This window comes from Coptis chinensis, chromosome 4, assembly GCF_015680905.1.
Source record: "Coptis chinensis isolate HL-2020 chromosome 4, ASM1568090v1, whole genome shotgun sequence".
Lineage (NCBI taxonomy): Eukaryota > Viridiplantae > Streptophyta > Magnoliopsida > Ranunculales > Ranunculaceae > Coptis > Coptis chinensis.
Genome location: NC_141459.1, coordinates 45,109,112 through 45,181,200, shown reverse-complemented (window position 1 = coordinate 45,181,200; position 72,089 = coordinate 45,109,112). Strand labels below are relative to the sequence as shown.

Here is a 72,089-nt window from a genome sequence, read left to right as displayed (position 1 = left end):
TTATTTTTCTTTTCTTTGGATGGAAACTTCTTTTCTTTATTTTCTGAAGCCATTAACTAACTTTGTTTACACAAGTTTTTCTCTTCTTCTTTCTTCCTCATTCTATTTTCAGACTTATCTAAATTGGGTAGGTTGAATTTTTTATTTTGTTTTGTTTTGTAATAGGGTAAAGGATTTGTGGTTTATGGAAGGCTAAAGAAAGGCTCAGAGGGGCTTACTTAGCGGAAAATAATTCATAGGTTTGAATTTCTGGCTATATTGATCCATAGAGGGCCTAAATTCTCACTTAGGATATGGCATAGTGATCAAGCAAGTGGACATGTGATTTCTCTATCAGGATTTTACTTCTCCCATGTGTCATTTCTCAATTGTTTAATTTCATATAAGGCTTTAGGCTATATTCTCACAGGATTTGTAGAATAAGTACTCTAGCCTAGAGTTCGAAACTTATCGCTAACAATCATAGATACTCAAGTAATATATTTATAGATAGATGCAAAGATTATTACCTACATATTAACCTAAGTTTCTAAAAATTATTCTAATGCAAAAGCTACATTGAGACTTCTAGATTATTAAGAGCATAGAGAAGGAAAACAATACCACTATTCCTAAGTGTATAGCATGAACTTATTTATTTATATTTTTTTGAATTTTTGACATTTTAACTAGAAAACAAATGCATATTATACATATCTATATCCTAACAGGATGCCTTAATTACACGCGTGTTTCTATGCCCCCCAAACAAGAAGCATGCTTTGTCCTCAAAGTATTGTAAATAAAGAGGGTAGGAAAAATACCATTGAAATGTGTGAAATTCAGGAACATCTGCAAAACAAAGTTAGAACGCATACTAATATAGGAAATAAAACCGACGAACTCTATAATGAAGTTCTACCCATTATGGGGTTAACAAGAATGAAATTGCTTGGGACATAAGCAGACACTAACTAGAATGAAAACTTACCTTATCTCCCGCATTACTCATCATCTTCCTCATCCTCTTCTTCCATAAAGAAGTGAGGTTCCTTCGCATCCTGCCATGCCATGATAATTTGCCAGGCTTCCCGCCATTTATCATCTATTATTGCTAACCTATTAAGAACCACTTGGTCCGACGGGGTGTAGGGTGCAACCTCGATGAGGTTGTATCCTCCACCCTTGCCAAGTCATTGCACGGAAAGATCGAATAATACTATTGGTGGGTCGTATAGTGTCGACCGTAATCCAATCCGTGAAACGTGTCCAAAAAACAGGAAAGAAACATAGCATAATACGGGAAATTAGAACAGACATAAGAAGGTACTTATACCTCATGCTATGGGATCGAGCTAAACTAGACATCAAGGTTCGGGGAAGGTCATGACACATACGTCCCGTGGCTAAAGCAAGGAAAACGCTGCAAGTGGCGTCATTAACAGAAGAAAAACGCCATTCCCCTAAAATGTTTAGCATGATCCAAAATATAACAGTTCCTATGTTCATGGACAAGCTACCAAAGGCGACGTTATAGTCCCCTTGGTCCTCGATACGGAAAATGTCTGCCCCGTAGGACTCATGCAAAAACTCATAAGTGTAGACATACATATTATCTACCCAATAGCACCATGGGTCTTGTATTTCAGCGGGCATAGCAAGTCCAAGAACAAATGCTAGCAAGAACCTGGTAATTTCCATTGGTTCATTATCAATGTTGATGGAGAACACTTGTTCTCCATTTGGTCTTTCAAAGAAAATGCAGTTATCGTAAAAATAAGATGCTAGTGTTGGAGAATAAAGTGCATTAGGTCTTACCATAAGCGGTTCCCAGCCTACATATGTGATAAACCCACGAAACCAAGCACCGTAAGTAGTGTTTTGGAACAAATCTTCGAAAGACTGTTCGGTATCAATGTAGGAGATGTCATCTCAAAATTATGCTCTGAAATAGCTCACGCGAATGATCCGAACACCCTGCGAGAAAAACTGGAATTTTTCTGTCCACGGAAGTCGTATGCTCACGAAGATTTTGGAATTCCAGTGTTTGGCGAATTCACGCTCACCTTTGATCGCTCGACAAAAAAAAATGAAAAAATTGTAGCGAGAAAGCGCCCTCTTGAAGCAGCGCGGAGGAGGGTGCCGAAACTCGGAAATTGAGACGAAACGTGGGAATCGTGGGAGTGAAAGGTGAGTGATGGAGGTTAGGTGTAGTGTGAGTTGTGAGTGTAGAACGTATAAAGTTTATATAGGTTTTAAGTTGCTAAAACGGATCGGGAAGTTGCCGAAAGGTTTTTACGGCAGTTTCCAGAAATACCAAGATTTCCAAACCCGAAAACGGAAACAACTCATTTTCTTGATTCTAAAACAAACCTAGTATCTTTTAGGTTGAATTTATGATAGAATCTACCTATTTAATCGATATTTCATCCTACCATGATAGTTATTCATAGATATGCCTAAACGGCCATATTTTCACCTTGACTCCACAATAAATTCTAAGACAAGGGTCATATAAAAATCATGCTGGAATAGATAACACCACCCCCAAACAATATGGGAAAGTGGGATCAATATTAAACAACCACGCATAATGAAAATAACCGCATTATATTAAAATTTTCATTCGAAGTACATTTCACTACAAAATTCAAATTACGGAAATAAAACTTACATTAAAATAAATGGCAATAATGAAACTACAAATAAAAATAGAAACATCAAACGATACTATCCCTAATCACTCCGGTACTGGTAGCGGAGGGCACACGGTCCGGAGATGTCTCCTGAGCTCCCGATGGGCCAGCACCATTCGTCTTTCGGCGACAACGCTCGTGCCTCGATGGTGTGTCCTCAGAAGGAGAATCCCCGTGAGGTGGGTATCGTGCAAGCATGTCGGCCCAGAACTGGCGCTGAGCTTCTAGCTCGGCCCTCATCTGTTCCCACCGCTCATCCTCTCTTTGGGTATGGATCTCGAAGTTATGATGGATAGTAGCCTGTTGAGTCCGGAGGTCTTCGCAGATAGTGTTGAGCGAACGCATGCCAAGTCAAGTCCTCCTCATCCTCCAAGGCATTCTCATTTCCACCATCCTCCTCGGCGTTCTCGTTTCCCTCATCCTCCTCGTCCTCTACCCTATCCTCAGGCAACCTCCAAACTCGTTGGACACACTCCTTATAGATGCGAGGATTTCGGTGTAGGGTGATGTAAGACCTATCAGACGCCTGAGCTGCTCTCAACTTCAGCATGATCTTGGTTATCAACATAGGGAGAGGTGCAACAGACTTCCCTACTCCCCTAATCATGCTAAGCAAAAACTCCAAGATCTGAGAACTTCGTATTTCCGCTCTGGAGTATCCATAAAATGTGGAGGCAGTTCGGACCGATGTCGCCGACCTTCTCCTTCCCAGGGCGTTCCGACCAATCCATCGAAATGCGGCCGGTGGTTGGTTCTTAGGGATGCTCTGGCGAACACAATCACGATCTCGCGATTGTAGTTCCCTTCGATAATCGTTATGTTCATCAACGGCTCTACCCCATTATATTGGGACTCCTATAACGCGTGACATCGGATGGATTCTAGGCGAATGCCTAGAATCTCAACAACAACCCAAGATAGTTACCTCCTTCCTCCTCTTACGCCACCATAACAAAAATTCTAGTCCCCTCCACCTCCTTCGTGTTGTAAAACCGTCGAACTAAGTCTTTGTGGTAAAAGGCTTCAGTCGAGTACCACAAGCTATTCTAGTCTCTACTGATCATTTCGTCACCGTAAAACAGCGCGAAGTGGTCGCCAGTAAAAGCTTGCTCCGGCAAAATTCAACGTTGTTGAGCCATTTTAGTGTTTGGAATGTAGTGGGGGTTTAAATGGGATGTGGTGTTGGAATTTGAATCGACGGACTTAAACAAACTGTGGTGGTGGCGCGGCGGTGGCGTGGCAGTTCAAAATTTGAAATTTTCGGTGGTTTTTGGTTATTTAATTTGGTGGAGGTGGTGGTGGAAAGCTTTTAGATTAGATTGGAAGTAGATTTGAACTGTGGGCGTGGGTTAATTTGGTTTTCTTTTTCTTTTTATTTTTTTAGGTTTTTGGAGCTTTGGTGGGCGTTAATGGCGGTTTTGAGAAGATGAACGCGACTGTTGGGCGAAGGTAAGGGCGCGGGTTGGGCCCAAGCCCAATTCGAAATTTTGAATTTTTGATTTTTCGAAACTTCAAATCACAATTGCCGCTTCGTTACCGGTTCGATTTTTGCGAATGAGATATGGAAATGATCAGGAGAGAATTTCCAATCCAATTATCCATAAAACACTCTATTCCGACCGTGGATGACATATAAGATAGTGGAAAACGCCTCAAAGTGCGTGCATGACGTACGTTATGCGAAGAACTGAACTCTAAATTCATGATTATGTCAACCCGGATTGAAATACAATTAAACGGCCTAAGCAACTGTAATGGGACATAAACATTCTAGGACGGACACACGAACACCCCACCCCCAAACAAAATTTTTTTTACAACGAAGCTTAGAAAATTTGTTTTTAGCAGTGGGTCTTTTAAAGTCAGATTCCCGAGACTTCCTAGATTACTATGTTTATTCATTAATATATATATATATATATTATATATATATATATATATATATATATATATATATATATATATATATATATATATATATATTTTACTTTTATAATGAAAAACAATAAACAAGAAAGACATAATTCACCCCATAGAGAAACATGACTCAAAAATCCGAGAAAACATGCAAGAGTGGAAAACGTGAATTATGTTAAACGTGGACTTAGGATCCGGTACTTACAGCCACACACTCCGTAGGGAGGGCCCGGTTACCTTAATGGTGCACTCACCAATATATGGAAATGAAAGGAAATGCACCAAACACAAAAGTTGAGTCGTTTATCGTCAGATACTCGAGACTTTATCTAAACATATGTATGAACATGCAGTTTATCATATATCAACAACCAAAATAGTTGTGGATCATTTCATAAATAAATATCACAGAAAACATATCCAAACACAATCAAGTACCAAGATTTCCTATGACGCAACCTAGTGAAATGAAAGCGAAGTCGGATAACCCTATTACGTAACCTAGCATGCACCTTCTTTTTCATTTTTGAACGAGTGGGTGTTCTAGTGAATAAGTGTGGAAAAGTGAATGGTTGTGGAGAATATGGTGGATATGGATAAGTTGTACAAGGACAACATGTAAACAATGAGGATGTGGGTTTAGCACAAAATTCATTCATGGTGTGTGTAGGGACTGTTTCAAGTCTGAAAATGAAGGTGTCAAATGCTTTTGTCTCCTGAAGTATTTGTTTACTAAGTGGATTTAAAAAATTATGAAGCACAGAATAAACAAAAGGATCGAGTGCAAACTCGAGATTCCTTTGAAAGGGTGGAAGGAGGGAAGTCGAGGTGGATGTTGTGGAACGTAGTTCTTGATAGGGTGAATCATCACCTGCTCTAAGAAACTCATTGAATTCCTCATCTAGATTGGTCATATCCTCGTTACTATGATAGTCCTCTACATCTTTGAGAAAGTCATCTATCTCATCCTCATCCGTAATATGTGTATCGACTAGTGTAGGAATGGAAATGTTGGAGTCTGAACTTCCAAAGGAAAGAAATTTGGGCATATGATTATTATGGAACGTGTTGTTGAAATAATCTCGAGCAAAGCTCTCGATCATGCTAACCTCTCCATCCATAGACGAATCGGGTAACTGTGTCTTTGTTTTAAAACATTGACTTCAACGAAGAAGATGGCCAAAAGACATGGACATTGAACCATCGCAGCAATTAATGAGTGCATTGGCAGTTGCCGGAAAGGGCGCTTTAAGATGATCGGGACAGTCGTTATCGACTTCGTATCGAGGATGACAAAATCAGCCGGATAAAAAAATCCTGAACTTTTACGGAACATTTTCGACGACACCCTTAGGATACTTAATAGACCGATCGACTAATTGCAACGCCATTTTAATGGGTTGCATCTCGCCTAGAACTATTTGTCTATACAAATAAAAACGGGAGTAAGTTAACACTAGCCCCCAAGTCTAATAACGCGGTCGTCGTCGTATAAGAATCTCCTAAGGTGCATTGTGCGATGAAAAGACGACCGGGGTCCTTGTACTTAACAATTCCATTATGTTCGATAGAGTTGGGAATTGTTCTGTTAAAAGCGCGCTTTTGGTATATTGGTCTTACGCTAGTAGTACACAACTCCTTAAGAAACTTAGCATGGTGTGGTAGCTTTTAATAGCTTCGAGGAAAGGAAGGTTTATAGTTAGATTCTTGAAAACGTCCCTAATCTCCTCATAATTAGTATCCCTAGTTAACACGGCTAATTTTTATGGAAACGGGTGGTTTCTTTCTATATTTAGCAATAGTATCACCGGATGTTTAACCGTGGCTTTCGTTTCTTAGGTTGTGTTGTAACCGGTACCTCTATAGTGGTAGGCTCTTCAGTTTCTATTTCGGTATCTAGTAAAATAATAGCGGTGTAGGGAGACTCTTGGCGGGTACCTATAGGCATAGTTACTTTGTTATCAACCACTCTGCCAGAACGGAGAGTGGTGATGGCCTTTAGCTCACCTACATTTTCATATTCATTACTAGTATTATTGGTTACCTCACAGGCTGTGTTTGTTGTTTTAGGATTAGGTATTTTGTGACCTGGAAACACACCTTTGGGTTGGGCTTTATCTTGAGCCAACTGTTGGGTTAAATTATTAACGGATTGTAGAAGTTGTTGGTTAGATTGAGCCATGGTTTGGAAAAGTTTTTTGCTCAATTGTATGAAGGTGTCAAGACGATCCGGTTGTGTGGGCGTAGTAGTCACGGGTGGTGTGACTGGAACTATTTCACGTGAATTATTTATGGGTGGATTTTGATAATTATTATTTACCGGAACGATACCTCTATTAGCATTATAATTATTATAACTACCTTGACCTTGTGCTTGACCTTGTCGAGGTTGCACTTGGTTGTTATAATTATTAAAATTACCCCTCGACCACTGTCCGTGTCGTGGTGGAGCTTGGTTAAACCGTCGTTGGCCTAACATATTGATTATTGTACCACGGAGGTGTGACGTGTTGGTTATTTCTCCAACCGAAGTTGGGATTTTGTCTCCAAGGGGCGTTAGGTTCACTATTAATGGAACAAGCCTGTTCATAGGCTATAAGACAGTGGAAGTCGGGATGCTCAGGGCTCCAACAGAAACTACATGGATTTGAATTTACATTTATGACGGGGATAGGCTTTTGTTGAACTGAAATGGCCTCTACCTTTTTAGTGAGTGATTCAATTAGAGTTTTAAGCTCGGGATCGTGTTTAATTTCAAACATACCGGCGGCCTTAACTGTATTAGAAGAACTACCGGAGCGGTGGATATCGTCACTACCCCCCCAGTTGTTATTTCACTTAATTTGATCCTCTAAAAATTTATAAGCCTCTGAGGCTCCTTTGCTTAAGAAACTACCCCCATTCATTATGTCAAAGACTTCTTTATGGTGGTGTAGAAGTCCATTGAAAAAGGCACGAACTAACGTGTCTTTCGCTAAGTTATAATGTGGACACTCTATAAGGAGATCGGTGAAACAATTCCAAGCCTCTGAAAATGATTCATGAGGATTTTGTCGAAAGAAATGAATCTTGGAAAGCATCTCATCCGTCTTTAGGGGTGGGTAAAAATGTTCCATAAACAGCTGAACAAGTTTAGCCCACGAGTCCACAGAATTAGGCGCTTAGGCAGTTAACCAAGACGCCGCCTTATCAGCTAAGGTGAAAGGGAATACCCTTAGTTTAATTTGTTCCGCACCAACCGTAGGATGGTGGAATGTTGTTAGGACTTGTTCAATCCTACGCATGTGCTGATAAGGTTTTTCATGGTCTAATCCATGAAAAATGGGTAACAAATTAAAAATATTTGGGGGGATTTGAAAATCCCCCATTGGGTCTGCTAGAACGATGCAAGATTTGGGGCTATCGCTCAAGGCTTTGTAGAAGTCAGAGAGAGGAGTCTCTCCTTCGTCGGGCATTATGTCAGGTGATGTGTGTGAAATAGTAGCTAGAGGTGTAGTGGATGATATACTAGATAGACTTGTTTGTTGACGTTGTTGTGTAATTACGTTCGGTGTTTTTGTTCGGCCAGACCTTAATCTCATACAAGGCTAAAACCAAACTTAGCTAAACACATCAACACTCCAAACAATTCTGATATACTAGTATAAACCTCTAACAGGAGATGCGAGGTGTGGAAGAAAGGAATACCTGATTGCGTCCTTGCTTCGCTTATGAATAGCGTCTTGTTTACGCGTGTTCAGTGTATATAACAAGTTAGAACACTGAAAAACTTGAAAAATCAAAGTTCGAATCAAAACTGTAGAAATCCGGAAAAATCTAGCTTAGGGCGCGGGTGCGCTCGCATAGGGCGCGGTCGCGCTCCGTGTAACTTCAAGTTACAGTGATTTAGGGCGGTCGCTCACATGGGGAGAGTTCGGTGTTCGAGTTCCAGTGCTTATGCTTATGCCAGTGCGCCAGTGTAATTTCTCGCGGGACTTTTCAACGATGAAACGGAAACCCACAGTATGAATCAAACAAGGGTGGGTGGGTGAAATGGGACTTTAAGAAAAGTACTTACACTACAAAAACAATGCGAAAGTGAAACTAAGATGGCAGCGGCGCCATTTGATAAAGCATAAAATTGATTAGTTTACCTACGAAATGAACGATGAAACTCAAAACGTAAGTAAACTAAAACTAGATTATGTGTCTATATTTATCAAAGATTTCCACTCTCAATCCTATGAGATATAGTGGAGTAGAGTGATTCGTTCCACTCCTAGTCCTTCCGCATGCTGTGTTCTCTACGTATAAGTATTCTTAACTCTAAAGTCTAATGAGAGGTTTACGAAGTGGCAACTAGACTACGATGCAACTACCCACAAGATGCAACTAGTCGACTATTAGAACAACTATGGGAATGCTATGTTGATTCTATGATAAGGAGTTAGAGGGGGATTGATTCCACCTTAACTCGACTTAATCCTACTAACGACGAATTAATCGTCAATCCGAATTGAATCGCCCAGCAGAACAATTTGGTTACTCCTAATCCCTAATTACACATGGCATTCCTACCAATTCATAACTAGTATGTGAACGATTAAACCCATTCTCATGGTGAACTAATCGTTTCTAGAGTGGAAAGGAAATTACGGCGACTCTACGATAATCGAAAATCAAGCTTTCATCAAGGCTTCTCAACCCCTCAATGGAGGTTTAGCGAGAATCATCACGCTATCATTCCCAATTAAATTAAAACTAAACATACTATAAAGAATTGAAATTTACTAATCTAATTTAAACAATAATTAAAATCTAATTAATAATTAAGACATGATATCAACAAGAATTTAAACTAGATCTATAAATGTAATGACAGGAAAACTAATTGAATAAGAATCTACTAATTTATTTATCTAATCAATGAAGATCAATGATTTAAGAGTTTAATCTAAAACAAGAATTGGATTTGAAACTAAACTTAATTAAAAACAATTAAATCTAGATCTAGAAGCTATTCTAATGGCTACTTTCTATTCTAAGCTACCTTATTTTCTAACCTAACTATCTACCATTGACCAAGAGTGAAGCTTTGGTTTTTATACATTCATATCCAAAAATCGTGTATGGGCTTGGAGCCATGTTTTGGGCCAGAGAATCAGGCTCAAAACCCAATTCTTTCAGTCCAAAAAGGCCTATTCAGCTGCTGTTGGCTTCAACAGACTTTTCGTCCACTTCTACTCCTCTGATTAGGTCAAAGGCTTGGACCATTGGAAATCTCTTTCCGAGCCAGTCGTTTTGACATAAGGTAGGCCCAATTCCGAGGTCTGAGTCCAAAGATACGGCCTTCGGAAGTTCTACTGACTTTGTGTGTTGTTTCTGCCCGCGTCGACTTTTCAGCTTCTGACCGGGCTTTAGAAAGGCTTTGTCTTCTTCAATCTTGGCCTTTAATTACAGAACTCCTTAGCAACCGACCTTTGCTTCTTTATCTCGCTAAAGTGGCACATTTCTGCACATAATAGACTTTGAAGCCTGGAATGCATAAAAACACGTAATCACTGTTCATTGTTAACTCTTAATTATTACTCACATAATTGGTCTAAAAGTATGACTGTTACAGGGTTAAAACTACAGTTTTGGGCTCTTATCAAACTCTAAATCATCTCATCCCTTCTGTCACACCCCGAATTTCGATAGAATTCGAAAAAATAATATTTGTTCTCGACTCTTCGATCTTCGAGGTGTGACGCACTTTCAACTCCCAAAAACCCATAAACAGTTTAAATATGCGGATAATTAAAAACCAATAAAAATTTTAACTTAAACAAAAGTTCTCTTCATTACAAAAATTTACAAATAAGATTAAGTTACAAATCCCTTTTCAATAACTCTTTATTTAAATACAACTGAAAATATAAAACAACATTTGTCTCAACTAAAAATCTATATCATCTCAAGGGAAAACAAAACCTATCTTGGAATGCAACGCTAACGCCAACCACAAGCAGCAACCAACCTTCTTCAACACTAAACCTGTCAAGACTTATCAACTATGTTCATTTAATGAACACACCCGATAAGCAAACATGCAAATCGGGTCAGCATTATAAAAATACTGGTGTGAGTAGCTCTAGAATACAACATATACTTATACATATACATACACAATCCATAAGGCCGTTAGTTCCTCCACCGAGGCGCCTTAACTTCCAACAACTAATACAACATCCTTAAGTACAACAATTAAGGCAGGTAGTTCCTCCACTTAGGCGCCTTAACTCCCCACTAACCACACAACAAACTATACGCATAATAAATAAGGCATGTAGTTCCTCCATCGAGGCGCCTTAGGTTTTAACTAAACAAATACCCAACCAAGCATATTATATCTGTACCGCATTTCATGCTCAATTACAGAGTGGGTGGTCTCCGCCCAAGTAATTAGTTTGACCCACCCCTCTGCAAAGCCATATACAATCATATATTTAAAGATATATAGTTACACTACTACAGAATCACACTTATACCACTGTTTTTAAGTGTGGTATAAATATATTTACCACTGTTATGCAACCGTGACAATAGGTGGTGTGGTATATGATAATAACAAAACTGTGGTATATATGTTTAACGGATACCATGGTTTTTCAAAAAACCGTGGTTTGTATGCCCATTATATACCACAATTGTCAACAGAACCGTGGCATATAAACTATTGAAACCGTGGTTTATATTAGTGTATGTGTTATAATATCGTGGTATATAGTTATACTAAACACTACGGTTTATGCTAAACCATGGTATATATATATATATATATATATATATATATATATATATATATATATATATATATATATATATATATATATATATATATTTTTTAATAATAATGCTAGTAACAGTCTTCCACTTAAAACCGAACCTGCATAACAAAATTTACACACTTTTTCCCTCGTAAACATTTCCTTCTTCCCAACAAATTCCAAAATGTACAATAAACTATCAAACATTGCAAAAAAAGATAATAATAATAATAATAATAAAAAACTTCCATTAATTTTTTGAGTGCACTAAGAAAACAAATTTCAAATTCCTTTTCATAAATTAAAAAGGTAAGACTCATAAATTAAACTGGAGGGGTCCGAACATAGCTAAAACTCATCCTCATTAAACGGCTTTTAAATGAAACACCCCATTTTCCTGGATGAACTGAATAATATCGAGTTGAACATCGTCAAGTTCATCTTGTGTGTACGTTTCCTTCAGTTCTAAATTTGTCATCTGGATGAGTTAAAACACAACATGTGAGAGTTACTATATAAGAATAAAGGAGAGAGAATGTGCTATTATGAAGCATCTCCTGACCTTCAAATTCCTTATCATACATGTTGGTCTAAAAGGGAGTGTTAGTAGATATAGATTGTACATGTTGGTCTTTATGTTTTTGCATTCAATAGAGTTGTCAAAATTCACCATTCCTAAAGAGATTAAAGGATGTCCAAGTTTCATAGTGGATGACATTAATGAAAATGGGGGGATGAGGGTGTTAGTCTACATACTCCAACAAAAATATCTTCATATGAGAAGTAAAAAACTAAAAATAGATTCAATTTGTATTCTATCTTCTATATTTAGTGCCAAGTGTCAACTCTAAAAGCCTATTGTGTTCTCATCTTAAAGTTCATCAAATCTTGTGGAAACCTAGACTGAAATCGACTCCACGAAAATGAAAGGTGACAGGTTGGTTGCCGTCATCATACAAATCTTCCTCGCTCTTGATATCATCTTCAAAAAGACTCACAAACACAAGACAAGTAAAAGCATGCAGAAGTGAATACACACCACCCTAGGCCATTCCATTTAATTACTATATTGGTGATATAGTTTGTGGATCAAAGACCAATAGTGTTGGTGAGGATGATCCAATTAACGCAAATAGAAGAACAGGTTAGACAAAAAAAAATTCTTTGTGGCTTCTCTTCTTAACTAGACCAGATGCCAAAGTAAGAATGGCTGACAGAACATCTATTTAAGAGCTTCCTAGAGTCAAGTACTAATTTAAAGTAGACAACGATACACAATTAACTTAAGACATGAAAAACCCAAATATTGTCACTATTTCATAAATCCTACAATTACCAATAAAACAACAAAAGTAATCTTGAGGATGCACCAACATTACCCGGGGTTTTCTTGCTCTTTTCCCAAGACACTTCAAATAAAACAGATACCCATTATTAAAACAAACAATACAAAGACATCCCACAAAGGATCTTGACATAAAATTTTCAACAAAGTATTACCAGAGTATTAGGAAGAAGAAACAACTTCACAAGATTTTCTGGTTGATAATGGCAATCTTCGGAAGTGTGGTTTTACAAGGCACTTTCGATTTGCAGGTAGCAATAATGACTTCAGATTTTTCGGTGGGGCAAAGATGTCGGGCATTTCTTTCTCCAAACAATTTGTGAAATTTAGATCGGGTTCAACCTGCTTTCTGCAATTTGGTTTCTTAGTCATTCTTCGTTGATCCACTTTCGATTCTGATGTTTCCTTCAGACCTTCAAATGACAAAATATAAATCACTAGAATTAAATAATTATGTTTTGACATACTTGAACATGCATACAGATATCCATATATGTTCACCCAATCACATAAGTATGGAGGTGTGTCTTGGTTAGTATGACACCTCTTTTTCCACACATCCCTTTTGGCACTCGCCAACAGGATCGACATGGACACGAGTTACAAGTTTACTAGTTGTTAGTTATCATCCTCAACAATTCTATACACAGTGGAAAATTGTGAGTAAAAGGGACCCGCCCACAACAAGCCGCGACTTTCCAATTTGACATTCTCTTCCTCGAAAGCTTAAAATGTTTGCACAAATCGATACGGGAAGGATGATCATCACTATGAGATCATCTTCCAAAAGAAGTAGAACTTTCCTCTCTAGAACACATGGAAGGATTAAAAAATGGAAAAATCAGCCCATTAGCAATTTATGCTTAGATACATACCTTTAACCTTGCGAAACTTCCAATGATCGGGACCAGCCCGGCATTTTTTGTTTGAACTAAAGCCCAAGCCTAGAAATAGGAATTCAGCTACATTTTCAGAGTTATCGGCAATCTCGGGTTCATGAAATGCATGGGAATAATTCTCCGAAAATGTAAACTTGTATATACAATTCATGAAAGGCGATTGCTATTTTTATAAGAATATTTGATGATAAAAATACTTAAACATGCAACTTATACTACCTCTTGATGATTCGAAAAACAGGTTCTCCATAGTTAGAGCTTTCATCAACCACACTTGACCGATCATCTTGATCAAGGCCCGAGTCCCCAAAATTGTCAAATGCATCAGCATTACCATATGAATTAGCATGGTTTTGATTGGCTGCATCATCTTGTCCTCTTTCTCTCCTCGGTCAATGCAAAATGTATTCAATGGCCTTACATTATCTTCATCAAACCGATTAATTATACTCCGAGAGTCGGTGATATCTCATCCTTTTGCACGAACATTGATAACCATCTGCTCAATGTAATCTGTATACGAGGGAGGGAATAAGAGGCGGGGAGGTGTTTTAACATTTCGTATTATGCCCAACGCAAATGTCGAAAAATATTGAGTCCGTGAATGCAACACACCTTTTCGCAAAAGATACATCAATCTTATCGATGTATCACTTTGACCATCCCAATTACATACTCTTCCCTGGTACTTCAAACGAATCAAAAACTACGCGGCAACCACCATATACTCCAAGGTTATTCAAGAGGAGACCCTTGGCACCACCTTCGTCAAATTGTGCGGATGTTTGATGATACAAAGGATCTACTACAAATGCAACTAGGGCACAAAAGAAACAAACCATTTTACCATTTATACTTTAATCACTGCAAAAGAAAATAAAAGTATAAGTTTATATTACCATCAAACTTCTTTACATTAAGAGCCTCGAAAGAAGACTCCAAAGTTGATAAAGGTGACATCTGCAAATGGTGTATCCTGTTAGCTAGAAGTCTCATGTATCAACATCTTCACAGCTTAAAAAGAAGTACCAACCTTCCTGTCGACATCCTTCTTAGAATGTCCTTCGCCTTTGTCCGCTCCTTTGATCACCGTCCGGGATATTTTTTCTGGGTGATAATATAAAGATCGGTACCTCGGGAGTATGAACTAGGAATTAACTCATGCACAATATGCCAATACTTTAAGAGGTGTCTTTATGGATGGTGTTAGTCATCATTGCAAAATAACTAATATTAGAGGCTCCTAAGGCCTGGATTGGTTACCGTGAGTGGCACAGTTTAAGAAACCATGTTTTTGGAGTTGTTACAAGTTTTAGATGGGCTTACAAAGTTAACGTGGAATTTTTAAATGTCAATCCGGGATATGAGATGTTCTAGATTTTTGGCTTGGATCAAACACAATTCAATGATGTCAAGATTAGAGTTTGAGCGTAATTTCTTCTCTGTTTAAATCTACGTCCTCTATTTTTAGGTCTCACCTAAATAAAACTTGGAGGTTTGCAACATCATAAACAGATGTATGCTTCACGGAGTTCCTTGGAGAGACTATTAAGCTTTATGAGATTATACTATACTTATTTTCTCTCGAGTCCCATCTATTGAAATTTCAATAATGCACTAAGCAAAATTGTCAAACCACATAAAAACTCCTTCAAAAAGAAGAGTATACCTTTAATCATGTCTTGTGGTCCTTGTTTGTTTCTCAACGCTAGGTTTGTAAACCTGTTGTGTCTCATTTCATTTGTTTGATATACATGAGGTCTTTCAAAGATCGGCAAAGGTTCATATTGTCGGTTGCACTTTGATCCTTAGCTTGTTAAGAATTTTTATTCTTTCAGTCATGGCAATTGGCAAGTTCTCGATTGGAATAGTTGCAAAAGCATTGTGTTCCAAAGGGAACCCGAAGGGCAATCAATTTTACGAGTAAAACTTTTGCACTTTTAATACATAATAAATTTGACCCCCAAATAAATCTTGATCTCATAAAATCATAATATTAAAAAACATGATTTTGACAATTTGATCCCTACTCAAGGAAACTACAGAAGATCAAAGTTCTTTTTATCCGGAAAAACAAGCATTCTTCAATTGGCTAAGTGAGGATTTAAGTCAAGATATCCCTCTAGTTATTTTAAAATCATTTTTCTCTCCTAAGTATAAAAGCAAAGGAGGCTTCTTTGTAGTCAACCATATTAAACAACAACAATCATACCTTGTACATCATCTCGCCCGGCCCGATTAATCCCACCAAGAACCTTATATCGCTTCAATGCACGAATCAACTCTCGAAGCATATATCTTAACACCAGCCTCCAATGTACAACTTGCCTACACACAAAAACAACACAAAACAATCAAAAAGACCCAACATTTAATTAAAAAAAAAAAAAGTGGAGCACCTTTTGGAAATTAGTTTCTCGTCATTATCATCTTGAGTATCAATTCTAATAATCTCACAAATATGATCAATCAACCTTAACTCCCAAGTATTCTTCTGATTAATCTTATTCTCACTTGCTAATTTAATACAGTTTGTGAAAAGTTCAGTAATTTGCTCTTTCTTGAAACATAAAGGGTCGGATTGAGATTGAAGTGGAGGAGGAGAAACGACAAGAATGGATTTTATGACAAATGGCTGCTGCACGTACACGTGCACGTTCGAGTTGGTCATTGTTTGAGAATAATAATGGACTCGTTGGTCCTCATCCTCCTCCTCGTGTTTGGGTGGTTTTTTGGGTTTCTGTCATTGCTTTTGATTTTGAGGTGTGGTCTCGTTTTTTCAAGAGAGAGAAGAGGAAATGATTTTGAGTTTTTTCAGTGTGTGTTTTTTTTCCCTCCTCAAAAATTGAATATGAGAAGCTTTTCGGGTTGGGCTTGCGAGTTGGAGGCCCAATTTAATAGACAATGGATTAAATCCATTAACTGTGTATTTTTTTTTTCGCGTATTTGACTATTTGGCATAAAGTCATAAACCACGGTAGAAAGTGAAAAATTTATATACCACTGTTTATGTTGAAGGTAGTGGGGATGTGGAGTACTCTCATGCTGAAAAAAAAAACTAACCATGGTATATGACCCAACTTATCCCACGGTTTTCATGTAACTGTGGCATATACTAGTAAACCAATGACCAAAGAAATTTCCGCCATGGTATATAAGTATTTCCCACGGTTTTTGAAAGAACCGTGGTATAAATGTTCTTATTGACCGTGGTATATATGTCATTCTGTAGTAGTGTTAACCAACATATTACCATAATTATATTATTTACGGCTTTCTTTGCGTGTCCCTAAAATCACGTCGTATCTATGTCTTACCTAGTTTTCCTGACTACCACAATCGTTTCCCAACGCCGAACATGTACATCCACATGCCTCCCCTTACATAATGAACCACTCCGTGCGTAACTACCACGGCGGGATGCGCATTTACCGGTAACCCTCACACGAAAGTCATTATGTAAGTACTGCCACTATTCGGTATAAAATATCGCGCATCTCGTTCTAATTTTGCGAACGGAATAATCAAGCCACTATTCGGCTACGCCAGAAGGGCCATTCAGATTTACTGAAATGCCAGAAGGGCCAATCCAATTACTTTCGCCCAAAGGGCCATTCAGATTCACTGAAATGCCAGAAGGGCCAAATCACATGAGTTGTGGTAGCTAGGTTCTAGGATTTTCATTACGTAATTTATTCAAGTGTCAGACATATATATCTCAAAATAATTTCACTATATCACGTGCATGTCAAATATATTATTGCACTAAGCCAAATATATTTAGAATTATCTCAATACATCTCATAACAACTTTTATTCTTTCACGTGCCAATATATTATTGCACTACGCCACACTCCCGTGGGAAATATCCACAAATACTCTACTACCTCCTAGTAGCATCTCACAGATAAAATAATAGAGTGTTTATATATTTATTTCTCCAAAACTATTGCATTTAATATATATATCCCAACATATTATATAATGTCACAATATCAACGTCAAATCTTAATTAGATAATGACAACCAAATTTATACAAGCTTCCACAGCATTTTAGCATTTGATTTGTCCATACAATTTACAACATAAAATGTAGCACAATTAAACAATCCACAGTCCACAATCAAATCCCAAAAATCTAAAGTCCATGAATCTAAGTCCGTATGTAGTTTAATACTCATAAAAACATATATATCAAATTCTTATTATCAGAATTCCCCTCTAGTTACGTGCCAATATTTATATGCTTTACACACTACTTACGTCAAATCTTAATTAGATAATGACAAACAAGGTTATACAAAGTTCGACAATCTTTTATTACTACATTTGTCCATATTCTTAAACATGTGAAAAAAACTTGAAAAAGTCAACGGTCAACGGTCAAAGTCAAAGTCAACACATCATGGTCAAAGTCAACACATCATGGTCGAAGTCAAACTATCATTGTCAAAGTCAAACTATTGTTTCTATGTTCAACAGGTTCATGGTCATAGCCATGGTTCATGGCTAAGGTCAAGGTGCATGGCTCATGGGCTCATGACTAAGGAAACGGTTCGGACCCAACTAGCCGAGCCCAAACCCCAAACCTTAGAACCCAAAAGTCTACATGTTAAAAGACCCATTTGAATCTCTATTTTTAAGTCCTCTGGACTGGCCCCAAGCAATATTAGAAACTGGCCCAAAAACTTTAAACTGAACTGGTCCACAAATTAAAACAAAACGGGGCCCAATCAAAACAAATGAAACTGGCCCATAGAGCTTAATCTAGAAATGGCCCAACAACTTAAAACAAAACCGGGCCCAATCAAAAATAGAAATTTCGGCCCAACAACTAATAAGCTAAGGCCCAAAAACCGAAACCGGCCCAAGGCCCAGTCGGTCATCTTCTCCCTCCAGCAGCCACCAAATCGGCCACCACCAGCCACCACTAATCTCCACTCGTCCAAACCAAATCGAAAATACCCAGGGGAAAAACCCCCACTACTTTAACAAAAGCGAAATCCCTAACTCCTTCAATCAATACTCTTCCTCAAATCTAGATCTGAACCGTCCGCCATTAATGGCTTCTTCAAGCTTTCAAAAGCCCCCCACCACTCTACAACACTCAATCAAACATCCACAACCAACAATTCATCAAACCAACAAATACCAAACAAGCAAAACTACAAAAGTTCCAACCACAGTATGACAGGGGACGCCATTAACGATTTCTCCAAGCTTCACTACCCCGACATCACTCAATCACCCAAAACCAAACATCAACCCAACGTCATTCAATCCTAACCTCATCAGTAAGTAAGGGTTCACTTCCCCAACAGAGTTCAAAATAAACATAGAGGACGATTTCTTGCTATTGGGCTTTATCTGCCATTAACGCCCATAAAGCTTCGACAGTTCAAAATAAAGTTTTCGATATTTAACGAAGTTTAATAATACGATAGGCACGACGTCGAATAAAACAAGATAATAAGCAGTATCAATAGGCAGAAATCTTAGATAGTATACACCGATACACGAAAAACTATAAATTCGGTGAAATAGGAAAAATAGCTACTCACCTTAATTAACCGCTCGACGAATTCCTCCTAGTTCGAATTGTCGCGCTCCAACGCTCGAGCAAATAAGCTGCCTCCATTTTTATTATATTTTATTCTCTCAAAACCCTATTCTCTATAACAATGTGATTATATACTTGGGTTTGAAACCCAAGCCCAACACAGACTCGAGCCCAGAAACCAGGCCCACATATCCCAAATCCAATCCAGCGAATTTTTAAATAAATAAATAAATTAATTAATTAATAAATAAATATGTATTTTAAATACGGGCGTTACACCTTCTCTATAAAGAAAAAAGCTCCTGAATCACAAGGCACAGAGGAGGATCAGGGGATACTTAGAAAATCCCCTACAAATACCACACCATAAGATATATTAAGGAGGATCACAAAACAAGATTTCATGACTTGGCCAAAATACACTCTCAAGGAGATGAAGGGCAAGCCTTATTGTCAATTCCACAAGATTGAGAACCATGAGACAAATAGATGCTTGCAGTTATTAAGAAATTGATAGACTGATGAAAGATGGGAAGTTGCGAGAGTTCAGGGCTGATGTCAGGCTCGCAGAAACTGCAACCATACATGAGAAACCCCTTGGAGTAATAAATATGATCTACAAAGTGGAAATACCACAGAAGAAAATCATGAGAGATAAAATAAGAAAGATTTTAATGGTAAAAGAAGTGCTCGAGGTCAATGTCGAGCCTATTCCAGTAAGTCAGAGTCTAGTATCGGCTAGCATTCTAGGAGCAATTATGTTCGTACCAGATAACCTGTCTATGGTGATGTTGCCTCATAATTAAACATTATTAATCACTTTGTGTATCTCTAGATATGATGTGCAAAAGATACTCGTGGATTGTGGTAGTTATATGAATATTTTATTCTGGAAAGCATTCACATGCATTATTGGTCTCGATGAGACTCATCTAAAGCCCCCATAATTTAGTTTGTTTGGGTTTAAGGGAAGCTCTACCAAGCCCGTGGGAGAGATAAAATTGGCAGTTCGAGTAGGACCTCAGACAGTGATGACGAAGTTCGTAGTCATAAAGCATCACTCCGATCACAATGTAATACTTGGCAGAAAGTGGATACACGATATGCGTGCTATCCCAAGTACATTCTACCAGGTAATCAGATTCCCACAATGTATGGCTTACACGAAATCAGGGACGGGTCAGTCGGAGTTAGAAAAGTGTAATTTCATCACTGTAAAGGGGATGATGAAGGGAAAAAGTCAAGACACTGGGGGCGTCATGGAAAGCTCTGATAAGAGTCCAAAACTGTAGTTTTAACCCCTTAATAATATTATATTCAGACCAATTATGTGTATAATAAATAAGAGTTAGTACTGTTTATGTGTTTTTTGTGTATTTCAGGTATTGGAGTCAAATATATGAAGAAATATGTCAATTTTGCAAGAGAAAAGAGCAAAATTGGTTGCTAAGAAGTTCTATGATTAAAGCCTAAGTTTCAAGGAGAAAAAGCATTTTTAAAGTTTAGTCAAAGCTAAAAAGTCAAAGTCAACGCGGATAGAAAAAAAGTAGAAAAGTCAACAGAATTTTCGCAGGCCGTATCTTTGGACTCAGACCTCGAAATTAGGCCTACTATACGTCAAAACGACCGGCTCGAAAAGAGCTTTCTAATGGTCTAATCCATGACCCAATCAAAGTAGTAAAAGTGGACGAGAAAGGTGTTGAAGTAATTTCACACAGAAAAACCTTTTTGGACATATGTAATTAGGTTTTGGGCTTGATTTCATGGCCAAAAATATGGCTCCAAGCCCATGCACGAAATTATAACCTAACCCTCTCCTATATAAAGAGGGTTAAAGCTAAAACAAAATTTGGCTACTCCCACTTTAGTTTAATATAGTTTAGGGTTCTTTTTCTCTCTCCTTTGTAGTTTAGTTTAGTTTTAGTTAATTAGTTTAGTTTGTAGCCTCCATTAGATTAATAAAAGTCAAGTTATTGTTCTTCATTATGTTTTCTTTTTATCTTTCTATTAATGATAGTCTAATGACTTCTAGCTAAACATTCATTAGAGGGGTCTGATGAAGCTTGATGAAGACTTGATATGTTAGTTAGAATTATTGCTTGTTTAAGAGTTTTACTCTAGTAGGTTAGTTGATTCGCCATGAGAATGGGTTGAACTTCCTCACATGCTAATTATTAGTTGGCAGAGATTGCCATGAATAATTAGGGATCCATTACTTAATCTTTATTGGTTAGGATTGCAATAATCTACACTAGCATATTAGGAATTGATCTAAGTGAAATCAAATTCTCCTAATCTCTTCTCCATATTTTATTCAAGTCACATTAAATTGCTTAGTTAAATTATTATAAGTTAAATTCATATATTAGTTTCATAGTATAAATTCACATCTATAAATATTGCTCTCACCATTGTCTCCTTGTGTTTGATTAATTAAATTCTATTATGTCTTGGTAGTTTAGGAGTGGAACGAATCCTGACTCTTTATATATTACTTTATTATATGTGAGATGAGTAGGAAATAAATAAATTGATACCGTAAGAATAAAGTTAGAGTAATCTAGTTGAGTTTTTACGGGTTATCAAATGGCGCTGCTGCCTTCTTAAACTCATTCGGATAAAAAATTTAATTGGTTGAATCCAAAGGGCAATCCCCCATTCTCAACCCACCCACCCTTTTAATTTTTCTTTCTTATTTCTTGCATTTTCGGTATTGTTCACTGTTTTAGGCACAGGGGCGCACGCCCTCCATTTTGCCTTGTTCAGAGCGTGCCCTCCCTCCCTTGTGTCTGCGGATTCACAGTGAAGAACACTGCAGGAAAGGTATTTATAAATTTCGAAATATTCTGAAAATTTACAGGCATAATCTTTAAGGTGTTTTTGATTTATTGTAATATTTTCAGATTTTTCTAAGTTATTTTACCTAGCGAACTAATTCAATCTTTACAGTGTTGCATTTTTCCCTTCAAACCGTAAGTTCCGGAAAAACGGACAAGTAAGGTTACTTAAGTAGTTCTAAAAATTCTAAGATTTTTACAGGAGTATCCATCATAAGTCAGGAGTTTGCAGTAAAAATTTGAAGTGTTTTTTTATTTCTTTTGACCACCTAACTAGTGGATTATTTCTAGTGTGTTTCTGCAGTTTTGCAACACTTCATTTCTGGAACAACAACCAATAAGGAGGGTTTGTAGAACTCCAAATGCTCTAAATGTTTTACATAAATACGCATGATCTGTTAGGATTTTCCAATAAAATTTTGGCAATTTTTAGCTCTGTTTTGATTGGTTAAGCATTCGTTTGTTTGTGTTATGTCCAAAACCTGTTTCACAACCTTTGCGGGGCAGTAGAAGAACTTTCATAACTCTGATTGATCTACAATTTTACAGGTGACTTACTGGATGTCTTAGCAAGCTACTGTAAAAAAATTAAATTTTTTGAAGTGCGCACCAACTCTCTAAGTACCGTATCATTTTAGCGCGCCCCATGCCAAAGTGCATGGACATAGTCTTAGGCAAGAGCGCGCCCCACGCCCATTTTAGGCTAATTCCAAGTGCGCCCTGTGCTAAATTGTCTGGACATCATCTTAGGCAAGAGCGCACCCCATGCCCTACTTAGCCAAATTCTGAGCTCTCCCAAGCTCAAAGCGCTGGACTTCGAGTCACCAAGAGCTACCACACCTCGCCCTAGGTTTAGGCTAATTCAAAGCGCGCCCCGCGCCTTTTTCTGAATAAGCCCGATTTCACAGGTTAGTTCAAACTTTCATTTGTTCAAGTATATTCAGTGTTTTCATCTTCTTAAATACACTGGGATTGCTAATACAAGATGTTATTCATACGCGTAGCAAGGAGGCATTCGGGTATTCTTTCTTTCACTCTTCATCTCTTCTGTCAGAGGAGTTTTAATTCTAGTATAGTCAAGCTTATTTTTTTTAAAACATAATACCACAAGCCTATCTATAAATTTATAGTTAGAGTTTTTTTTGCATATTAATTGTCCTAGAATATATTTTTAAAACCATTATGGCATATCAATATGTAGACGAACAATCAAATAATTCTTATGCACACCCTTCACTATGTTCATGCTGTAGTAGTTCTTACCATTGGGCTTCTCATTGCCCATCATATCAAGATCAATCATGTGATTATTATGAAAACCCTTCACCATGGTCATGTTGTGGTAGTCCTTACCATTGGGCTTCTTATTGCCCATCATATCAAGAGTTTGAGCCTACTATAGGATATAATAATAATGATGAGCCTCAATTTTCAAATTTTTATAGTGACCCATACAATCAAGAGTTTTCTAGTCATCCAAACTATACAGGGAGTCAACCAGTGTCGTCTACTTCTAATTCCGTAATGAGTGTGTACAACGAACCAAACATTTTTCAATGCACAATTTGTTCAGATCTAGACCACATCGCCCATTCATATCCCATATTTATTCAGCCTCAACCTAAACCCATCATAGTACGATATCAACCAGAGTCACTCAAACACCAATAACTATGACTATCACACACCATACCAGCCAGACCCTTCCACCATACTAGAAATTACCCAACCATCTAGTTTGCCACCTTTCCCAGACCGAAACTATGCTTCATAACCTAACTATGCTTCAGAACATAACCCAGATGATTTCCATGATCCCCTCACCTAACAAAGAACTTTCAACCTAGCCAGAGATCGACACACAACTAGAACAACCTATTCCCATAACCACACCATTCGACCTAGTTAAGACCTACCCTGAATTTCATGAATCATTACCTTCCCATGACCCTCCCATTAACCATTATGTTGACTCCACACCCCACCTGGATGAGGAAATTCTTGAAGATGACTCTTTAGGACTTGTTTTGGATGACCACTCAAATTTGAGATATGCCTCCGAGGAACCTCCCACTAATCCATCTGAAGATGAATATAATGATGACACATTAGAAGATATTTATAAAGATGTGACGAAGGAAGAATTTGATAACTATTGGCATTCTCTTAATATGGACCCTCCTGTTGAGCATGTCCAAGCCTTTGTGTTTGTTAACCACACTCGGCTAGATAATTCCTCGACATATTTGAATGATGCCATTGAGGATACTTATAGTGTTTTAGAGGAAGAGGGTGAGAAAATAGAGATTAACAATTCTAATCTAATATATGAACAAGTTAATGTGCAAGAAAAAAAGGAAGTTACATCTTTAGAGCAATGTGAATCTCAATTTAGTTTGGCAGCTGAGGAAATAACAATGGACGAACTAGATTAATTTCTTAATGATAATGCCATGAACCACAACTTTATGGATTCAGCTAAGCTAGATGAAGATTTCTATACTTTCTTAAGAGCGTGTGAGGATCCACCAACTGATGAACCACCAACTGACCACCATCTAACTGAGTTACCACCTCCTAAAATCCAATCATCTACCACAACTAAGCCATCCATTCACCTACCATTTCAGCAGAACCTCAAATTTGCACTTGAGCCAATTGCCTCAAAGACCCTCTATAATTTTTTCAACCCTCACGGTGACGAGTGTTTGCCTAGCACACAATCCCATGAGTACACCATTCCTGTAGTTGAGAGCCAAACTTTGACCGAGTGTAGTGAGAAACCTAGTTTGTCTTATTTTTCCTCATCTGAGCCTCATGAAAGACATCAGGATCTATACTTCATTCATTTCTCCCCTAAAATATCACTAATTCATCTTTTGGGTCATTCTAACTCTTTAAAACAGCTACAACATGATGGTTTGCATATGTTCTTTGATGGGTTGCATAAGTTTTCTTTCATTCTTCTACATGATTGCTTCCAATTATACAACTTTATTCTGTTTAGAGGTGCATTTAGTATCATATTTTTATGGCTAGACCCCCAACTCTTTCGATTATTAGTTTATAGTTGACCACGCATCATCCATTTTGTGCCACCCCAGTTTCTTGCTTGTTTGGGGGTGTGCACAGTCTAGGGGAATCTGACTTAAAACGACCATATATTTAGTCTAAGGGAATCTGACTTTAAAAGACCCATATAATTTTTTGTAAAATACCATCTTAATGGAGTATAGGCCACAAAAATTTTCAAACTTCAAAAGAGTTTTCAAATTTTGTTTGGGGGTGGCGTATTTTGGTATTTCATTTCAAATCTTTTTGCCACCCTTTGCTTGTTATGTTTACTCCAGTAGAAGTTGTGTTAGTTAGTACGTAACAGTTTTATTGTGCTTCATGTTATCATATTATCTTTATAATATTTATGTTACAGGTACTGCCAATTTTAACCATGTTTCTATGGTAAATTCTTTCCTTATCTTTTTACACTTTGAGGACAAAGCGTTCGATTATTTGGGGGTAGGATAGAAACATTTGCAAAAATTAGGCACTTTTAGGATTCAAATTATACACTTTTATTTATAAAATGTTAAAAATCATAAAAAGTAGTTAGTTACATAATTTAATTGTGTTATTGAATTGTTTCATGAACCACCTTCTCCCAAATTGTTTGAGGGTGACATAGAAACACGTTGTAAATGTTTAAGCACATATTAGGTTGTATATTACGTATTATTTGTCTTATAAAAATTAGAAAATAAAAAAATAATAATAAATATTTATACTATGCCCGCACTTAGGAATATTAGTATTGTTTCTTTCTCCATGATGATATTAATTTAGAAATTTCATGTTAGCTTTTAAATTAGAATAGTTTTTAGAAAGTTAGGTTAATATGTAGGTAATAATCATTGCATCTTTTCATAAATATATAGCATGAGCATCTATGGTTGTATTAGCAGTAAGTTTCTGAAATCTAGGCTAAAGTATTTATTCTACAAATCCTGTGAGAATATAGCCTAAAGCCTTATATGAGTGAAATATTTGAGAAATGACACAAGGGATAAGTAAATTCCGAATAGATAAATCACACGTCCACTTGCTTGATTACTATACCATATCCTAAGCGAGAATTTAGGCCCTTTCTGGATCGATATAGCTAGAAATTTAAACCTATATGAAATAATTTTCCGCTAGTCGCCCCTCTGAGCTTTTCTTTAGCCTCTTATAAACCACAAATCCTTTACCTTTTATATAAAACAATATAAAAATAAAAATCAGCCTACCCATTTTTGAATGAGTCTGAGAATAGAGATGAAATGAAAAGACCTTTGAAACCAAGAATTTGTTAGCTGCTTCAAATAAAAAAAGAAAGTTTCCATTCAAAGAAAAGAAAAAAATAAAATAAAATAAAAAGTTAGAACTCCAAAAACAAAATCAAAGGAGTCAAAAGCCAAAAGAAAAAGAAAAAGAAAATAGCTAAGGATGGAAACAAAGTGTAGAAGCAAAGTAAATAACAAGGTTTTCTCTAGTTACATAATATGAAGACTTTATTATCTCAGACTGGTTCTTTTTGAATATCTATTTCCTTCCTTCTTAAACCATCACCTAATCCCCGCAACACCTAATAAAGGCCTCTAGCTCAATTAGGAATAGGTTATTGTGATAGTAAGTGGCAGATGTGTTTGATCGACTTCAGCTTCCTTGTGTGTCCTTGAGATTGCAAGGTAAAGTGTGCCCACTACACACTGGAGTGAGAAAACTTTAGTGGAAAAATCAGAGTGGTTTTTGTCTTGATATATATGTGAGAACCTACTTAAGGACGATATTCCAAATTTTCAGAAACGGACCTGTTATTGCATTTCATAGCATAGTTCATTATATGTATGTTTATTCGTAGATAATTGATTATTATGCACGTAGTAGCTTAGATTTCGACTTGATTATTATGTATTCCTAGCTAGTGAGATGTATAGATATCTGAGGATAAAGTAGAAAACAATAATTTTATTTCTTAGTCGTTGTAGTATAAATGAAGTTTGTGAGTACCTTTTCTAGAAAACTCTCAGGAGGCAATAACTCGTCCACTAGGGAATTCCTAGTGGTTTAAGGCCTTATTGCATATAGTCAATACAATCGCACTCAACGAAACGAGATTAGTTATAACTCTATTTTTGGTCACTTATTTTAATTTCTCATATTTGCTTGAGGACAAGCAAAATGCTGTTTGGGGGTGGTTTGATAAGAGCCCAAAACTGTAGTTTTAACCTCTTAATAATATTATATTTAGACCAATTATATGTATAATAAATAAGAGTTACTACTGTTTATGTGTTTTTGTGTATTTCAGGTGTTGGAGTTAAATATGTGAAGAAATATGTCACTTTTGCAAGAAAAAGGAGCAAAGATTGGTTGCTAAGAAGTTCTATGATTAAAGCCCAAGTTTCAAGGAGAAAAAGCCTTTTTAAAGCCTAGTCAAAGCTGAAAAGTCAAAGTCAACGCGGGTAGAAAAAGAGCAGAAAAGTCAACAGAATTTCCAGGAATCCATATCTTTGGACTCGAACCTCAGAATTAGGCCTACTATATGTCAAAACGACCAGCACAGAAAGAGCTTTCTAATGGTCCTAGCCATGACCCAATCATAATAGAAAAAGTGGACAAAAAGGGTGTTGAAGTAATTTCGCATAGAGAAACCTTTTTGGACATATGTAATTAGGTTTTGGGCTTAATTTCATGGCCCAAAACATGGCTCCAGGACCATGCACGAAATTGTAACCTAACCCTCTCTTATATAAAGAGGGTTAAGGCTAAAACAAAACTTGGCTACTCCCACTTTAGTTTAATATAGTTTAGGGTTCTTTCTCTCTCTCCTTTGTAGTTTAGTTTAGTTTTAGTTAATTAGTTTAGTTTGTAGCCTCTATTAGATTAATAAAAGTCAAGTTATTGTTCTTCATTATGTTTTTTTTCTTATCCTTCTATTAATTATAGTCTAATGACTTCTAGCTAAACCTTCATTAGAGGGGTTTGATGAAGCTTGATGAAAACTTGATATGTTAGTTAGAATTATTGCTTGTTTAAGAATTTCACTCTAGTAGGTTAGTTGATTCGCTATGAGAATGGGTTGAGCTTCCTCACATGCTAATTATTAGTTGGCAGAGATTGCCATGAATAATTAGGGATCAATTACTTAATTTTTATTGGTTAGGATTGTAATAATCTACACTAGCATATTAGGAATTGATCTAAGTGAAATCAAATTCTCTTAATCTCTTCTCCATATTTTATTCAAGTCACATTAAATTGCTTAGTTAAATTATTATAAGTTAAATTCATATATTAGTTTCATAGTGTAAATTCACATCTATAAATATTGCTCTCACCATTGTCTCCTTGTGTTTGATTGATTGAATTCTATTATGTCTTGGTAGTTTATGAGTGGAACGAATCCTGACTCTTTATATATTACTTCATTATATGTGAGAGTAGGAAATAAATAAATTGATACAGTAAGAATAAAGTTAGAGTAATCTAGTTGAGTTTTTATGTGTTATCAAGCTCTAAGTAGCAGTTACATCAAGTTTTACCTACCGACACCGATATACAGATACATGAGCAGGTAAAGTTTACACAAGAGTTAAAGCAAAATGAAGAACCCTGGGAAAGAAAAACAATCGAGGTGATGGAAAATGTTGATATTAGTACAGGAGAAAGGGAGTGTCATACGTTCATTGGTACAGAAATGACTGGGGCCATAAGAGATAAATTTAAGGTTTTCTTGAAAAAGAATCAGGATGTTTTTGCGTGGCCTATGTCGGACCTTACCGATATCGACCCAGCTATTTGTTCCCACAAGCTAAATATGGAAGAAAATGCAACTTCGGTCCATCAAAAGCATTGAAAGGTTAGACCAATATAAGAAGAAGCGGTGCAAGCCAAAATACAAAAGATGCTAAATAATGGCATAATTATATAAGTGGATCATTCTCAATGGGTAGCAAACATAGTCGTAATACCCAAGAAAGATGGTAGAGTTCGAATTTGCATCAACTTTACCGATGTAAATAAGAAGTGTCCCAAAGATTTTTATTCGATGCCAAGGATAGATGAGTTGGTTGATCGAACAGCTTGTTTCGAATTAATTAGTTTATGTGATGGATATTGGGGATATTTTTAGATTCTAATGGCTATTATAAATCAACTCAAAATGGCGTTCGTCGTTAATTGAGGTATATACTGTTTCATCAGAATGTCATTTGGGTTGAAAAATGCAAGAGCCACTTATCAAAGGCTAGTGGAGAAAATGTTTAAGAAGCTCATTAAGCGAATTGTCGAGGTCTATATCGACGATATGGTTATAAAGTCCATTAAAGCTGAAGATCATGTGAAGGACCTCAATACTGTATTTCAAATATTGCTAGAATTTAACATGAAGCTTAACCCAGAGAAGTGTACTTTCGGGGTCAGTTCTGGCAAATTCTTGGGATACATTGTTACCAAGCGAGGCATCAATGCTAATCCAGATCAAATACGAGCACTTTAGCAAATGCCATCACCAACAACTAGAAAGTAAATACAAAGGTTGATTGGGAGAATAGTTGCTCTCAACAGATTCATCTCTAGAACTTTTGATCGATGTAAGCCTCTTTTCAAGTTACTTAAAAAGAATACTAAATTCTGTTGGAATGAAGAATGTGAAGAAGCATTTTCGGAGTTAAAGAAATATCTGCAAGAAATACAAACGCTTACAAAACCAGATGAGGGAGAAAGTTTGTTTCTCTATTTAGCAGTATCTGAATTTGTTATAAGTTCGGTGTTGGTGAAAGTTGAAAATGGTGTTGAAAGACTGGTGTATTTTCAAAGCAAAACAATGCTCGAGGCAGAAACACGATATTCGACAATAGAAAAATACGCTCTGGTGCTTTTATTCTCATCTCAGAGGCTGAAGCCATGTTTTCAATCACACTTTGTGATCGTTATGACGAATCTCCCATTAAAGCAGACTTCGAAAACTGCTAAGTCAGGAAGGATGTCGAAATGGTCGGTGCTAATAAACGAATTTGGAGTCGAATTTCGAAATCAGGTAGCGGAAAATAGTCAGGTACTGGTTGACTTTTTGGCTGATTTTCCTTGTGAGGATGCCAATTGGATCATCGAAAAGCAGGAGTTTTTAACGCTGCAAGAGTCTAAGGATATTATCGATACAAATGATCCATGGGCTGGAACAAATGGTTGGAAACTATTTGTCGATGGATCATCTGGGAGTAAGGGATGTGGCATCGTGGTTGTATTGGTTACATCCGAAAATCAAAGGCTCGAAACAGCAGTGACATGAGGATTCCATGCATCGAACAACGAGGCTGAGTATGAAGCTTTAATTGCAAGACTTGAGATGGAAAAATCTCTCAAAGTGAAAAAATTATCAATTTTTAGCAACTTAATGCTGGTAGTCAGTCAGATTAATGGAGGATATTTAGCAAAATATGATAACATGGTGGGTTACTTGAGTTTTATAAAAACTAAGTTGAGAGACTTTAATAAAATAAGGCTGCAACACCTCAATAGAAATGAAAATAGGCATGCAAACATCCTAACTTATGTGGCAGCGATGTTAGAAAACACGGAGGGTCGCATTTTGCACATCGGCATCCAAGGAAGGCTAAGCATCGATGTCGACGAACCAGAGGTTATGGAAATCAACACACTAGGGGCGTCATGGATGGAAGCATATATATCATACTTATTTGAGGGTAAAATACATGAGGACAAAATTGAGGCTAGGATGATCAAATCTGGAGCGCAAAGATATGTATTGATTGATAATGAGCTATATCGAAAGAATTCTGGAGGTTCGCATTTAAAATGTATATCACCTGAAGATGCGCATTTAATCATTGCAGAACTCCAGGAAGGAGAATGTGGAAACCACTCAGCTGGAAGATCATTGGCAAATAAAATAATGAGGCAAGGGTATTTTTGGCCTCAGATGCGAAGATATTGTCTTCGTTATGCTAAAAAGTGTATGCAATGCCAAATACATGGAAAGGCTATACATGTTCCAGCTGAGGAGTTGCACTGTGTATCGAATCCATGGCCTTTTGCACTATGGGGCATGGATATTGTCGATCCTCTAGCACCTGGAAGAGGTAAAAGACGATTCATGCTCGCGGTCACAGACTATTTCACCAAGTGGGTAGAGGCCATAGCGCGCCTTTCAGCACATAAAAGAGCAAGATGTGATAAATTTTCTTTCAAAGAGTAATATGTCGATACGGGTTGCCATATGCCATTATATTAGATAACGGGCCACAGTTCAAGGGAGAAAAAGTAAAAGCTTTCTTGGAATCATACAAGGTAAAGCATTTCACATATGCACCATATTATGCTAAGGGTAACGGGTAAGTAGAAGCAACAAATAAAACCATTATGGATAATATCAAGAAAAAGTTGGAAGACAAGAAAGGTCTCTGGGTGGATGAATTAAACAGCGTTCTGTGGGCTTATAGAATGACACCTCGAATTGCCACGGGTGAATCGCCTTTTACGTTAGCTTATGGCATGGAATCAGTAACTCCATCAAAAATGGTGGTATCGACATCCAGAACAAAGGTCTTAACGAATGGGCAAAATAATGAAGAAATGGCAGCAAAAGTCCTAAATCTCGAGGAAACAAGAGATCAAGCAAGATTAAGGCTAGACACATACCATCGGCAGCTCAAAAAAGTTTTCAACAAGAAAGTGAGAGAAAGACATTTTCAAGAAGGTGATTTGGTCTTAAAATTGGTTACTCAAGCAACTAAATTGAAAGGGGCTGGCAAGCTAGGATGGGCTTTACATCATTCACAAAGTGGGAATCAATGGAGCTTATTACTTAAAAATGACTGAAGGTGTAATATTACCAAAGCCTCAAAATGTAAACAATTTGAAAGCATTTTATCAATAAAGAATATTCTAAGTATCATGATGTATTTTTTGAAGTTATGCATTCAATAAAAAATTGATATTTCCAAAAGCAATATCTATACAAATATCGCAAATCCTCGTATTTCTAGAATTATATGTTGATAACAGGTCAAACAATAAACCCTGGTGATCTGTAGATCCATATCTCGATACCAGGTCAAACATAAACCCTGGTGATCTGTAGATCCTTATCTCGATACCAGGTCAAAGAAAAACTCTAGTGATCTGTAGATCCTCATCTCGATACCAGGTTAAAAAAATCCAATTCTTGGTAGCAATGTCAAGTTCGGGTAAAAAAATCCAGTTCTTGACAACAATGTCGAGTTTGGGTCAAAAAATCTAGTTCTTGACAGCAATGTTGAGTTCGGGTAAAAAAATCTTGGTATTGGCAGAATGTTGATATCAGGTCAAGATCATGATGAAAATCCTGATATTGGCAAAAATGTCAATATCAGGTCAAGATCGTGATGAAAATACGGGTATATGTGGTATTGTATGCTCGATACCAGGTCAAAGAATAAGGAGGCAAACACCTAAGGTATGTGACAATAAGGGATATATTTTTTTTTATTTGTCGGCTCCAAATATATCAAGGGAATAGTATCAATTTTAAATTTTGTTCTTTTTAAATAATTACAAATACCATTTGATAGAGTAGTGCGATAATAGTTCATTAAAAAAACAGATAACATAAGCAAAATAGGGCTGTTACACATAGAGTTTAAAACTAAATAACATAAAGAAAACATTAATCTTCATCTTCATCGTCATCTTCATCTTCATCTTCATCCTCATCATCACCATCTTCACCATCATCCTCGTCATCACCATCAGTCGATCGAAGACCCATCATTACCTTTTTTTATAGCAATATGGGTCTCAAAGCCATTCATCTTCATATTATTCTTCTTCCTCGTTCTCTTCTATTTCTTCTTTTTCTTCCTCTTTTTCTTCTTTTTCTTCTTCTTCTTCATGCTTTTCTTCATCATCGGAATACTCGGTGGTAGGACAGTCTGACCAATGAGGCCAGTCTGGGAGAACCATGAAAATAGCAAGAACAGTAAGGAAGTATGAAATGAGAGACATTTTTTTTTTAAGGTTTGTTGTTTTCAATAAGAGATTTACAATAGATGGTTTAGAATCATGCAGGTGAGGGTCATTTTATAATAGTAAAAAATTATAAAAATGGGGAAACTTAATGGTGATTAGCAAGAAAATGAGGAAAGTTAATAGTGATTAGCAAGAAAACGAAGAAAATTAATGAAAAAATAATTCTTGGTTATCTGTGCACGGGACGGTTTAAGGTTTAAATGATAATTCACTAAAGTTTAATGGCCTAATTTAATTAAGTGCATGTTGGGGTTTGAGCCATCTGGTTGAATTTATTTATTATTGGTAATAATGAGTTTTTATATTGAATAAATGTTACAAGTTTCATTACCAAATTTGTCTTTAAGAGAGGTTACGAGTTCGAATCCTGGTATCGGTACCAGGTCAAAGAAAAACTCCTAGTAATCTGTAGATCCTCATCTTAATACCATGTAAAAAATTATCCTCATCTCGATCCTCATATGTAGATCCTCATCTCGATCCTCATATGTAGATCCTCATCTCGATGTCGAAGATATGACTTAATTGGAGTGGTATCGAAAATATAATTTTCTTTTTAAAACCTTAATAAGTATCGATTGATACTGCTTTTAATTGGAGTAGTATCGACAATATAATATTCTTTTCAAAATCTTATTAAGTATCAATCGATACTGCTTTTAATTGGAGTGGTATCGAAAATATAATTTTCTTTTCAAAATCTTACTAAGTATCAATTAATACTACTCTTAATTGGAGTGGTATCGAAAATATAATAATTTTCTTTTCAAAACCTTAATAAGTATCAATTGATACTGCTTTTAATTGGAGTGGTATCGAAAATATAATTTTCTTTTCAAAATCTTATTAAGTATCAATCGATAATGCTTTTAATTGGAGTGGTATCGATAATATAATTTTCTTTTCAAAATCTTATTAAGTATCAATCGATACTGCTTTTAATTGGAGTGGTATCGGAAATATAATTTTCTTTTCAAAATCTTACTAAGTATTAATTAATACTACTCTTAATTGGAGTGGTATCGAAAATATAATTTTCTTTTCAAACCCTTAATAAGTATCAATCGATACTGCTTTTAATTGGAGTGGTATCGAAAATATAATTTTCTTTTCAAAATCTTAGTAAGTATCAATCGACACTGCTTTTAATTGGAGTGGTATTGAAAATATAATTTTTTTTTCAAAATCTTATTAAGTATCAATCGATACTGCTTTTAATTGGAGTGGTATCGAAAATATAATTTTCTTTTCAAAATCTTACTAAATATCAATTGATACTACTCTTAAATTAGAGTGGTATCAAAAATCTAATTTTCTTTTCAAAATTTTATTAAGTATCAATCGATACTGCTTTTAATTGGAGTGGTATCGAAAATATAATTCTCTTGTTAAAATCTTAATAAGTATCAATTGATACTACTCTTAATTGGAGTGGTATCAAAAATCTAATTTTCTTTTCAATATCTTACTAAGTATCAATTGATACTACTCTTAATTAGAGTGGTATCAAAAATCTAATTTTCTTTTCAAAATTTTAATAAGTATCAATCGATACTGTTTGTAATTGGAGTGGTATCAAAAATATAATTTTTTTTTCAAAATCTTACTAAATATCAATTGATACTACTCTTAAATTGGAGTGCTATCGAAAATCTAATTTTCTTTTCAAAATCTTATTAAGTATCAATCGATACTGCTTTTAATTGGAGTGGTATCGAAAATATAATTCTCTTGTCAAAATCTTAATAAGTATCAATTGATACTACTCTTAATTGGAGTGGTATCGAAAATCTAATTTTCTTTTCTATATCTTACTAAGTATCAATTGATACTACTCTTAATTGGAGTGTTATCAAAAATCTAATTTTCTTTTCAAAAGCTTAATAAGTATCAATCGATACTGTTTGTAATTGGAGTGGTATCAAAAATTTAATTTTCTTTTCAAAATCTTGCTAAGTATCCATTGATACTGCTTTTAATTGGAGTAGTATCGAAAGTCTAATTTTCTTTTCAGATTTTTACTAAGTATAAAAAACTATTAACAAATATATTACAAAATATAAGCAAATGACAAGAAGCAAGAAGATCTATTTTTCATAATTCAAAGGAAGTTTAAGAGAATGAGGCAAAGTAGACAGATCATTGTATCAATTTTACAAACTGAAGCAAATCATGAAGAAAACATTAACTCAGGATGGAGTCTTTGGTTTGATCTGGAACATTGCATCTGGCTTCAAGATCTAAGTCAACACTAGCAAGCATATCGATTCCCTCTAGAGTGGAGGGATCAAGACGAAATGAGTCAAGAATGAGAGATAGGGTAGCCACTGTCTCGATGGGTTTAATTGTGTCTACAACATCATCATTGGTGTTGTTCTCAATCTCGGTAGCCTTGGTATCAGCCTCGACAACTTCTTTGTCAATATTGATGGCAGCTTCAGAAGGAATATCATTTTCATTATCAGAATTAAGGTTATACTGATCAATAACATCTACAGGAAGGTATTGTTTGGAACTCTTCATGGTAGAAACACAATAATTCATATTTTCATTAGCTTCAACCAGGTCGAGATCAGCCTTGTTTATTTGGGCCACGAGATCAGCTTTTTCTTTTTCAAAATTAGTTTTTTCTGTCTCGAGTTTCACTTCCATCTCTGCATAAGAGCGCTTCAGTTCATCAATCAATGGGGTAGTCTTTTCAAAAAAAAGTCTTCAGATTGGCATTAGCTGTTTGTCTAGCTGTTTCGGAAGCACCTAGTTTTGTTATAGTTAGAGCATGTTTTCTTTTTTCTTCTTTAATGATAAGAGCCCAAAACTGTAGTTTTAACCCCTTAATAATCATACTGTTAGACCAATTATGTGAATAATAAGTAAGAGTTAACACTGATTCACGCTGCGTTTTTATGCATTTCGGGCTTCAAAGTCCATTATGTGCGTAAATGTACCACTTTAGCGAGATAAAGGAGCAAAAGTCAACTTCCTTCCGAAAGCCGTATCTTTGGACTCAGACCTCGGAATTGGGCATACCTTATGTCAAAACGACCGGCTCGGAAAGAGCTTTGCAATGGTCCAAGCCTTGACCCAATCAGAGGAGCAGAAGTGGACGAAAAGTCTGTGGAAGTCAACTGCAGCTGAAGAGGCCTTTTGGATTTGAAAGAATGGGGTTTTGGACTGATTCTCACGCCCCAAACCCTGGCTCCAAGCCCATGCACGAATTTGGATCTGAATGTATAAGAAGAAAAGCTTAAGTCTTTGTTAATGGTAGATAGATAATGGTAGATTAATTAGTAGAGAATTAGGGTTCATAGCTTAGAATAGAAAGTAGCCATTAAAATAGCTTCTAGATCTAGATTTAATTGTTTTTCTTTAATTAGTTTCAAATCCCTTATTAGATTAAACCTTTGAATCTTGTTCTTCATTTGATTAGATCAATAAAGTAGTATTCTTTATCCATTTCGATTTTTGTCAATTCCAATTCTAGATCTAATTTCAATTCATGTCCTTAGTTCAATTTAGTCATTAAATTAGATTTCATTATTGTTTAATTAAATAAATTTCAATGCTTTATATTATGTTTAGTTTTAATATAAATGGAAATGATTATGAATGATTCAAGGCTAAACCTCCATTAGAGGGGTTGTGAAGCCTTGATGAAAGCTTCGATTATCGACATCGAGTATATCGCCGTATTTTCTATTCCACTCTAGAAATGATTAGTTCACCATGAGAATGGGTTTAATTGTTCACATGCTAGTTATAATTGGTAGAAATGCCATGTATAATTAGGGATTAGGAATAACCAATTGTTCGCTAAGCGGTTGATTCGGATTCTGACGATTAAATCGTCGTTAGTGGATTAAGTTGAGTTATGGTGGAATCAATCCCCTCTAACTCCTTATCATAGAATCAACGTAGCATTCCCGTGTAGTATTCTGATAACCGACTAGTTGCATCTTGTGGGTAGTTGCATCGTAGGTATAATTCCCTTCAGTAAAACTCTCATAGACTTAAAAGCGACTAGTTAGATTAGAAAACATCCATGCTAGAGCACTAGGAGTGGAACGAACTCTATCTACTCCCCTATATCTCAATTGGTTGAGAGTAGAATAAATCTTTGATAAACAAGATAGCATCAATCAGTAAGTTTAGTTTACTTACGTTTTGGATTCATCGAATATCTCGTAGGTAAAGCTAGCCATTTGAATTTATCAAATGGCGCCGCTGCCATCTTAGTTGCACTTTATCATTGTTTTCATAATAGAATTAGTAATTTTTAAGTCCCATTTCACCCACCCACCCTTGTTTGATTCATACTGTGGTTGCCGTTTCAGTTTTGGAAAAATTCCGCGAGAAAACGCACTGAGCGCGCCCGCGCCCAAAGAGAGCGCGACCCGCGCTATCTTACTGGACTTCTCGTTTATACACTGAGCGCGCCCGCGCCCAAAGAGAGCGCGACCCGCGCTATCTTACTGGACTTCTCGTTTATACACTGAGCGCGCCCGCGCCCAAAGAGAGCGCGACCCGCGCTATCTTACTGGACTTCTCGTTTTTACACTGAGCGCGCCCGCGCCCAAGATAGAGCGCGCCCGCGCCCTTCTCTGAATTTCCAGGATTTCCACAGTTTGATTCAAACTTCGAGTTGACAAGCTTTCAGTGTTCTATTCTCTTATAAACACTGAACACGCGTACCCAAGACGCTATTCATAAGCGAAGCAAGGGCCTTGTCAGGTATTCCTTTCTTCCACACCTCGCGTCTCCCCGTTAGAGGGTTTATACTAGTATATCGAATTGTTTGGAGTGTTGCATGTGTAGTTAAGCTCGACTTAGTCTTGCATGAGATTAAGGTCTGGTCGTACAAAAACACCGAACGTAAATACACAACAACATCAACAATCAAGTCTATCTAGTATACCACACACTACACCTCTAACTACTATCACACACACACCATACCCGATATAATGGGGAAGAAAGAGACTCCTCTCTCGGACTTCTACAAAGCCTTGACGATAGCCCCAAATCTTGCATCGTTCTAGCAAACCCAGTGGGATTTCAGAAATCCCTCCAAATATTTTTAATTTGTTACCCGCTTTTCATGGTTTAGACCATGAAAAACCTTACCAAAGATACGTGGGATTGAACAAGTCCTAACAACATTCCACCATCCTACGGTTGGTTGAACAAATTAAATTAAGGGTATTCCCTTTCACCTTAGCCGATAAAGCGCGTCTTGGTTAACTGCCCAAAGCCTTTATTACTGGACTTCGACTGGGCTAAACTTGTTCAACTGCTTATGGAACATTTTACCCACCCCTAAAGACGGATGAGATGCTTTCTAAGATTCATTTCTTTTCGACAAAATCCTCGAAACATTTTCGGAGGCTTGGAATCGTTTCACCGATCTCGCTTATAGAGTGTCCACATCATAACTTAGCGAAAAGACACGTTTAGTTAGGTTGCCTTTTCAAAGGACTTCAACATCACCATAAAAAGTCCTTGACATAATGAATGGGGGTAGTTTCTTAAACAAAGGAGCCTCCTGAGGCTTATAAATTTTTAGAGGACCAAACTAAGCGTAATAATAATTGGGGGTAGTGACGATTACTTCCGGCTCCGGCTAGTTCTTCTTCCACGCTTAAAATTTACCCGATGTTTGAGGTTAAATCGATCCCGAGCTTAAAACTCTAATTGAATCCCTCACAAAAAGGTAGATGCCATTTCTCAGACAACAAAAGCCAATCCCGTTATGAATGTAAATTCAAATCCATGTAGTTTCATTGGAGCCCCGAGCATCCCTAATCCCACAATCTATAGCCTATGAACAGCTTGTTCCATTAATAGTGAACCTAACGCCGCGGGAGACAAAATCCCAATTTCGGTTGGAGAAATAACCAAAACGCCACACCTCGAGGGTACAATCATCAATATAGTTAGGCCGGCGCAGAAGCTTTAACCAAGCTCCACTACGACAAGGACGGTCGGGGTAATTTTAATAATTATAACAACCAAGTGCAACCTCGACAAGGTCAAGCACAAGGTCAAGGTAATTATAATAATTATAATGCTAATAGAGGTATCGTTCCGTAAATAATAACTATCAAAATCCACCAATAAATAATTCACGGAAATAGTTCGAAGAACACCACCCGCGACCACTACACCCACACAACCGGATCGTCTTGACACCTTTATACAAGTGAGCCAAAACTTTTTCAAACAATGGCTCAATCCAACCAACAAATTTCTACAATCCAATCCGAACTAATTTAACCCAACGGTTGGCTCAAGATAAAGCCCAAACCAAAGGTGTGTTTCGTGTAACGCAAATACCTAATCCTAAAACAACAAACACAGACCTTTGAGGTAAATCCGATAATACTAGTAATGAATTTGAAAATGTAGGTGAGATAAATGCCATCACCACTCTCCGCTAGCGAGTGGTTGATAACAAAGTAACTATGCCTATAGTTACCCCACCCGAAGAGTCCCTACACCGCTATATTACTAGATCTTTGAAATAGAAACCTAAGAGCCTACCACCGTAGAGGTACCCGCCACAACACAACTTAAGAAACAAAAGCCACGGTTAAACATCCAGGGTGATACCATTGCTAAATATCGTGAAACCACCGTTTCCACAAAAATTAGCCATGTTAACTAAGGATACAAATTATGAGGAGATTAGGGATGTTTTAAGAATCTAACTATAAACCTTCCTTCCTCGAAGCTATTAAAAAGCTACCACATCATGCTAAGTTTCTTAAGGAATTGTGTACTACTACTAGGCGTGAAGACCAATATACCAAAAGACGCTTTTAACGAACAATTCCCTAACCTTATCTCCGAACATAATGGGATTGTTAAGTACAAGGACCACGGTCGTCCTACTATACAATGCACCTTAGGAGATTCCTATCGACTACGATCAGCTTTATTAGACACTGGGGCTAGTGTTAACTTACTCCCATTTTATTTGTATATACAAAATAGGTCTAGACAAAATGCAACCCACTAAAATGACGTTGCAATTAGGCGATCGGTCTATTAAGTATCCCCAGGGTGTAGTCGAAAATGTGTTGGTAAAAGTTCCGGGATTTCTACTATCCGGCTGATTTTGTAGTCCTCGATACGAGGAAATCGCTAACGACTCATCCGATCATTTTCGTCCCCTTCTTGGCAAACTCCAACGCGGCTCATTAATTAAAGTGATGGTTCAATGTCCATGTCTTTTGGCCATCTTGTTTGTTGAAGTCAATGTTTTTAAAACAAGGACCGCGATTACCGGTCGATCATGGATGGAGAGGTTAGCATGATCGAGAGCTTTGCTTTCGAGATTATTTCAACAACACGTTCCACGATAGTCATATGCCCAAAATTATTTCCTTTGGGCGGTCCGGACTCGATATTTTCTTTCCTACACTAGTCGATACCGCGTATTATTGATGAGGATGGGATAGATGACTTTCTCAAAGATGTAAAGGACTACCATAGTAATGTGGATATGACCAATCTAGATGAGGAATTTGATGAGTTTCTTCGGTGGGTGACAATTCACCCTATCAAGAACTAACTAGCCTGACATCCACCTCGATTCCCCTCCTTCCACCCTTTCAAAGGAACCCCGAGTTTGCACTCGATCCTATTGTTTCTTCTGTACTCTATAATTTTTTAAATCCTCCTAACAAAAGCGGATACTTGAGGAAGGACAAACTTTGTGACACCTTCATTTTTCAAAATTGAGGCCGATCCCTGCAATGAATGAATGAGTTCGATTAATTCTAAAACCAAATCCTCATTAGGTATGCGCGGTTTGTCTTTCTACAACTTATCCATATCCACCATATCCTTCACAACCATTCACTTTTCCACACTTATTTACTAGAACACCCACTCGTTCAAAATGAAAAAGAAGGTGCATGATAGGTTACCTGATAGGGTTACCCAACTTTCGTTTGGATTCCACTAGTCCAAATTTGAAATTTAGGAAATCTTGGTGTTTCATTGTATTTGGATATGTTTCTTTGTGATATTTATTTATGGAATGATCCACAACTATTTAGGTTGTTGATATATGATCAACCTGCATGTTCATACATATGTCTTAGATAAAGTCTTGAGTACGACTATAAACGACTCAATTTACGTGTTGGTGCATTTCCTTTCATTCCATATATATTGGTGAGTGCACCATTAAAGGTAACCGGCCCTCCCTATGGGTGTGTGGGTATGTAATCTGGATCCTAAGTCCACGGTTCACATAATTCACGTTTTCACTCTTGCATGTTTTCTGGTTTTGAGTCATGTTTTCTATGGTGTGAATTATGTCTTTATTGCTTATTGTTTTTCTTCTAAAACTAAAATAAAAAAAATATAAAATAAACATAAGTAATCTATGAAGTCTCGAATCGACTTTAAAAGACCATTCTTAAAACAAATTTTCTAAGCTTGTTGTAAAAATTTGTTTGGGGGAACTTCAAGGTGTTAAATTTCCGTACTAAATGTTTTATGTCCCACTAGAGTCAAGCAGGCGTTTTATTGTATTACGATTTCGGATTGACATGATCTATTAATTTAGAGTTCATTCGTTAAGCGATAACTTTACGTCATGCACGCACCGGGCGTTTTCCACTATCTCATATGTCATCCTAAGTCGGAATAGAAAATGTTTTATGGATCATTGGATAGGAAATTCTCTCCTGATCATTTCCATATCTCATTCGCAAATATCGGACCGGTAACGAAGCGGGAATTTTGATTTGAAATTCGCGAAAAATCGAAAAAATCGAAAATTTTGATTTTGGGCTTGGGCCCAACTCGCGCCCACCCGCGCCCATGGAGAGCGCGCTCGCGCTCTTACATTCTCACGACCAGTTCATCGTTTCATCTTCCATTAACGCCATTACCAAGCTCCAAACCTAAAAGAAAATCAAAATAAAAAGAAAACACAAACAACCCACGCCAAAAAATCAAATCCAAACCTCAAATCGACTTCAAAACACCAACCATCACTACCACCACCGATTTCTATTATCAAAACCACCGAAATTTAAAAAATTTTGGTGCTGCCGCCACCACGCCACCACCACCATTGTTCTTAAGGTCAGTCAAGCTAAACCACCACCACCACATCCTATATAAACCCCAATCGACATTTCAAAAACTAGATGGCTCAACGCCGTATTATACGGAGCAGATCTTCACGCCGACCATTTTAAGCGCCGTTTTACGGTGACGAAATGGCTAGTAGAGACTGGAATAGTCTCTGGTACTCGACCGAAGACTTCTACCATGAAGACTTGGTCAGACGGTTCTACAACACCCGGGAGTTGGAGGGGAGTAAGATTTTTGTGTTGGTGAGGAAGAAGAGGAGGGAGTTGACTACTGGGGCTGTTGGTGAGATTCTAGGCATTCCGCCTAGAATCAATCTGATGCCGTAATACAGGATCCCCGGTTTGATGGGGTTGAGCCGTTGATGGGCGTTAAATAAATCATCAATGGAGCTACAATCAAACTCCCATCGCGGCGCCGAGGCTTCTCGAGGACCAACCAACCTGGCTGACCGGATTAGTTGGAATGTCCTTAGCAGGACAAGGTCATTGACATCGGTCCCGACTAACGCCTCCCACGTCCTATGGATACTCCGGAGGGCCGGAGCACGATTTCGTATCCCGGAGTTTTTCTCGAACATAATCGAGGGAGGATCGGAAGGTCGTTGGCACCTCTTCTGTGCTTATCACTAAGATCATGTTGAAGATGAAGGCAACTCCGGCCACGAGAGGATTTACATTACCCCGCGGGAACCCGCGATCTATAGGAGTAAACGTGTCCAACAAGTCCGAAATTCATCCGGGATAGGAACGGTGAGGAGGAGGAGCGGCGAGGGTAGATGAGGATGAGTCGGGAGGAGGATGAGGAGGATGGCACCCGCTTTGATCTGGATGCCTTCCAGAGGTGTTGGTCCGATCTTTGGCGCATGACTATGCTACATAGGGGTACGTTCGTTCACTCAACACCTCGCGGCATCTCCTCGGGACTCGGCAGGGCCACCATTCACCACAACCGAGCTCCGCTCCAGCAGGAGGATGAGAGATGGGAGCGAGCCGTGGTCGATGGAAGCCCCCGTCGCATTTAGAGTAGATGATGCTAATTCGCTTCCCACCACATTCATCGCATCACTCGCCTCACACAAATGCAAGCAGGCATGGCGTCGTCGGCCGACATTCGAGGCTATTGGACACGGACCTTCGGAGTTCGAAGAGCCACCACCGAGATCAGACCCTCCGCCACCGCTTGGCGAGGTGTTTTAGAGAGGATGAGGAGTGATAGTCTGTTATTTATGTTTTAGTAGTTGTTGTTTTATTTACTTTTGTTGTCTTTATTGTAATGTAATTTTTATTTCATAATGTGAATCTTGTGATATTCCAAATGAAATTTTAATATAAGGGTTCATTTTCATTTTGTGTGCTTGTGTTCATATTGACCCCACCTTCCCCAACTTGGTTGGGGGTGGTTTGATTATTTCAAAGGCGTATTTTTATAAAAAAAAAAAAAACCACCGTGTTAGAATTTCTTTGCGAGTAATGTGAAAATATGGTAGTTTAGGCATATCCGTGATTGAGAATCATTGTAGGATGAAATCTAGATTAAATAGGTATATTCAGTCATAAAATCCAAATAAGAGATACTGGGTTTGAATTAGAATCCGGAGATGAGTTGTTTTGACCGTTTTGAGTTTGGAAATTTTAGGTTTTTCCTGAACCGCGAAATTAGTTTTGGCAACTTTCCCGATCCATTCTAGCAACTTTAAGCCTATATAAACTTGATACAATCTATCCTCACAACTCACACTACACCTAAACTCCATCACTCACCCTTCACACCCGCGATTCCCACGTTTCGACTTCATTTTCGCAATTCTGCAACTCGGAGCGCGCCCGCGCCCTAGTTGAGCGCCCTCGCGCCCTAAAATTCTGTCAGAAAAATTTGGTCAGAGCGCGCCCGCGCCCTAGTTGAGCGCGACCCGCGCTAAGTTACTGGAAATCAAAAATACAAAGAGCGCGCCCGCGCCCTAAGTTGAGCGCGCCCGCGCCCTGACTTCTCTGGACCAGAAATTTTCCAGTTTTCGCGCGTAGTATCCGGATCATTCGCAGCTATTCCAAAGCGTAATTTTGAGATGACATCTCCAATATTGATACCGAACAGTCTTTTCGAAGATTTGTTCCAAAGCATTACTTCTTTTTTGATTCTCTTGGTTTCATGAGGTGATCAATCATATGTTGGTAGAACCTCTTATGGTAAGACCGGGTGAACTTTATTCTCCAGCACTTGCATCTTATTTTTATAATAACTGCATTTTCTTTGAGAGACCGGACGGAGAACAAGTGTTCTCCATCAACATCGATAACGAACCAACGGAGATACGAGGTTCTTGCTAGCATTTGTTCTTGGACTTGCTATGCCCTACACAATTGATATACAAGACCCATGGTGCTATTGGGTCGATAATATGCATGTCTACACTTATGAGTCTTTGCACGCAGGCTTACCTTCTTATTTTCATCAGGCATTTTCTTTGCTCAGATAAGGACCAAGGGACTATAACGTTACCCTCAGTGCTTTGTCCATGAACATAAGGCTGATTATGTTTTGGATAATGCTAAACATTTTAGGGAATGGCGTTTTCTTAACAATGACGCCACTTGCAGGGTGGAACGTCCTTTGCTTTAGCCAACATGGGCCGCTCTATTTTGATGGTACCTTCCCAGACTTTGATGTCTAGTTTAATATACGAGCGCTTATCTTATGAGGCATATAATTAGTGAGCTTCTTATGCTCGTTCTAATTTCCGTGACCTTATGCTATATTTCTTTCTGTTTTTTGTACATTTGAGAAATTCGTTTCACCGGATTGGATTAAACCGCGTAGAACCTATGCTAACATGTGACTCACTAAACAACGAATTAACAACGCTTCATAGTATTATCCCATCTTTCCTTTACAGTATACCATGACTAAAAAAAAAAGCATGGGTGGGCGGATACTAACCTCCGTGTCTCAAAGGACCTACACCCTCTCATCCGGACCAAGTGGCACTTAATAAGGTTAGCAACCATAGATGATAAATGGCGTGAAGCACGGCAAATTATCATAGCATGGCAGGGGCCGCGAGGAACCTATGCATGCTTTATAGAAGTTTATTGGGATGGGTTTACGAAGATGACGAATAACGGCAATAGTTTTATTTTCTGGAGGTAAGTTTTAGTTTCTGTTTTGTGGCTATGTCCACTTATGTCCCAAGCAATTTAATTAAGTTAACCCCATAATGGGTGGAACTCTTATATAGAGTTGCGTCGTTTTAACCCCTTTTATTTCCAATATATTAAGTACGTTACAACATTGTTTTGCGGATGTTTTTCGAATTTCACCTCAGCATTCCTTAACGGTATTATTCCTACCCTCTTTTTTTTACCTGATGCTTTGAGGACAAAGCATGCTTAAATCTTTGTTAATATTAGGAATCATGTGTAATTAAGACATCTTCTAGTTAGGATATACTTCATATATATAATATCATTTGTTTTTCGAGTTAAAATTTCAAAATTTAAAGCTCTGTAAATAAATAAGTTTATGCTTTATACACTTTTAATCATATGAATATTGGTATTGTTTTTTTCTCCATGCTCTTAACAATCCCCCCTAGAAGTCTCCATGATAGTTTTAATACATTAGAATAATTTAGAAACTTATGTTATCATTAATAATCTTTGCATCTATCTAAATAAATATATTAATGAGGGTCCATGATTGTTAGCGGTAAGTTGAAATCTAATTCCCTTAGAGTACTTATTCTACAAATCCTGTGAGAATATAGCCTAAAGTTGTCATTATATGAAGCAAAACATTTGAGAAATTTGACACTGAGGAGAAGGTAAAATCCGGATAGAAAATCACATCGTCCACTTGCAAACAAGTTGATCACTAAACCATATCCTAATAGTGAGAATTTAGGCGCTCTTTGGATCGATATAGCCTTTCTTGATGAAATTCAAACCTATGAATTATTTTCCGCTAGTCACCACTCGGGTGGTAGTCTTTACAGTCCTCCCTGCCACGGTAGTTTCTTTAGCCTTCCATACACCAGGAGGAACTACAATTCCTTTACCCCGTTACAAAACAAAACACAAAATAAAAAAAAAAAAGATAAATTAAAACCTTCCCCAAAATTTGTTTTAAATAAGTCCCGAATAGAATGGAGCAAGAAAAGAAAAGAGAAAAACACCTCATTCAAGCGTAAACAAAATTGTTACTTGCTTTTCGTAAAATAAAGAAATAAGTTTCCATCCAAAGAAAAGAAAAGAAATAAAATAAAAAAACTCAAAAAATTCTAAAAAGGGAGATCCCAGCCAAAAAAAAAAAAAAATATATTTAAACTTAATCAAACTCATGTTTAAGGGATGGAAACAAATGTATGTTGACAAAAGAAAATAACAAGGTTTTCTCTAAAATGTTACATATCTAAGACTCTATTATCATCGGACTTGTCCTTTTTTGAATATCCATTTCCTTAAACCAAATTCTTAAACCATCTCCTAATCCTCCATAACACCTAATAAAGACCTAGGCATAAAATTAAATCAGGAATAGTTAGTGTGATAGTAAGTGGCAGATGTGTTTGATTGACCCCGGCTTCCTTGTTGTCATTGAAAATGTAAGGTAAAACACTCAAAATTTTCTCCACCGGGGATTGTTTTTTGAATGTAATAAGATTAACAAAGGAGATTAAAATAAACTCGAGGTGATTCAAAAAAATCGTTGTTTCTTGACTATTATTGTGAGAACTCTTAATAGGAGAAAACCGATTATGACCATATTTCTTATTCTAAGTTCATAGAAACAAACAACAATAATTCAAACAGTTGATGATACTACTCATTGTATATATGTTTATTGTAGATGATTGATTATTATGCATATATTAACTTAGGGTTTTGACCGGTTATTCTTATATAATTCTTTATTGATTCTCTTTCTCTTATGTATAGATATCAAATGAAAGCAAATTTATGGGAAGTTGAAACAATAGTTTTATTTTTCCATATTAAAAGTCGTCAGATATAAAATACAAAAGATTTAGATGAAGTTTGTGAGTAATCAAACTTTCTCCTCATTTTTCTTTTCAACTTCAAGTCGTTGTACCTAATAATGGTAGCAACCATCTAACTCTAAAAGAGAGGCTCTAAAAATAAAGACAAAGAAATCAAATTAGTGGGCTCCATCAAAAAATTAATTTTATTTTAACAGGCCTTGTTGCGATATTTTGACTTCAAAATGAACTAAAATTTCATAGTCTCCTCTGTCATTTTCAACTTTTATATAAACAAAATTAGGGTTTAAAAAGAATAACCTAAAAAGGTAGGGTTTGGGAACATTAACCCATTTTGGTCACTTATTATAAGGTTGACAAAAATGAGACTATAAGAAAGAGAATTTGGGAATTATATTGAACCAAATGTGAGTGTGTAATACCATTTGATCATCCAGCAATTAGTGCTTCTCTTTGGTTGTGGATTAGGTTCAAGCCAAAAATTCTGTGTCCGATAGTTTGCTATCAAAGTTTATAATTTAAGAGCATTAACAAATGGTACTTTACGGTTTAAAGCTTCATTTTATGCATTTTAGGCTTCAAAGTCCATTATGTGCAGAAATGTGCCACTTTAGTGAGATAAAGGAGCAAAGGTCGGTTGCTAAGGAGTTCTGTGATTAAAGGCCAAGATTCAAGAAGACAAAGCCTTTCTAAAGCCTGGTCAAAAGCTGAAAAGTCGACGCGGTAAATGAAGACACAAAGTCAAAAGAAAACTTCCTAAGACCGTATCTTTGGACTCAGACCTCGGAATTGGGCCTACCTTATGTCAAAACGACCGGCTCGGAAAGAGCTTTCCAATTGGTCTAAGCCTTGACCCAATCAGAGGAGCAGAAGTGGATGAAAAGTCTATTGAAGCCAACTGCAGCTGAAGATGCCTTTTTGGACTAAAAGAATTGGGTTTTGGGCCTGATTCTCTGGCCCAAAACATGGCTCCAAGACCCATGCACGAATTTTGGATCTGAAAGTATAAAAACAAAAGCTTGACTCTTTGTTAATGGTAGATAGTTAGACCTAGATTAGAATTAGATTAGTTAGCCTCCATTAATGAGTTTAGAACTTAGTTTAAAATTTCATTTCTTGTTTTAGATTAATTTCTTGAATCATTGAATATCATTCATTAGATAAATAAAATAGTTATTATTCTTGTCATTTCGATTTTTGTTATTTCAATCTATTAGATCTAGTTTTAATTATTGTTGGTTACCATTTCTTAGTTGTTAATTAGAATTTAATTATTGTTTAATTTAGATTAGTAAATTTCGAATCTTGATATTATGTTTAGTTTAGATTCATATGGAAATGATTGTGGAATGATTCTCGGCTAAACCTCCATTAGAGGGGTTGAGAAGCCTTGATGAAAGCTTGATTCCGATTATCGTAGAGTCGTCGTAATTTCTATTCCACTCTAGAAACGATTAATTCGCCATGAGAATGGGTTTAATCGTTCACATGCTAGTTATGAAATGGTAGAAATGTCATGTGTAATTAGGGATTAGGAAGAACCAATTGTTCTGCGTAGCAGTTCAATTCGGATTACGACGATTCATCGTTAGTGAGTTAAGTTGAGTTAAGGTGGAATCAATCCCCCCTAATTCCTTATTATAGAATCAACGTAGTATTTCCGTAGTTGAATCAATTATAGTTTGTATCTTGTGGGTAGTTGCATCGTAGTATAAATCCCCCTCGTAAAACTCTCATTAGACTTAAGACCGATTAGTTAAACTATGAAATCATTTCATGCAAGAGAACTAGGAGTGGAACGAATTTGTTACTCCACTCTATTTCGATAGAATTGAGAGTAGAAACTTTGATAAATATAGACACATAATTTAGTTTTAGTTTACTTACGTTTTGAGTTCATCGTTCATTTCGTAGGTAAACTATTCAATTTTTTCGTTTCTCATTATCCAACTTGAGACATTACAATTGATATGTCAAAAGTAACCTCTAACAAAAAGAAAAAGTTTCTTGTTTTTACCTAGAACTCTACCCCACATTACCTACAATGGTACCACATCAACTATCCAACATTGCACCTCCATTACATAACTTACACAGATATGGACATAAGTTATAAAGTTGTATCATCCAAAAACAAGCTTTATTCCCAAGCTTAGCAACCTAGCTCTCATTCCTATAACAATTGCCTCTTTGACCTAGTTACTCTGACAGGTGCTTGTTCTTTTACATCCTGCTGCACTGGTACTACTTCCTCCTGTTGTACTGGTGGTTCACGGGATCCCAACACTGCTACTGTGTCAGAGACTAATGGAAGCGTAGTATAACACCCCGACTTTTATTTGCTTTTCCTATAATAATATTAATATTAATAATAATAATAATGTAAATAAATAACAGAGATAAATACACAGTAGTTTTTGGATAAAAGCCCGTGAGTAAGTAGATAGGTTTAAAACCCTTGTTTTCGGGGAGGTTTTAAAAACCAGAAAATAGGGGTTTCTCACGTAGAGTTTTTAGGGAAAAACAAAACGAGAGTTTTAGAAAAAAAAAAAAAGCGAGGGTTTATAAAAAAAAAAGGGGGAGAGTTTTACTGAAAAAGTTTGAACAAGAAAGATCGGCCCGTTTGTGGCGAAGAGGCGTTAGGTTTTCGGGTTTTTAGCTCTCGGAAGTCGTTAGGTTTTAAACGGTGAGTAGTCATATTTTTTTCTATTTCACCTCACCTTGAGTTTTACAGTTTTATGGTACGAAGAAAAACTTAGTTTTCCACTTAGTATTTTTGTTCTGTATATTCTTTCGTTGTTGTTTTCTGTCGAATTGATAAACATGTTAATCATACTGATTTGCGAGACTATGAAATGGTATTGGTAAAGTTTTGTGTGCTGTTAATGGCGGCGTATGCCCAACAGCAGAAATCGTCTAGGATTTCGTTTGAACTCTTATATTGTGGTATTGAAATTGTATGGTAGTTGTTTTGGGTTGTATGCGAATTGATTGTCGCGAGGGATTGAGTGTAGATTCGTGGGGAGGGCTGTGAGTGCTGTGGAAAGCTCCAAGCAGCCATTAATGGCGACAAAATCAGCACCAAATCGCATGCGTTTTTTATTGTTTGATTAGTGTTTTTGTTTGGTTTTTGTTGAGAATTTGTTGTGGGGTTGAGGTGGATGTGTTGGTGTGGATTGGGTGTTGGAGAGTGGACAATTGGAGCTTTACAGAGTGATTTAATGGCGTCATTCGAATTTTTCCAATATATTAGAATCATGATTTGATGGTATAGGTGTGTAGGGGTTTTTGCGAGGATGAAAACCGCTGGGTTCTTTCTGTCATGGATGGCCGGTGGTGGCCGTTGTGGTGGTCGGTGGTGGCTGGAGAATGAAGGAGTGAAGGAGATGAACAGTAGCAAAAACGATTTTGGGCTTGGGCCAAAATCGTGGGCTAATATCTTTTATTTTTTTATTTTAAAAATTTGACTTAAGTTAGACTATGGGCCCTAGTGCTTTGGGCTTTTGGGTTTTTTGGAGTTTAGGTTAGGTTGACCAATATAGACTGTTGACCAGAGTGGACTCTGACTTTGACTGTTGACCAGAGTGGACTTTGACTTTGACCAGGGTTGACTTTGACCAGTTGACCCGAAAATTTGACTTTTTCCTAAAATTATGATTAGGTCTATTAGAATAAGTCTAGGACTACTAGCATGTTTGACTTAGGCTAGGACCTTTATAAATATACTTGTGTACGTGTATTTACTGCTTTGTGATTTTTCAGTTTTTTACGATACACAACGTTTTGACACTTATACATTCATGAAATTAATAACGCGTAAACCAAAAATAATTAAATCAAGATATTCCTACGTTCTCTGAAATAATCTATGCAATAAAATACAATAATGCGTAAACAAAACTTACCGCACCCTTTTAGAACTCTCCACGCCTCAAGTTTTGGAATTGAGTTTTATGACTGATGATGTCATATGTAGGTGGGCATTTATTGAATGTGCCATAAATGGCCCGTTAGTGTTATATAAGGGTATTCATTGAATGTGCCATGAATGACCAGATTGTAGTGGACTGCCCTAAAGAGGAACTAAGATATTCGCCTAGCGGGTTAGTTGTATTCCTTGAGTGTACGAGAATGTAGGATTGGGTATTCCTTGAATGTGGCAGGAATGACCCAGGGCATTCATTGAATGTGCCATGAATGGCCCGTTAGTGATATGATAGGTATTCCTTGAATGTGGTGGGAATGACCTAAGGTATTCATTGAATGTGCCATGAATGACCTGAGTTTTGTGCCCAGAGATGGCTATGATATTGTGGTATTCGGTGGGAGAGAGGCACACAGGAATGTGTGATTTGGCAAATGTGTGGAGTGCAAATCGTGGAGTAGGTACTAAAGGGTGGGTGTATAAGAAAAGTAATTGAGTAATTGACAAGAGAAATTGATTTGTTTATACGAGTGTGCTTGGGTTTACCTTTGAATACATATAGAATATCTACATATGTTATATATACAAGTTCTAACTTTCTTTTGCAGGAGGGTAGGACTTAATAATATTTTGTGCAGGGACGCGGTCCTACCCTTATACAGCGGTGGACATTGGTAAGTGTAATTCAATTATTTAGATATTAAAAGGAGTTATTAGAATGAGTTAATAAAATGGAAGTTTTTCTTGGGAAGAAACTATGCCGGTTGAGATGACGGAACTACCTATCTTCCAAGCTGAGAATGATTAGGTTATGATAGATTTAAAGTGTTAGTTGGCTAAGTAAAGTTTGAAATGTTTATATGTATTTAGTCTACTCATACCAGCAAATTCAATTTGCTGACCCATGTTTGCTTTGTTTTGGCAATGTGGGTGTGTTCTTGGGAACATAGGTGGAAGGCAGTGGAACCGCGGCGTGTGATTGGGATTCGTGCCTGGAGCAGTCCGTTAGTTTTCGTTTAGGTCTGATTCTTTATTGGGAGAATGTAATAACGTAGTTTACCTTTTGCATGGCATGAGAACATGGTAGTGAGGAATTTTATTTATGAGAGTTTGGTTGATTATTTTTTTTGGACGGATGATATCTTAATAAAAGCAATGGCAAATAATTATTGGGATTATTTTAATTTAAAGTTGTTTCTTTTATGACATGGCTATTAGGGTTTTGTATATGTAATATCCTCCGTCATAGCCTGGGTTTTTAAACAAGTGAACCTAGTGATGTTTGAGATATTTATATTTCAAATATTCACTTTGTTATTGTTTAGAAATTCGGGCTGTGACACGTAGCACCTAAGGGAGCAAGACATGGAGGCATAGTCAGAGACCTAATGTGAACTAGTATAATGTGCTATACAGCTGAAGCTAGGTCATACAAGAACAATCTTACATAAGGAATTACAAGCTATTCTTAATGGCTTGAAATTATGTATACTACCAAGTAGGTTATAAGAAGATAGAGATTGCAACTGACTCGAGATTCTTAACAAGAAAGAAACCATGCCATGGTCTGTTAAAAATGAGGCGATAGAGATTTGGGAGTTAATGCAACAGCCTAGCCAAGTGAAGGTTGTTAATTTTTTTAAAAAAAAGTCTAATAGAGCAGCTGACTTTTTAGCCTCCCTAAGGGGTCCAGAAGGGAAAGATAGATCTTACATGTAGTAATATTGTTTATGTAGGAAATAGAAATAGGTTCTTATTAGCACGAAAACATAAAATATTCATTAAGTGTTAGTAGAGTTTCACCAAGTTTTGTCGACAATGCATTTGTCTCCTTCGAAGTCTTCTTTTTATGCTGGTATTTTCTTTAATACTTTCGGTATTCCACGGTGACGTTGTAATCAAGTTGGAGGAGCTCTGAAAAATATTTTGAATTCATGTCATTACCACTTGCAATAATAAGATGCTTTAGAGTAGTGTGGCTTATAAAAGCCCCATGCCGTGACGATAACAATCTCATTAGGAAATTTAAAATTAATATTGGTTAGACAAACTACCTGGAGTGACATCAAGTGAAGAATGTCTGGGTCGTCAGCGCAGGCAAGTTTTATTTGGGAGGCCAGCTTTAATTGCTTGGATTTCTTTCTGTTTGTCCATATCTGGCTTCTTCTTCACTGGACCAACTAGATAGGGAAATAATAAACATTTTAGATGATAAGTCCTCAAGTCCTTATACCTTATAAAAAATTTTGGAAAAATTTAACTTTCATGATACACAAATAGATAAGGATGATAAGACACTATCGACTTACCATCCATTCCACAATCCCCGATGCTTTCCACGATGAGTCGAGCGGAGGTGGACTTTGTGGATGACAACTGTTGAACCTGCTGCCTCATCGACAGAGATTAGAGCTGCTTGCTCAATCGTCTCTGGACCTCTTTTTTCACCGAACATCTATATATATACAAAAATGATATATATTAAAAAGGCGATGAAATGGGCGTATATAAAACATCTTCTATTTAAAGAAATTCACACTCTATAAAGCAACAACCTCTATTTTAACATTCTCTACACAATCTTAGAACATCACGTAATTAACTCCCCATAATTGGTCCATGTAAAGACAAGAACAGAGTACTTCTGTTTTTTACTTTATCAAGGCAAATTCAAACTTTGAAGATGGTAATAAAAACACATTAAAGTTGCTATGACGAACAGACTTCCTTCTCCTCTCTCCAGTGCGCCTTCCGTGTCCACAGAAGTAGGGAGTGCCTCCGTCTTTTGCAAAGGCAAACACGGCCAGGGCCCAGGAGTGAAGAGTGACGACACCCTACTTCATTGGAAAACCCTATTTGTCACACCCTCCCATGATTTTGAACACATAACCCCTGAACTCCTCGCCAAGAGCATCTCCATTAACCTCTAGTGAAATTGTCTTTTCATAATTATAATTGTAATTGTTTATTGATTTTAATTATTATACACATACATTACTTTATAATATAATAAAACGCGGGAAACACGTTGCTCAATACTTGTTCTCGGTCACTTTTAGTGGATTCTTAGCTTCGGCCTCAAAGGTGTTCCTATGTCACGAGAAACTGCATCCAACACGCCCTGTGTTATTTTTCCAAACTCATTTTCAATGGAGTTATTATGCACACAACCAAGTTTCGAATTTTTAATAGAGCCCAGATTAGGTGATCATGAGACTGTAGAAACTACATAATCCTATACAAAACATGCATATCACATGAAATGAAAATGAAAATATCGAAAACCTGTTTGGTGAAGAAACTACGTATACATTCCAGTCCAAACATTATTTTTTGGGTGCCCATAAAACCTTATTGATGAACCCTTTAAATTTTGATCTTTTGGAAGTCTAGTCTACCTACTAATGCAAACTTGCAAAAGTCAGGACCTTTATCCACTTCTTAATTAAGTTAAGTTAATACAAGTTGGGGTGTACTAAACCTTATAATTTTTTAAAAAAAAAAAACTGCATCATTAATAAATGAGGTTGAAAACATGTTTACCTTCACGCATGTCTTGCATATCACATTTTGCATGCACTGAGGTGATAATGTTGTCAACCGGACTTGAAGAATTACCTGCATAACCAATTGTCGCAAATTCCAGCCCGTAAGCATCAATGATAATTATTACTTTGGGAATTCAATTCTTTGATGCCTATATGTATTTAAACAATTCCAGGTTACCATTACGTATTTACCTCGACTTGGGGACGACCACCACTAGCAATGCCTCCTTCAACATTCTCTACACATCAGTTCAAATATGTGTTTATTCATTTACACTAAATAGTACATCATTAATTCGATAATACTGTACATCACAACCTAAACTTACCACCACGAGAAGCAGGCAGTGTTGTAGTCAGCAGCATATTTTCATCTAACAACCGCACATTGACTGGAGATGGGACATTGACTGGTTCGTGTAGGAACCGTTATTTTCAAAACGAATATTTCTACAAACCGCAAGAACCCACGCGCAGCGGAATCAATGGGGTCTCACAATTTTGGATTAGAAAACATACCTTTTAGAATCGGCTAAAATGTAATCTCTGATAATCAAAGCTTTATCAAATCTGAAATCAACCCCTTGATCTTCTGTTGTGTTCCTTTAGAACAGATTGGATGTTGTGTGGGCAACGATCTACCAATCCCCTTCTTTCTCACAAAGCTAGATCCAATTTTGGATCTATCTTTCCTTGCCTTTTTTTCTAATCCAGTGAATAGTGAATTTCTGCAAGAGAGAGAGTATTCTATTTATAGGCTACAACAAGACCATGAGGAGAAATTAGGGTTGGGACTGTTGACGGGCTTGGGCTTCCCATGTTAGCCCAGAACACACGACCCAAGTCCGTCAACAAATGGCTTATTCCACTAAAGGCCATTGTTGCACTACCGCCCTAATCCCAAATTACGTGTTAGCGTTTATGGGCTCGATATTATATGCTTGTTGATCTCCCCGTGTTTATGATATCGAATGTCCGTTGATTAAGTCAAGTTACTGACAACTACATTAATCAACTTCTTATGTCATTGAGTAGTACCACTCAACCTCATTGTCATGTCGGAATAAATCCACCTACAGGGTTTACATGACAATCTTTTTTAGCTCCTCAAGGGGACATCATCAACCCGACTTCTTGCGGGACACGGATTCCTTCTATAATCAACAGCACACCTTACATACAATGTCATTATCTAATCCATCGAGTTTGTTGATTCACAAATGAATCTCACTCATTGATGATTTAAAGCAATGTGCAATGCATGTAAGTGCCCGTTATTATATCCGGATTAGGAGGACAAACATCCATAATAACAGAGGCGTTTGTTCTCTTATATAGTCAGTATAATGAGAAACAACCTCACTTGGTCCTGTTCAATACACACAAAGTGTACTAGCATAATCCTATAGTCAAGATAGACTAATACCATATTATACTACAACCGTACTAATGGTAATGCTTTCTAGGTTGTGAATGATTACTTATACTTTATAAGGTACTGATGATATGATCTTCTATGTGTTCACACCATATAATCTACAACATAAAGTATTATGCACATGCATATAACTAATAGCAGATAACATTTGCCCATATGATTCTCATTCAAAATATAAAGAATTAGAGTTAATACAAAAGTAATGTTTTTAGTATATAACCCTATCAGTTCGTTTACTACATTGATCCGCTCACCTTGTTCATTGACTTCTATGTCATCAGCGCTGTCTTCACTTTCATAAGTTGGTGCCAAAAAAGGATCAGACTCACTACTCATGTCATTGGAGCCTTCCTGAACACCACTCGCACTCTCATCATAATGCATATCTTCACTTACATCAGCATCACTCCCGGCTTCACTGGCTCTTACTATTTCTGAATGCATGGCGAGCAAATCTTCTAGGATTACTTGCTCAGTGATACTCTCGAAGAAAGCACAAGCATTTGAGCAAGGCGGAAAGAGCGCTTCCTCTGCACCAAAACACATAAACAAATGCAGTTTTAGCCTTCACAAGATATACATGGATAACTATCCACATAACAAAGGTTGAAGTTACTAGCAAGAAGAAGTTTTAAGGGAAATCTCATCATATCATAATCAAGCTACTTTCTAAAAGCATGCATTCTAAACAAATGTCGTTAAGAACATGCATTCTAAGCAAACGTCATTCTAAACAAAAACATAGTAAACACACGGAATGAATTCATAACATATTAACCTCTTCAGTCAACTTTTCCCTCAGCAATGCATGGTGAGGGTGCAAGGGTTGAATCTGCGTGACATTGTGGCTCCTATACCACTCCAAGTAAGCTGCATGACTTGCCTCGGTGAACTCTACTTGTTCCTCCCCAGTACAGTCAGACGTACACCAGATTTCCCAGTCTACGCATATTTCTTTGGACGGCTTCCGGGATTTAGGATCATCTCTCCACCTAGTAGGTGGATCCGGTATGTGTTGCTTCCGCCCAAACTGCCTCATGCATCTTTCTGGCATATACCTCTCTACAATGTCGAAGCATATAAGCCATGTCAATATGGGCTTCGTATATGAATCGTTCAAAGCAAACTAGGGAGCATTCACCCAGGCATCCCATGGCTGCCATATTATCTAAAATAGCAAACATCATACCAAGATTAGCATATACACTTCTTTGGCATTCACATTCACACATAAATAAGTAGTGATCAGCTCCAAACAACCTAATTGCACTGGTTTTTTACAACGTGGCTAATTTGTTTATACATGACAGATATCAAGTATAAATGCATATCGCTAATACCTAAATATCTACTTAAGACAACCGTTGCATGACTAACCTTATCCGCACATATCGTGTCCATCTTTGCACTTAGATGCTCATACGTGAGCTTTGAAGGTCTATATTTGACGTGTTTCCACCGGCAAGCAGCTAGGAATTTAACAAAAGCAGGACACCTTGGCTAACACATACGAATCCTTTCGTAAAACCATGCCTAGAAGCAAACATCCACAATTACAATCCAATACATAGTTAATTAATAAAGAACAATCCATAAAAGAATTTGAACTACAGTGTTACAACACTTACCAACAGTAGAGTTGAAGAGCCACAAATGTTCAAAACAAAATTATAGTCACTTTTGCGGCCTTTGTTATTTTCTCCGTATCGGCCAGGAATGGTAGATACTTCGTATGCACATGATAACCTCTGGGCTTTGAAAAAACTGTGCTTCCAATGAGGGATAACACAAACGCTTGATCACGCGTTTTAGCTCACACACCTGCCGTTGCATCTGAGAAGGTAGTTTGCAACCAGCACAATTTCACTGATTTCCCTCTTACCTCTGACTCTGGAGGACTTAGGCCTAAATATTTCTTACATGCTTCATGAGCATCCAATTTTGAGTTGCCCACAATTGGTTTCCCAATTACATTTAAGCCTAGAATATAGGCAACATCCTCTAGTGTAATTGTTGCTTCAAAAGTTGAAAAGTGGAATGAATTAGTCTCTGGTCGCCAACGGTCACTAAAGCAGATATCAAGTCCCGGTCCCCATGGAACTGGTCTATTTTTCTCAGGTGCTTGAAGCCCAAACCCGCGACCATTTTCTTTTGGGCTTTAGATAATATCCAGTCATTTACCTTTTGATTGTGCTCATGTGTACGGACCACTGGTCGAACCTGTTACTCATTTAGACAATTTATTGAATGTTAATTAATAGAAGCAAACTGAAAACTTATAATTAATAAATAGTTGAAGATAGTTAGTTACCTCTCCGTCCATGAGCAAAGATGATATATGATCATCTTGTAAGTATAAATGCTGCATAATTTGTAGTCTGTTGTCCATGCTGCAGGGTGTAGTAAGAAGTACATTAGTAGAAAAAAGTTAGAGCCGAAATAATTAAACTAGAACAGTTCATACAAGAGATAAGAGATTAAACAAATTGCACGTTACATGGATTGAATATCTTATGATAAGGTAGTTAAAATTAATGAAGGGAAAGTAATGGCCAAATCACATATCAAAATCACATATCAAAAACAATTTTAGGCAAAGGATTTGAATGCTCTTATTAATTGAACATTTAATAGTTGCAACATAATTTAACAGAGTTTACGCAGATGACTTCTGCAGCTGATCAGCAAAACGCAACCCCAATTTGAAAATGAATAAAGACATCACAGAACACAAGCAACGAGAGCATGGCAGCTTCTCAAATACTTCTTAGTAAGTTTCACATTAAATTGAATAGAATATAGGTGTTAGTCGATGCATTTTGCATGTTGTATAGGGAGAGAGTAAAAGTAATCTACACAGTTAAAAGGTTACGCAGCTCACAGTTTAGGATAATTCTTCTTATACTCCAAATACTCAGAATATACCCACGCTACAAATATTGGGATAATCCCAATGAAGAATGAGACCTGCAATAAATACATATTTCCAAAACCATATCAGTTATAGACTAACATATAATAAGAAAAAATGTGGCAATTGACAAAGAAAGGTATTGATAGAGGACTAGACGCATACACACACCCACAAAGATAGAGCATTAAAAATAATTATCATACTTATTATGTGAGAAAAGATATGTTGCAAGATCAAAATGTACATGATCTGAGAGTTATTAATGGTCTCATAATTCTTCTGTTAAGTAAACTGCCGATAGAGAAGGCAAATAGTCATCTTCTGACTATTCTTTTATTATTTACCGCGATCTAGACAGTCATGACTTCAAGGGAGTTGGGGCTACTTTGGATGTATTTTAGGTCCATAATTTAGATTTCTTACTTCCCTCAATCTAGAGTACTCTCCTCATCTCTAGTCTTAAAAATGATACAAGAGTAGACCAATGGGAAGAAAACGTTATTGGAAGTCCTTTTTACTCAATTTTACTATTTTTTGGTTTGATTAAAGGAGTAGTAGCTACTCTATATATCAATGAGGATGAGATATCGTACAGTACAAAACAAACACACGAAACACAAAAGTAAGACATCAACAAGACAGACCACACAAACAACAAAATGCGCCCAGAAGGTACAATACTTCAAGCTATATATCAAAGATATCCAACTGGGAAAAAAAATAGTAGAAATGGATATCTCTCTCAACCTGTGTTGCATAAGTACGGCGTGCACACAACATATCTACCCTCAAAATGCATTGACAGCTCTCTAATTGTCTTCTCATATGACTTAGTCGTTCCCTCAAAATGCAATGACAAAGCTCTAATCGTCTTCTCATATGACTTAGTCGTTCCCTCAAAATGCAATGACAGAGCTCTAATCGTTTTCTCATAAGACATTGCCCTTCCCTCAAAATGACCTGACAGAGCTCTAATAGTCTTCTCATATGACATTGCCCTTCCCTCAAAATGCAATGAGAGCTCTAATTGTCTTCTCGACACAACATGGCCGAAAATGGCAATGCTTCATAAACCAGTGCCCCTCTAAGGAAAGTATTCGTTGGAACCAAGCAAGAAACTATAACTCCTTCACCAATCCAAGGACTTCCAAATAAACCTCAAACAGAGAGCAAAATGACACCAAATATGCCAAGAAAATGGAGATTGAATGAGAGTGACTGGCACACTCCCCATTCGACATACACAAAGGCCTAAAGCTCGCAATCAGTTTTCTCCTCCCAAAAAGGATATCTCTAGTACGGATATTATTCTTGGTGGTACAACCAAGTAAGAAACGAGAATCAAGAAAGGACTTACTATGCACAAATCTGTGCTTCTTAGTTCTTATGGACAGAGAAGGCCTGCACAACCTTCTCAAATGATGAAAGACTCTCCTCTGAAAATCTAGCCCTCACCCATTCTCAAACCTGTACGTGAACTCCCGCAAAAAGATCTTAAGACCTTGGCGAATACCACATCCATAAGGATCAGGTGATGACACATTAATATCTCGTTTCTATCTCTCTCCAATTCATCATTAACCAAAGCAGATTTCAAGTCCCGGTCCCCATGGAACTAGTATATTTGGGTATTAATCATCCAAACAAACATTAAATAGATTGCCCATGGAAATAGGGGTTTTTTTTTTAACCCCCCACGGATGTACCCCTTTGCAATAACCCCCCATTTTGAAAATCATTACAGATTGCCCCCCACTCCGTCTATTTTGTGTGTAACGTACGTTGATATTTTCCATATTAACAATTTTGCCCCTACTTCAAATTTGTTAAAACCCCCCATTTTTAACATACGTCTTTGACCATTAACCAACCTTCTAAAAAAATCAGAAAATTAGGAAAAAAATCAGAAGTTAATGAAGCTTGAAACACAAATTTATGTTAAAGTTTGTGAATTCACTATTAACTTAACATATCAAAGGAAGTAAAATCAAAAGCAATCAAGACCCAAACTATCGGGAAAAAAAATCCAATATTTAGGTCCAGGAGGAGGAGCACCACCATAATAATCCAATGGTCCATTATCTCTTTTTCTCTTCTTCTTACAACAAACAAACAACAAACTCAATACAACAAACACTACTACTCCACCAATAGCAATCCCAACCACCGTTCCAATCGATATCCCATTCGAAGACGGAGATGGTGGTGATAGCCCCGACAATGGTGATGGTGGCGAGGGTGGTTGTCTTCCAGAAACTGGCGTGGGAGGTGATGGTGGACTGTTTGTATTTCTAGGAGGTGGCAGTATGTAGAGATTGCGAAGTCATGGTCGTGGTCGGTGTCGGTGTCACCGAAGGCGGCGGAGAGCCTGCAGGCATTGTAAGAGGTGGTGGGGAGGTGGCAGGAGGTGTGGGCGGTGGTGCTGCCGTAGGTGGCGGTGGAGAGGCGGAGGGTGGTGTTGTAGCTGGTGGTGAGGAGGTTGCATTAGGAGATGGGGCTGGTGGTGATGGTGGTGTTGTTGCAGCTGGTGAAGCTTCGGGTGATGGTGTTGTTGACATTTTACAATTTGAGGCTGCCTCTCAAAATTAAAGTTTGTATTGTGGGTTTTTTCTCTCTCTCAAAATTAACCCAAAATATTCCCGCTTTATAATAGGGGTAAAATGGCCAATATGAAAAATATCAACTGACGGTACTCACAAAATAGACGAAATGGGGGGCAATCAGTAATGATTTCCAAAATGGGGGGTTATCGCAAAAGAGGGGTACATCCGTGGGGGGCTAAGTCAAAAAACCCCTTAAATATATTGCCCCAACTAAATCATCAACTAATTGGCCGAGTCAAAATCGACTTGACGAGTAAAGAAAATAATTTGTTTTAGTAATTGAAACAATGAAACAATGAAACAAAACAAGCTTATAATGAGCATATAATTTTTTTATAACAAGCTTATTTGTGATACATACCATTTAATAATATCTTTCACTCCACACTTCTTTATACATTGAGGACACTATAAATTACCCACACGAGTTAGTAGTACAAGTACAAAATAAGATTTAGAATCCACATACCGCTTCTACACAAGAAACAACAGTACAAACCCGTCGACCTCAAAGCTTTGATGCATTTTTCAAAAGATTGTTAACCAAGACAATACGAGTTTCTCAAAAAATATATATATATATATATATATATATATATATATATATATATCAGCCCCGTTCTTAGACTGACGTCCGTTTACGGACTTTACTTAAAAACCGATATTTCGAAATACTAAATATACTCTCACAAAGGGTTTTCTCATGACTTGCTCCTTTTCTCTCAGAAGTCCAAACTTACATTACAATTTCCCTCCCTCCTGGTACTCTCTTTCTCTCTCTCATGGGGTTCCTCTTCTCTCAAATTCAAGGCCTTGACCCCTGACCGCTTTGTTTGTACCATGTATTTGAGCGTTTGGCTGCTTGGAAATAACCGACTTATCCATGTCTAGTAGGCTCTCTAGGCTCCTGTTGGTATCCGTCCGAACAAACTGTGCCATTGCTTGCACTGTGTAAATTTTTATGTGCAAATCTTGGCAAGCTTGTTGTTTCGGTGGGAGTTGATCTATTTATGTAAATTTGATACTAGAAAATAATCTTGGCATGTTGTCGGGGTTGACGACAATTGGAATAAGGGAATTAGAGAGAGGAGGACGGTCAGAATGAGAGACTCTTCTTTGTGTTTGACGTTGGTTTGCTTTGGTTTTGCAAGAACCAAGTCTGACATTTTTGTATCTGTCTACACAAGAGATAGCACTACAGCAGTAACCTTTTCATTTTTTTTTCCACAATCCAACTAGTGCTCTTTCAGGGCACTACTCAGAACAACATGTATATTTCAAATCGTTCCACAGCAAATCTATAAGTACATTAAAACACTTTAATAACCGTCTCACATTTAACAATATAAATTCATCGTTAGTAAATCCACAAATGTTGCTCCAACATTTTATCTGGGTTGGTAACTTGATCTAAATCAGAACTAAAGTGAAGTACCAATCTGTGAACTAGTATGAATTACAAAATAGATTGGGTAGATTGGGATGAAGCAGCAAGTTAAAGATGCATTTTGTTTGTTCTTGGGCGGAGTTTTGTTCTCATCTATGATCTAATTTTCATGTTACGCAGAGGGAACCATTTAGCTACTAGAACTTAGATCCTTTAAATCGCAATACTTACAGGTGGAATCAAGAACCCAAGTTAAACTAATTACCCATGCTTCCAAGAGACATTCTTTGAGGTTTAAGTAGTTGAGGATGAAGTCCACTCCTCCACTAGCAACGAGTTAATTCTGTCTTAAAACCTATGAGCTCGAGCTACCTTCAAAAGCACATTGTTGTCACAAGCACCAAAAAATAAGAGGAAATAAAGAAGGTTGAAGAAACTCAAAACCGGAGGAATTGCCAACTCAGGTTGAAATGATGTTAATACATCATGTTCACCGAGACTAATATTTGCTAATTTTTCCCCGGATGAGAAGTGAAGAGGATTGGTCGATCTCGCTATTACATTCCACATGAGAGATATTTTATCGGGTCCAAAGAAAACATGAAACCTTGGTCCTTACATGAAGAGCGTATGAGCTAGATAGCAGATTTCTGGAATCTACTACTACACGAGGCACTATATTAGGATTCACGAAGTTGAGGAATGGCGAGGAGATATTACTAGCTTTTTCCATTTAGAACAAGAATAGACATATTGTCCTCGTATAATTGCTCTGGATTCCACCTAGCAATCATTAGTTCCTCAACAGAGTAATGCTTAAACAAGAACATGAGATTGAATCAAAAGCACTATTCCTAATGTGAAGAACCAACACTATTCCCCATGAGAGAGAGAAAGAGAGTACCAGGAGAGAGGAAATAGTCACGTAAGTTTGGACTTCGGAGAGAGAAGGAGCGAGTCATGAGAAAACCCTTCGTGAGAGTATATTTAGTATTTTGAAATTTCAGCTTTTAAGTAAAGTCTGTAAACGGACGTCCGTCTAAGAGCGGGGTTGATATATATATTGTAGCGACCCAATTTATGATGGCCGGTGGTCCGGCAGATGATGGATCCAGAAAGAGGACATACGGTTGGGTGGGAAGCATTCTAGAAGGGCCGCGGACATAGGAGTCGAGAGTGAAGGCCGAGAACCGAGAACTGGCAGTGGAAAGCCGCAAACTGAAGGGATAGCTGACCTGGAGTTGTACCATCGGGACACGTGCCCAACACGAGCAAGGGGAAAAACCTAGGGTCGTACAGGAACCTTCCACGCGGCAATCGATAGACCGAGAGATGGAGGGACAGGTGGAGGGCCTAAGAGAGAGGTGAGGGATTATAAATAGAACAAGAGAGGAGGAGAGAAAGATAGGTCACAACATTTGGCACCGTCTGTGGGGAACGAGAGTGAAAAATAGTGAGATGGTGACAAAAAGAATAGTGGGCCGACCGAAAAAGGCGACGGTCACCGAGATGGATGTGGAGTCAGTGAGGGGTAAAGGGGAAGAGCAAGGTAGGGAAGAGACAGTAATGTCAAAGGCGGAGGAAACAAGGTTGTTACATGAGGAGATAGCAAGGTTGAGGGAAGAAAATGAGGGGTTAAGGAGAGAGAAAGAGATAATAGAGGAGTCGGAAAGGGAGGTGTCGGGAGCAGAGAGAGAGGAGGAAGGGGGGACAAATGCGGAAGAGCAGACGGTGGTGGGGCTCACTAAGGAGCAAGTCAGAGAAATGATTGCCAGCGATCTGAAAGCTAGTCTGGAACAGGCCAAGGGCATGGGAGGTGCGGCAAGTCAGGTGGTGGCAGGGTTGAACAGCAACACACTGGCGGACGCGATCTGGAAGTCGGAGATGCCGAAGAGATTTAACCAGCCAAGGTTTGAAAGGTATGATGGGACTAGAGACCCCACAGACCATATTCATCACTTCCGGCAGCAGATGTCGTTATGGCAGGAGCCACGGTATGACGGGCTGAGATGTATGATGTTCCCGGCAAGCTTAAAAGGGGGAGCATCTGACTGGTATTACAGATTACCTTTTAAGAGTATTAATAGCTTTCAGGAGTTAGAGCAGGCGTTCATTAACCATTTTATACACCAGAAAAAGTGTGTTGTGGATATCGCAGCCTTGTTTAATGTAAGACAAAGGTCCGCTGAATCGGTGAGGGACTTCTTGTGCATATTCAAGGCAGAGACCTTGAAAGTGGAGAATCTGGACGAAAGGACGGCGGTGATAGCTTTCGAGAGAGGATTGCGCTCGGGAACGAGGGTACATGAGTCGGTAGCCAAGAATGAAATTGCAACATTACAAGATCTATACCCGAGGGTGGAGAAGTACATTAGGTACGAAGACACCATGCAGAAGGAGGTGAGAAGGCCAAGGAAGGCAGTGTTATCGCTGGAAAAAGGCGAGGGACGTCGGCGATATGAGTCATCGGACAAAGGAAGAAGCGGATACCGAGGATATTCATCGCGGCCCTAGAGGGGCAAAGAAGAGGCTAGGAGGGAGAGTCGAGACAAAAAGCCCTATCACGAGGTAGAACAAGTGCCATTGAACAAGTCATTGAGCGAGATATTACCGTTGATTCAGAATTTGCAGGGGTATGAGGGTCCGCGAACCAAACCACTGGAGGTGCAAGGCAGACCCTATTGTGCATATCATCAAATACATAACCATGAGACGGACAGCTGCTACGCGTTTAGATGGTTGATTCAGAGGATGATAGGAAAGGGGTTGTTGAAGGAGTTTATAACATAAGAGGAAAAAGTATAGCAAGCACCGACCCAGGGGAGGATATTGGGGACGATCAACGTAATCTTCAGTGGAGAGATATTGAGCCACAATGCACACCGAGACAGGATACGGCGGGCGGCGGGCATACAGCAGGTCCACGAATCGGCAGGACATTCTTGGGCGACCCCCTAGTCCGTGAATGGAAGGGGAATCATAATGTTCACCGACCCGGACCTTCAAGCAATCAATTCCCCGCATGAGGATGCGTTGGTGATCACGGTGGCGATGGGAAATTACATGGTAAAAAGAGTGTTAGTGGACTGCAGCAGTGCGGTGGATTTACTATTTAGAGAGACAATGGAGGAAATGAAGATAGAAAGGAAGCAGTTGAGGCCCTCACCGACAAATTTGTATGAGTTCAATGGAAGCATGACGGAACCTTTAGGGGAGCTTCTACTCCCAGTGACCACGGGACCAGTTACAGTGTTCTCGAGGTTCAAAGTGGTGGATGCCGATTCGCAATACAACGCCATCCTGGGAAGGAGGTGGATTCACGAGATGAAAGCGGTCCCTTCTACATACTACCAAGTGATCTGATTCTCTACTCCTACAGGGGTATATGAGGTCCGCGGGGATCAGGTGACAGCCAAAAATAGTCACCAGAGTACAGTGAAGAGATTGATCCGCGGTTCAGAGGAAGAGACTTTGCATTCCAGGAAGAGGCAGACATAGCAATTACAGTGCACCGCCGGGGAGGGGTCAGCGGAGTCGACAGAGGGACTGAAGACCTTGGATGAGATAGAAGTAGTAAATTTAGGGGAAGGCGATGAGGAGAAGTTCACATCAGCAGGTTCCAGTTTGTCTGAGGAATGGAAGGTTAAGTTAGTACAATTTTTGTCTACCAATAAAGATGTGTTTGCGTGGACGATTGAGGAGGTCACCGGATTAGACCTAGAATTCGCATGTCATAAGTTACATATGAGGGATAACGCTAAGCCAATAAGACAGAAGATGCGAGGCATTAGGCCGAAGTACGCCGAAGGAATTCGCGAGGAGGTCACGAGGTTGAAGGGGGCAGGTATAATACGAGAGGTGTCGTTCACCGACTAGTTGTCAAATGTGGTCGCGGTGCCTAAGAAGAATGGCAAGGTACGTATGTGTGTCGACTTCACTGACGTGAATTCAGAATGTCCTAAAGACAGCTACCCCATGCCGAGAGTAGACGAGCTGGTGGATAGAATCGCAGGGTTTAAAATATTTTCTTTCATGGACGTATAAATGGGATATAACCAGGTCGCCATGTATGGGCCAGATCAGGAGAAGACAGCCTTTGGATTGAAGGCGGTACATATTGCTATATGGGAATGCCGTTTGGATTGAAGAACATCAGGGCAACATTTCAACGGCTAGGGGAGAAAATGTTTGAAAACAAGATCCGAAAGGGGATTGAGATTTACATAGACGACATGGTGGAGAAGAGTATGTCAGAGGAAGAACATTTAAAGGGTTTGAAAGAAAAGTTCAATATACTACGGTCGTACAATTTAAAGTTTAACCCAGAGAAGTGTACATTCGGCGTTACTATGGGGAAGTTTCTGGGGTATATAGTTACTTACCGGGGAATAGAGGCCAATCCCGAGCAGATAAGAGCCCTGGTTGAGATGTCGTCGCCTCAGGACGTCAAAGAGGTGCAGAGACTTGCGGGAAGGGTCGCAGCTTTGAATAGGTTCATCTCAAAGTCGTCGGACAAGTGTAGGCCGTTGTATCGGTTGCTAAGAAGCACTCCGGATTTTGTATAAACCGCGAAATGCGAGGTGTTCCAGGAGTTGAAGAATTATCTAGGTAAGGCCCCTCTGCTGTCATGACCAAAACAGGGAGAAAAACTATACTTGTATTTAGGGATCACGGAGTATGCAATTAGCTCAGTGCTAGTCAGAATTGTGGGTAAGTTAGAAAAGTCGGAGTACTTCCAAAGTAAAACATTGCTGGATGCCGAGACCCGATATAGCAGAGTCGAAAAGTATGCCTTGGCATTGGTTTTCTCTGCCTTGAAGTTGAAACCATACTTTGAAGCACACTCAGTAGTGGTAGTGACAAATCTGCCTTTAAAGCAAGCGTTGAAAGCAGAAAAATCTGGGAGGATGCTGAAATGGGCAGTAATGTTGAGCTCTTACGAGATACAATATCAGATCAGGACAGCGGGGAAGGCGCAGGTGGTGGCAGAATTCTTAGCAGAGTTCCCAGCGGAGGATCCCACCTGGGGAGAAGAGATGATCATGGAGCCGGAGAAAATCATTGAGCAGGACTAGTTAGACCCCTGGGATCGGAGAATTGGGTGGAGAGTATTCACCGACGGGTCAGCCACAGACGCTTGCAGTGGGATAGGAGTGGTATTGGTTACGCCGGAGAACAACAGAATGGAGTTAACCATAAAGTTAGGGTCCGCGGCATCCAACAATGTGGCAGAGTATGAGGCAGTAATAGCGGGTATGAGAATGGCAGAGGATGTGGGGATAAAAGAGCTAACAGTGTATTCGGACTCGAATTTGGTAGTGTGCCAGGCAAATAGGGGGTTTGCCGTGCGATGCCCACGGATGGTAAAATATTTGAAGAGGGCCGCCAGGTTTGCAAAGATCAAGTTCATACATCTGGGTCGTGGCGAGAACAGACATGCCGATGACTTAGCATACGTGGCCACTGCAATTCCTGAGTCCGAAGAGAGAGTGATAAAAATAAAGCGATTGGAGAAGCCTAGTACAGAGGAAGTGGAAAAGGAAGAGGAGGGTTGGATTAAGCCCATCAAGAGTTTTTTGTCTGGGGACGTGGTGACAGATAAAAAGGAGAAAAAGAGATTGGAGCAGACTTCTTGGAGGTACGTACTAATAGAAGGAGAGTTATATCGAAAGAATTTTAACGGGCCTTTGTTGAAGTGTCTCGGGACGAAGCTGGCCATAGAGGTGCTGGCGGAGTTACATGGGGAAGACTGTGGAAGTCATTTAGCGGGCAAAACAACAGTGCACAGATTGATAACGCAGGGCTACTTTTGGCCACACATGAAGATGGATGCCGTGAACTACGCTAAGCGGTGTGAAAAATGTAAGAGATTTGCTCAGATGATCTTTGCACCAGCAGAACCACTACATAGTGTGTCTAGTCCATGGCCCTTCGCAATGTGGGCAATGGATATAGTGGGTCCGCTGCCCATGGCTAGCGGCAAAAGGAGATTCATGTTAGCGGCCACAAACTATTTCACCAAATGGATCAAGGCAGTATCCCTGCAATAGGTCAAGGAAGCACAAGTGATCAAATTCTTATGGGAGAATATCATCTGTAGATTTGGGTTGCCGTATATTATCATTGCGGACAATGAAACCCAGTTCACAGGATCCAAAGTGCAGGCGTTCTTACAAGAGTACAAGGTGAAGCAAGGGTTCTCAGCTCCATACAATCCAGAAGGCAACGGGCAAGCGGAATCTTCTAACAAGACTATTATGAACAATCTCAAAAGAAAGCTAGAGGATAAGAAAGGCGTGTGGGCAGATGAGCTGAGTCATGTTCTCTGGACCTACAGGACAACGCCTCGAATGTCAATTCCGGGGAAACTCCCTTCTCTTTAGCTTACGGAGTCGAGGCCGTGATCCCCTCGGAAATAGTGGCAGCCACAACGTGGACAAGAGTGGTGGAAACGGGACTGAATAAGAGCATACTGGCAGCGGATATGACTTTAGCAGAAGATAGAAGAGATGCGGAACGAATCAGACTAGAGGAATATCACCGATGCCTTCAGAGACGGTATAACAAGAAAGTCAAGCCGCGACAATTCAGAATAGGGGATTCCGTGCTGCGACGAGTGACACACAGTACCAAGAAAGAGAACGACAAAAAGCTGGGCCCGAACTAGGAGGGGCCCTATACAGTGGTCGACGTAAGAGGAGCTGGCACTTACAAGCTACAGACAGCGGAGGGAAAAGTACTAGAAAAGCCGTGGAATGTGAGAATGTTAAAAAAATTCTACGTTTGAATGTAATGAAAATCCAGAACGACACTCTGGAGCTGTTTATAAATATATAATACAATGACACTTTTGGGAAGTAAATTTCACCCTTATGCGTAAATTCAGCAATCATACTAAACACGGTTTGGGAGAAAGAGATATTCAAGGGCGAAAGGTCCACATCAAATTAGAGCCACGGATCAGGGAGAGCCATCTGCAGAAGAAAGGCATACGTTGCACCTGGGGGCAAAGAGAGAAGCCCAGCGGTTGGTGAAGCCACTCCAAAAGAGAGGTTGCGGGGGGGATAAGCCCTTCGCGGACAAACTGTTCAAATCGTGTCTACGGTAGGTTGTGCTGCCTCAACGGACGTCATAGTCTATGAGTGCCTGCGAAGTGAAATGAGACATTCGCAGATGAGAGGCCTGGGTCACACATGGGGGCAAGAAAAAAGAAGGCCCCAGTGAGGACACTGACAACTGGAGAGAGAGTAGAGATAGAAAGGGATGAATAGCTTCACTTCAGGCAAAACAATAATTAAAACAAATGGACCACACATATAATGCGGGGAAATAAAATAGTTCCAAACAAAATAAATACACAAGGGAAAAATAACAACAACACACATAGACGGGTGAGTTAGTTACAAAACAACTAGCAAAATGACAGGATAGCCAACATGGTGGCTAGTCTAAGTTCGATAGTAGGTCTTTAGCAAGGGTTGAATGTTCAAGAGCACTCGAGGCTTGGTCCGAAGAGGTGGCCTCACGAACAGGGTCTTCTAGCAGCGGATTGAGAGTAGCAACATCAACTGAGTCAGAAACAGTCTGATCCGTGGCAACTGGGACCGTGACAACAGGGTCTTTTGACATGGGAGAGTAAGGTTTTTCTGGGAGGAGTCGGCCTTCTTTGATTAAACTTGCGTGTTCATCAGCAAGCTTCTTGGCCACACGCTTGTCAGCTTGAGCTTTGAAGCTTATCTACAGCTGCTCCATGTCTTGAGTGTGTTGCAAAAGGAGGGCGGTGGTATTCTCGGTATGTTGGAGGACAAGGGCTTCCTGCTGCTTGCTCAAGCGGTCGTTCACTCTGTCCATGAAATCCTGATGTGAAGCTTCTGTAGTCCTTAATTCATCCTCAGCTCGAAGTTTGGCCATGTTCGCGGCAGTCAGATCGGCTTGGAGGCGGGCACAGGTGGCCCTCACTCCATTGGGACCGCCAACCTCCTTCTCTAAAGATTCCACAGTATTCAGGGAGGAGAAAAGGCCGCAGATCATGTAGGACATGTCCAAGCTCACCTAGCAACGAAGGAGCAATCAGAACAATGGATAGAACAGAGAGTGGAAGGTGGGGAAAGAGGGATGTACCTTCTCCTAGCCGGCATAGAGGGAGGTGTGATGTTGTTCAAAGGTCCCAGTATCTACATAAGTCAGGTCACGGGGGAGATGGGAACCATAGAACATAGCAGAGGCCACAGCAGGATTCTCCATAGCAGAGTCCTCAACATTGACAGAACGGCCGCGCACCTTGAAGGTAGGGCAGAAAATTTCCAGAGCCGCGGACCCTGGGAGAGATCGAGTAGTTTCCTTGCCGGGGCGTTGCATTTGGGAAGTGGGGTGAGGCACCGCGGAAGGTCTTGCGGGAGGGGAGGATCTGCTGCCCTTTTGTGGGGGCTCTTCGGATGAGGGATCCGTGGACATGTGGGGGCCAGTTGAGGCCGGGACAGTTTGAGAGGTGAGGACTTCTGTTACTTCATTGTCAGAGTCACTATCATATAACCTAATCTTTGTGACATCCATGGGGGAAAGCGGAGAGTTGGTAGGAGGGGAAGTTGGAGGAATACATTGATCTTCCCAGTCAGCAAGGGAGCGGAAGGAAGAGGGGGTATATCGGCAAGGCTGAGAAAGAAAGTCAGCAATGGATTTTCTGACTATCTCTGCTATAGCACGAGCCTGGGCCTGAGACTTGGTTGTTTTTCGAGTAAAGCCGCGTCTGTGAGGCTTACTCTTGGGAGGATGGGACGCGGATGGTGGAGGAGGTGAAGGTCGATGCTTTCGTTCTTTGGGGGGCGGTGGATGGTAGAACGGGGCAGAGTATTTACCCAAGGTATGTAGAGCGGGGTCTGTCAATAAGAGGGTTCCGTGGGAGGGATATATGCTGAGAACTTCAGCTTGAGAAGAGCCCAGGTTGCGAATCTGTTCAAAGACCGTGGACGTCACGCCGGCATAAAAGCAGGATTTCGAGTTGGTCTTCCAACCTGTGTAATAGAGAAATAAAGATAATGAGTGAGCCCGCAGCACAATCGACATAAGAAAGAGATGTAGTA

General features: G+C 38.4%; 3 protein-coding genes and 1 pseudogene across 3 annotated transcripts; 3 read left to right on the top strand and 1 right to left on the bottom strand.

The window, feature by feature from the left end:
• Positions 1–11,744: 11,744 nt before the first annotated feature.
• On the bottom strand, positions 11,745–16,320 carry LOC147503661 (condensin complex subunit 2-like; annotated as a pseudogene).
• A 15,123-nt stretch (positions 16,321–31,443) lies between these two features.
• LOC147503660 (uncharacterized) lies at positions 31,444–31,902 on the top strand. The gene has a single exon (XM_086604922.1). The coding sequence runs from the start codon at positions 31,444–31,446 to the stop codon at positions 31,900–31,902; it is 459 nt and encodes a 152-aa protein (XP_086461048.1).
• A 34,158-nt stretch (positions 31,903–66,060) lies between these two features.
• On the top strand, positions 66,061–66,372 carry LOC147503659 (uncharacterized). Its single transcript, XM_086604921.1, has one exon. It carries the CDS (start codon positions 66,061–66,063, stop codon positions 66,370–66,372), a length of 312 nt encoding a protein of 103 aa, XP_086461047.1.
• A 1,820-nt stretch (positions 66,373–68,192) lies between these two features.
• Positions 68,193–69,392, top strand: LOC147503658 (uncharacterized). The gene is made up of 2 exons (XM_086604920.1): positions 68,193–68,963; positions 69,060–69,392. Exons 1-2 carry the CDS (start codon positions 68,193–68,195, stop codon positions 69,390–69,392), a joined length of 1,104 nt encoding a protein of 367 aa, XP_086461046.1.
• The last annotated feature ends 2,697 nt before the right edge of the window (positions 69,393–72,089 follow it).

Excerpts from the sequence above, each read along its gene's own strand:
- LOC147503660 (XM_086604922.1), top strand. The coding sequence starts at position 31,444 with ATGGATAATATCAAGAAAAAGTTGGAAGACAAGAAAGGTCTCTGGGTG.
- LOC147503659 (XM_086604921.1), top strand. The coding sequence starts at position 66,061 with ATGGGAAATTACATGGTAAAAAGAGTGTTAGTGGACTGCAGCAGTGCG.
- LOC147503658 (XM_086604920.1), top strand. The coding sequence starts at position 68,193 with ATGGAGTTAACCATAAAGTTAGGGTCCGCGGCATCCAACAATGTGGCA. Across the intron at positions 68,964-69,059 it reads CAATGTGGGCAATGGATATA|GTCAAGGAAGCACAAGTGAT; the intron begins GTGGGTCCGCTG and ends TCCCTGCAATAG.